General features: G+C 48.2%; 1 protein-coding gene and 1 pseudogene across 1 annotated transcript; both read right to left on the reverse strand.

The window, feature by feature from the left end:
* Positions 1–5,763: 5,763 nt before the first annotated feature.
* LOC149338827 (uncharacterized) lies at positions 5,764–32,370 on the reverse strand. The gene is made up of 6 exons (XM_089550811.1): positions 32,055–32,370; positions 23,023–23,108; positions 12,766–12,786; positions 10,791–10,974; positions 8,946–9,239; positions 5,764–5,855 (listed from the first exon to the last, which is right to left on the reverse strand). Exons 1-6 carry the CDS (start codon positions 32,368–32,370, stop codon positions 5,764–5,766), a joined length of 993 nt encoding a protein of 330 aa, XP_089406937.1.
* Positions 32,371–50,498: 18,128 nt separating this feature from the next.
* On the reverse strand, positions 50,499–58,800 carry LOC149338828 (uncharacterized; annotated as a pseudogene).
* Between the last annotated feature and the right edge of the window lie 13,289 nt (positions 58,801–72,089).

A 72,089-nucleotide genomic window follows, 5' to 3' on the forward strand; every position in this document is an offset into this window, starting at 1 on the left:
ACTACATCGAGCCGCCGCGGTGGCTCAGTGGCTATGGTGCTGGGCTGCTCACCCGAAAGATACGGGTTCGATTCCGGCCGCGGAGGTCGAATTTCGATGGAGGCGAAATTCTAGAGGTCTGTGTACTGTGCGATGTCAGTGCACGTTAAAGAAAGCCAGGTGGTAGAAATTTCCGGAGCCCTCCACTACGGCGTCCCTCATAGCCTGAGTCGCTTTGGGACGTTGAACCCCATAAAACAAACCAAACCATACTCGTACTACATCGCTAGGAGAGGTGGCGTACGGCGGCAAGCCACCGTCGGCGCAGACAGCAGGCGGGAGGCGTACATAAACGATATGTGACTGCCGTCAGCGGCTGCTGAGTATGTGTGGGCTGCCTCCATGCGTGTAAGCGACAAGGAGCAGAGACAATGAACAATCGGTACCAAATCTTGTAGCACGCCATGATATGAAGTGCGACAATAACGAGGGAGGTCGTCCTCGAACGCAAAGTTAGTCGCAGTCAGCACCAAGAATGCAGGCTGTTCTCGAGTGAAATTTTATAGAGCACCATTGTGTTAAAAAAGCTCTAACACGTACGACCAGGACCAGCATTCAGCGGAATTTTCCGTGATAAACAATTCGAGCCAAATTACATGCGCGAACACCTTCAGTGGCAATATTCTTGTGAACGGGGATTGCAAATTCTTCTTGCTTAGTTTAATATTCTGCTTGAAAAATTATAGAACATAAGACATCCAGAGTGCTACCGGAAACACTGATAAACCATGAGTGACACACAACACATACTGCGATTCGAAAGCTACAAAACAGAATAATATCAACGCAGATATAGAACAGTAAGAACGTTTTTTGGTCATGACTCATATTGCCGTTGCCTGTGTTCGTTGGCCGTCCAATTAAGCAGCTCTTTTGTATATTTTTACGGTCAGCTCTTCCAGTTTTAAAGACACTGCCAAGAGCAGAAATTCAGTTGTCGGAAGATAGCAGTTTTTCATAACAAAAGGCAAATATTATTCCTACCTATTTCGCTGCCCTGAATGAAAATTTAAGTTGGGTCTCGGCGCTTGCTGTGTCTTGCTGTTCTGTCATCGTGGCACTGGTTCTGCTTTCAAGTGGGCATCTTTGAACATTTAGTGACCACCGCCATTTGATTTCTCCCTTTTTCTTTCTTTACTAACGGACTTCACAAACTTGTTGCAAAACAATGCGAGTTAAATGGGATCAACATTGTAGCTTTAAAACTCTTTAAGGTCTACGAAGGGCTCCACCCTAGGCATCTACTGCGGTAGACATTTTAGTGCTTTCTGCTCTGCTCTTAAAGAGAACAGAATATACGGTCTCGGCAAAACAGCCTGACGTCTGGCCACGCGAGACCGCCATGAACAGTGGGGGCCAGTCAGCATAGTACATTCAAAAGTATGCCCCTCGTCATCTTCTATTCCCAAATACCCAATGACATTTTGTTCTTGCGAAACCTGTCCCGCGTGCCCCATTTTATACTAGGTTGATGTTCCTATTGCAAATAAATTTAATTTAGAGAAGTTCCGATAGTCTCACCTTCCTTCTACAATCCACATAAAGTGAGGGTATTCAAGCGCCCCAGAAGAGATTGTTAAGGTGTATTGCAGTGGTCCTTCATGTACTCTCTTTCCTGTTTCAGCTGCACTTGATACATTTGACCTCTGCAATAAAACGTTTATACTGATAGAAATCTCGCACTTTCCAGATTATTCGCTGCCATTTTTGGGTTCGATAAAGCATTTTCAAGTGTAAATGTTTTAATTTTACCAAAATTTTAAAGCCTTTTGCTTCAGAGTCCACTATATGCAACTAAAATCTAAGAGGTAGAGGTACATGTACCTCTGCCCTTAGATTTTAGTTACATATAGTGGACTCTCAAGCAAAACGCTTTAGCATTTTGGAAAACTTAAAAACTTTTTTCACCTTGAAAACTTGAGGGAAAATTTTACCGAAATTAGAGTCGTGATGTCACCTCACCAGCAACGTCAAGGAAGTTTTCTTGTAGTTGAATCCCAATTCCTGCCACTGCTTTGGCTTGTTTTCAAAGAATTCGCCTGTTTTGAACCTGCATTTTCGTAAGGCTGCCTCTCGCTACCAGCGCAGTTTCGAAATTTTCTTCAGTAGCCTTGATAGCGAAGCCAGCAGTTCCATTCTAATGCTTCATATCCAACAAAGTGCACCTTAAAAACATGGTAAACCGCATTTGATTGCCGTTTACCAGGCGCAGTGACTCGCCTGTTAGAAGGGCGACTACAAGCGCTCTCACTGGGAAGGTTTAACGTCCACAGAAATAGTTGTGGGCATTCACTAGTCCCGTAAATCTAATCTAGTTACAAGCGTTACTTTGATTGCCCCAAAAGTGGGCTCTCCTTTCTCCGCACATGCCGCAAAATCAAAACTCTAGCCTTCCCTTGATTAACACCCTGCCGATAACTGCCTATCTTTCTCTCCTTTAATTTTGATTTTTAATGTATATTATCCTCGAGTGAGGCGCATTTGAATTTTAATACGCCCCGAATGTGAGCGCACATGCCTGCAAATTTGAAATGCACAATCGGGCAGTGTTTTACTGTGGTATAGAATCTTTGCCTGCTACACTAGAAATAATTAACCCTTAGCGACAAAAAGGCTGCGCTAAAAACTTATTCCGAATATTCTAAATTGATTTCATTATTTGTGTTATTTTCGCAGCAGAATAAATCACCCGAAAAGGCACTTTCAAAGTATGCTTAGAATAAAATGATGAGTATTCATATAAATATATAAAAAACGCGTTTCGCCTGCTTAACATACTTCTGACACGGCAAAAACGCACTTATTGCAGTTACAATTTTTGCTTCAAAGAGGGTGAAAACTGGGCTTTACCGCACGAAGATGATTTAGGTTGTTCGACAGTGGTACGGACCTCTGGTCTGCCGACCCAGGGTTTTGACGAAGACGCTTTTCCTAAGCAGTTCATTCCAGAGAGGCCGAGCACTAGGCCATGGAAAATATTGTACCCATAAGAAAACCGCTAAGTACTGGGTGGGACTGAGTTTGATGCTATACCACAAGGCCATACTTTAAAGGAGGGTTCTGGGTGCTTTCAAGTATCCAGAATTCTTACAACGAACTCCGTGCTCTTACATCAGCGAATTTAGCAGGCTGAGTGGAGCCTCGCTGCAAGGTGGTGGTTGTCTGCCTGCTAGAAGTTGTGATAAAAGAAAAGAGAAAATAAAAGCAACGCCTTTATTCTTCCCTGGCACGCAACATCGATTACTAGATGGTCGTATGACAGCTTGAAGTGTGGTGTATGTTTTCAATAGTTTCCCATTAGTTCGCAATGAAGTGTACAGTGAGCGAATCATTTTATAATTACGAAAGTACATTCTTAATGACACTGCAGTGTTATTAATGACACGGCAGTGAACTTACGCCTATATGCCGATGACTGCGTGCTTTACCCCTACGTTGATAACATCCATGATCAACAGGAACTAAACAAAGTGTTTTCATTGTTCTTTGAATAGAGTAACACATGGCAAATGAAAATTAATTTCACTAAAACCGTTGCAATGATCTTTGGTAAGAAAAAGAATCCGCTGAATTTCTCTTACAGTAATAACGGTAACTGCTTGACCCATGTCAGCGAGTTCCGATACCTGGGCGTTATATTTTCGCATAACTTGAAATGCTCACATAAACAACATTTCTGGAAAAACACTTCGCAAACTTGGCTATCTCGAACGAACCTTAAAAAATGCCACGAAGGAATGTAAATTAACTGCTTACAAATCACTAGTTCGACCCATCCTGGAGTACGCCTGAATTTTCTGGTCCCCTCTTTACGCGCGCGACATAGACCGTTTAGAATCAGTTCCAAAAAAGCAATGCGATTCATCTTCGGCCGGTACGATCGCAAGTTTTCACCTTCTTCTCATATGCGCAGTTTATCTTTACAAACGTTAGAACATATAGGCGCACACGCGAACGCATCATTATGCTGCACAAGATCGTTCACACATCATCTGGCATTCAGGCACCCTTCACATTTGTGTCCTCAAGCGCACGTGAAACCCGACGGAACCACCCATTAAACATCGTTGCTTTCAAACCACATATAGATTGCTTTAAATTTTCTTTTTTCCCTCTAACTGTTGAAATTTAGAATCGATTGGACGGCTCACTTCGCTTATTGCCAATTGAAGAGTTCGTTGTTCAGTTGCCTGACAATTTGACCTGTTCATCTGTTTTTAATACTTCTATGTTATCTATTTTTATGCTACCCATGTTATTTGTTTTTACTAATGTAAGTACCCACTCCTGCTATGTCGCTCCTCCGAGGCAGCAGTATTTCTAAATAAATAAATATTTCACTGAGAAGGCCCCGCTGCGGTGGCTCAGTGGTTATGGCGCTCGGCTGCTGACCCGAAAGACGCGGGTTCGATCCCGGCTGCGGCGGCTGAATTTCGATGAAGGCGAAACTCTAGAGGCCCGTGTACTGTGCGATGTCAGTGCACGTTAAAGAACACCAGGCGGTCGAAATTGCGGAGCCCTTAACTACGGCGTCCCTCATAGCCTGAGTCGCTTTGGGACGTTAAGCCCCAATAAACTAATAAACCATTTCACTGAGAACATGCTAAACACACTCGTATACATTTTTTTCATGTATATGAAACATTAGAGAACCATACTTTCAGTTCAGGCATTTTGAAAAAAATTTAATAATATCTTTTCGAATCCCCAGAAAGAAATTCGTCAACACTATTGCCCACACATTTTCAGCACGTTCCTCAATTTTATATGTAAGGGGCCGAGAGTACTCTTGAAATTATCTTTTGCCGACAAGGAACAATCGAAAATGAAGCACGAAGAAACGCATAAAAGCAAATCGAACAGTCGCCTCTATTGCCAATGTTCATTTCGAAGCGTTCAGCATCCAGGAAGATGTCAGTACAAATAGGAAACTGTTGGTGGTCTATTAGAAGCGAAATTATGCGTGTATTTTTCCTAATATGTTTTCACTTCATTTCTTACCGCAGGTAAATGATAGCTTTTCGTTGCTGCCCCTTGTCTCTTTGGTTATTCTTACCTGGAAGTAATCAATGCTGCTCTTGATGCATCTCCAAGACACCAAGCATGTTCCAACGCCGTCAGGAACGTCCGTCTGGTATTCGATGTTAACCACCGGAACTGCGTTCGATATTAGGAGATAGTATCAGAACCCATTTTTAATTTTATTGTTTCGTACCTGCTCAGCATATCAGTCAGGGAAGTACGAGGTCAATAAACAGCAAAATAAATATGATGTAAAGTATTAGAATGGCCGAGCAAAGTTTGAACTTGCGTGTTTTTTCATGCCGAACCTCTGGCGCCGATATACTTTGTGCAAAGCCACACTTGCTAGCTGAGCGATGACAACAGACTCCTATACAGCGAGTTCAAAAACAAGTTCAATAACAAATTCAAGAATAAATAATAATTCAATAACAAAGGTATAGCCTGCCGACAGCCAAACCAGGCAGCGCGTAAACATCTGTTGTGCGATCGAGTGCAGAAAGTGATGCAAAGCAAAGAAGTTTAGCAATACTACATTGGAGTCAAAGAACCAACGTAGCAAGATCTGTAAAAGTCTTGTAAATTCAAAACCGCGACCCTCCATGGCGGTTCAGCGCATGCGCAACATATAGATCGTCATTTGTGTAGTGCCCTCTCACTCTCAATCTACCTAATATCATGCTCAAAAAAATAGACGGCCACTCATGGAGGAATTTGACGCCAGGACCCATCGGCACTCTGCCGAATCCTCCGCTCAGGCATGTCACCGGCACCCAGACCACAGAGGTCCATAGCTAAAAAGTAACAGGACCTGTTTCTTAGATTACAGTGGAGGTTCAAGACTTCGCCTATAAGTGCACCGGCCTAATACTCGAAACGTCGCATCTTCTGTATTGGTGCGAGGCACATTATCTTTGCAACGCAACCGTGTCTCAACAATAACACTACGGTGTCCATGATTTTTCTATTTACGGAATATATAATTGCTGATTGTTAGCAGTTTTATTTGGTGAAAAAAAGTTGTGGACGTCGCAATTCCCAAGACAGCTTGAAGAATTTCTTCCGTCTCGTCAGTAGGAATGGCAAAAATATCATCCCCTTTACCATCCACTCTAGGGCTGTATCATCTTGATTTGCTGCTTTATTATTTCTCCGCACTTTTTACGTATCTCAAAGTTGCACTAGCATACAGCACGAAGTTTCATGGCAAGACTTCCTGCCATTTTTCAGGTCAAATATCGTTCTTATGGAGTTACATTTTTTGCTTCACACTCACCATGAAGCACACTTGGTAATGTTATTCCAACTTTTAAAGCTCTACAAAGAGTAGCAAAGATTGTGTTTCACCGGATTCCAAATAAGGTAATAACAAAAGGTTCCTCAATTATTAGACAGTTTTCTTAAGTTATACTAACTTCGAATTCTTGAGCGCACATTACGAATCTCAAGTATGGTTCAATATTCCACTACCAACGATTTAAATTTGTATGAACACAGTTTCCCAGGCGCTTCTGATAGATGTTTCCATCCAAAATAACTACGGTCTGCTTGTTACCATATTCAGTGATTACCATACGGCTTTCAATAGAGTCCGGCATAAAAACACTGTTCGCAAGATGGTAGAGACATTTAGTGAAACACAGTGAATAAAAAGAAAACCATTCGCTCTTCAGGTCATACTTCACTTCTAAACATGCCCACTCGTCTTCCAGAAAAGTGTCATTCGCATTTCCACCGCGTTTAGCATCAAGTCTACTTTTCTATTAATTTTTCTTAGCCAAAACCTACCAAAGAGCTAATTACACAGCACATTTGCGAGGTCATTCGTGTACGCTGTCGAGTTCAGGCTTTAATGCGACATCACTAATTTTCATGATCAATACGCGCTGACAAGGTTGTCTGTGTTTTGTGAGAGTGAGAGCATTCAGACTCATCTGGCAGCTGTTAAGAAATATAAGATTCTGCAAGTAGGTAACCCGGAAGAATTTTCACGCTGAAGCTCATGGCTTCGAATAAGTGAATGGTGGAGATGCGTACACGGTAGCACAGGGCGAGGTCTCATCGTGACGCAGCCTTTCGCTATCAAGGGCGAAGCATTGGTAAAATCCTGAATAAATTTTGCCAGGTAGATGCTTTTAACCATGTTCCGGCCGCTCGTTTGTTCACTCTCCCCCCCCTCCCCCCGTCTTCCTCCCTAGAGGCCTGATGTGTCAGCGAAGAATAAAGGATAATGAGGGTCGGAGCACAGAATTACCGTCAGAGTACGACGAATATGAGCCCATCGAAGTTTAGCTGGTCTTTGATGAAGCCTTCTAATCACCGTTCCCAATGCAAATCGGAAAGCGCGCCACTTGGTTGCTAATTTCTGTTTTTTATTGGAAATTCTGTATGGCCATTGTACGCGACAGGGCGAGATTTGAGAGCAAATTCGTAACTCTTGACATGAAGCACTTTCAATGATGCACTTGAGAGCAAATGAAGGTACTATAAATATGAACCCAAAACTTAACTTCGTCACGCACATCAGTAACTGTGTATACAAAGCTACTTTGGCTAGAAGTAAAAAGGCCTGAATAGGCATATTTCTTAGATACAAAAAAGACAAATAGAAAAATTCATAACGAAGTACCCGCCCTGATTCTCAGAGAAAGGTATTAATGGCAGAGCGGACATTCGTGATACTGTTGCAAACGTGAAATTGCGCAGAAAACAGCAGCCTGAATATCGCCTCTGAAGTTGCTTTCTTCAAGCATTTTCATTGTTTTTCTTTTCTTCTTATCCTTTAAAGTCCGCTTTCCAATTTTCGATTATCAACTCATCACTCAGTATCTTTTGTACAAGTAGATGTTGTGTACTTGTTACACTAATAAAACACAGGCTAACAATTATTTCATGGTTCAAAACAGAAGGAACTTTTTATCACAAGTTTACATTTAGCAATTCCATATCTAGAGATGATCTCCAAGCCAAACTTATCATGTAGAGAAATGCGGTTCTACAGCAGGCGCAGAATATTGCCCATAAAGACGCCGTTCTAGTTTATATTTTTCCTCTATTTTTCCTGTTTTCCTCTATGGCCTCAACTCTACAAGTGGAGTAATTCTTTAAACAAATAGACTTATTGCCGTCCTTCTTCACGCAGTAACTCGCCCGTGTATCTATTACACAGAAAGATCGTGTCTTCTGCTGCCGCAAAATGCTAAAGCTATATTTTACACATGGTGCCAAAGTTTTAAGATTACGTCTGTACACCATGCATACTTAATGAAGGCGCTGTTGAAGCGGCCCCACCCTTCAGCCTCTAAAACCTATTCTTTTATCACGAGGCTAAACTGAAACTTGTTTATTCTCAACATCGTATTGGCATCTTCCTTCTGCATGCAGGACGATCAATGTTGGACACTACATCGTTTACTACCTGAATATGGGGACACCTATACACGAGAAAAAGTAAACTTTCTTGCGTCTTTGTTTCTTTCGCAGAAACTTCTGTAATTAATTCACAGTAAACCTGCACTTTCATCAGATGCCTAAAAGCGCAGGTTTTGTGTTTGAAACACTGAAATCAGAAGCAGTAGAAGAGACATTTGAATTGCTTTTAAAACAACGCCAACCGACCAACGCCACGGCTGTTTTTAGAACTATTAACGCAGGAGTTTTCAAGGACCCATGAGTGGAGTGAATAGCTTATCTTCAATACTGTGTAGCTCATACGTAAGAGGGAGCTCACTTCTTTAGTTACTTTAAAAGATGGTTGTGATACGCTCACTAATAGAACCGTCCTGTGAGAAAGAGAGCCACAGCTGGGATGCGGTTGTTGCTTGCTTCAGACGGTGCCACCCATTAAAGTGGCAGTATTCTGAGGCACACGAAAATAAACTCACGATTACTCCACGTAGTAACGAATGTTGTAGCTTCCAGTCCCAGCACTGGGGTAGCGTCTGCATCCTTGCATTGTGCGGCCACTGTAATTTCTACAGTGGTATCAGGTGTCAGGCCATCCACTGCCAGGTTGCCATGCTTCGTGTAAGCAACGAAACACGAGGCCCCTTTCTTTTGACAGTACTCCACACGAAAGCCGTCGAAGAGGCGTCCGTCGTGTTGAGGGAACTCCCATGCCAGTTTCAGTGAAGTTGATCCCGTGGCTTCGGCTGTAGTAATTAACGGAGCCGGGACAGCTGTCAAAAATAAAATGTTTAAGTGAATAAAGGAGACAGCGGGCAACGAATTTGTAAGTGGTGCTAACAATGTGCTCACAGCGCAAACATTTCTGGACTGCTTCAAGCTATAAAAAGAATGTAAATGTGTACTTTACTTCAGCGCCTAAACATTAATCATTTGCATTGTAAGAAAGAGAGTGGGGGTTTGATGCCCCAGCGGCTAGCGCCGACGAAGGAGAGAAATAAAAAAAAAGACGAAGCTGACAAAGCTCGGGTGCGCGTTTGCGAACGCTGGCCTGCTGAGCAGCACCGCTCGAACTGGCCGTCCACGCTAATTGTGCGAGCCGCCTCATTACACTTGGTGGAGGTGCTGGCTAGGTTGGGCCGGGGTGTCGGACGTCGTGGTAGAGCCTGGTAGCCTGGGCATCGTGGCGTAGCTCCAGGGGAAGAGCAGGCAGCACCTCCATTACCCCCGTTACAAGCTTGCCACGGCCTCTGACGTAGCCGGTTTCATACTTCAGAACATCATTCTTCGCTCAGCGATCGGGGTCCCGTCTTCTTGTCCGGAGTTATGGAAGCCCTCCTTCGGGAGTGTCATATCGTTCACCGCACGACGTCTTCGTACCATCCGCAGACGAACGGCATGACCGAGCGCTTTAACCGGACCCTCGGCGATATGATGGCCAAGTACATTTCTGCCGATCACTCAGACTGGGACCGAGTTCTCCCTTTCGTTACCTACGCTTAAAATTCTGCAACGCAAGCCACTACTGGTTTTTCCCCGTATTTTCTTCTCTATGGCCGCGAGCCTTCCTCCATCATGGACACCATACTCCCTTACTGCCCCGATCCGTCCGAATTTACAACCGTCCCTCAAGCCGCTGCGCATGCCGAAGAATGGCGTCAACTCGCCCGTTCCTTTACTTCTCACGACCAGCACCGTCAGAAAAGTGCCCGCGCCGCTTCCCCCGGTCTGCCGCCGTTTTCAGCTCATCAATCCTTGGTTTGGCTTTGGGTGCCCTCCTCCAGCTCGGGGCAGTCTACAAAACTGCTGAGCAAATACGAAGGCCCATATCGCGTTGTTCAGCAGACATCCTCAGTTAACTATCGGTCGAGCCCATCACGCCTTCGTCTGATCATCGCCGCCGCGGCCGTGAAATTGTGCACCTAGACCGCCTGAAGCCCTACTACGATCCAGCTATCGTCTCGTGCCCTTAGGCCGCCAGGATGGCACCTTTTCACCCCGGGGGTATTGTAAGAAAGAGAGTTGGGGTTTGATGCCCCAGCGCCTAGCGCCGATGAAGGAGAGAAAGAAGGAAGACGAAGCTGACGAAGCTCGGGTGCGCGTTTGCGAACGCTGGCCTGCTGAGCAGCACCGCTTCAACAAAGACTGGCCGTCCACGCTGATTGTGCGAGTCGCCTCATTACAGCGTGCGTAAAGATCCACTATACACGGATATTGAGGTCGTTTTCTGCCCCTTAACATAACAACCTCACATGCCATATATTTTGCTAGCTGTACTTGCCCCAATGAAATACCGATGTGTATTGCTAGCTGGACGTGCTTACTTTCTGGTGGTGTGCTGAAGGCTGTGTTCCCAGCATCACTGCAGACTCTTTCGGAACAACCTCTGATGTTTACCACATAGTATTTCCAAGGCTGCAAAGTGCTTATGAGAATGCTGTGCAAGGAAGTCACCTCGTCTTTCGCTTCAATGAGCTGAGTGCTATGGAACTGCACGTTGTCTATGTCCTGAAAAAAAAAAAGCATACGGCTCAATCTTTTCTTAATAATTTTTTTTTTCAAAGAAGCAATCATCACAGCTCAAAATGTTTAGCACAGTTTACGACTACTGGTCATTGCGCTGATGTGGGATATCTGCTGATGTGATCAATTCACTGTACTAATTTCCTACGGCTTTTTTTTGATCAACCGATAATTCACACATGTTGCAGTTTTTCCTCCGAAAGCACAGAAGGGCAGGCAGGAGGCCTTTTTACCATGCCGACTTGGCTGGCGTGGAAAGTTAAGGAAGTTCAGAAGTGGGCTAAATTGCAAAATTTTGATCCCGCCAAGTAATAGTGAGGAATCGATGGCACTTGTTCAAGAAAGTTCAATGACACAACCATCGATGACAACCCCGTCGTCAAAGAACCGTAACCCGCTTAATTGTAGCACGGTTTTTAATTTGATAGCTGTTTTCGTTGCTATCGGAAAAGCAGAAATAAAGTTTTCAGTGTGCTGATGTTGACGTGCCTTCAATAACATGTGTTCTTGCAAGCAAGCCGTATCCATATAATATCATTTCTGCTTTCCCAGTAGCTACTGAAAACTTTCCTGCGCCTTGTTTTTAGGTGCGTGAGATTTCTGAATTAATATTGTCCCCATTCTTGGCCTCTATCTCAGAAAACGCCGCTGTTTTTTGACACAGCGTATACCTCTTTCCGTCTATGGGTATGGTCAGCTTTGGTGAGGCTTTGACATCGACATTTTCCAAATTTTCTGACTCTAAACCGTGCCTGGCACTTCGGTTCCAGTTAGCTACTTTATTTCAGGGGATAGCTTCAACCAAATGAACGCTTCGTTTTGTAATTTCCTTCGTTATTCTGGTCCAGAGCACGCCAACTGAATCCAACAACTTTTCCGGGGTTGCCTTTTTTTCTTGCAACAGAAGATGAACTCAACTTCTAAAAAAAATTGTCACATGGGCGTTATTCATGATGGTAAGCACATCTCACCTCGATACCACAGAGGCCAAAAAAATCTGCAATACTGTTTACCAGCTTCACAGATTACTCGATCGAAACCACAAGAAGGCGTTGGTAACTAGAGAGCAATAAAGCCTCATCGCTTTAGTAACGACTTTATGACTGAAACACCGGTACTTCAACTGCGCCTGTTCGTAGACACAAGCAAATTTTGTCAGCAGCAAAAAGCTGTGCGGACGTCGTTCTAAGTTTATTCTCTTTTTTTTTTTGAGTGCCCCGAGCAGTTCATTTAACACCCAGAAGTTGCTTGAGTCCTCTAAACGATGTGTTTTCAAAAAGTTTTAACGCACACTATCAAACATAAAATATTTCCCCTTCCAGTCTTCGCGACCTCATCCGAACATTCGCTGAAAACTGCTGCGAACTTCAAGCCCGATTTCGATATGATGTATCCTGAAAACTTTCCAACTTCAAAGCCACGAGGAAATTAACTTCTTGCACCAAGCTTCTGAGCAGGGTTCGAACCACCTCCGTGGCAAACAGGACAGGCCTTTTCTTCGAGGACGCGGACTGTTTGTCTACAAGAGCACCCTATCATACTCATCACTGTTTTCATTTCTCAATAGCTTGTGCGTAGCATCATTGATCTGCTCGTTCGTCTGCTGGTACACACACTCCTTGATCATACATTACGTAATACGATTTAACAAATAATATATGATCCATAGCCTGCCTCTCTACATCAAGTTATTTTAACTGCAGTTCTTGAACCTCTGCGAACCATCATTTTGAGCAGCCTTATAGCGATGTGGAAAATGCAGCTTGACGTACTTACGTTGTCTAGGTAGACAGTCACCTGAAAAAACAAGAAACAAGAAAGCGAATATAAGTTTTTTTTATCTTGATCAAAAACGACTTTGCTGTTATGATCAGTGCGCAGAGTAGAATTTGTTAGTAGGAGAGCAGGGACGCCTCAATTCGGTATATTGCGCTAAAGTACAGCCTTTGTCGTAACGTTAGAACACAGTGGCTTTGTCTCTGAGCAGTGTAGTGGTCCTACTCATGTAATCGTGGCACTCCTACCCATCGGTAGAGCAGGAGCAGGAATATTCTTGCACTCAGGCGATTTCGAACGCTCTTAATGCATTATGAATCGCACTGTGTGGCTCGGAATCAAACCTGCTGGGATCCTAACTTTCGGCAGAGGGTGCACTTCAAGCATTACGCGGGTAGGAAGCCAAGTGCAACGTAATTTAAATGATCGACTTTGGTAATAAAATTTTTGATGGAGTGTGGATACGAAGTTTTTGGGCGTCCGCAATTTTTTGCTTGAAGTAAGCCTGAGTGCCTAGTGATCATAAAAATTAGCTTAAAAAACATCAGTGCTAATAATGACAAACAATTTTGTGCCGTCGGTTAGGTGTTGGAGGGTTCAAGCGCTTCATTGCACCTTGAAATCACAGTCGAACGGATGTCTTGGACAACTACGATACAGATGGCATTCCAGGCAAGCATACGTTTTTCTGAGAACAACCACTGGGTATGTGGAAGTCGCAGTTATTAGGGTGCCTTTGGACGTCACTGGGTGTGGGTGGAAATACTTTCATTTTGGGTGGAAAAAACAGCGCGAAAGGGACGGAAGACAAAGATGAAGGAAACCACACGGACACGGACACGGAACGTATACCAACTCGCCCAACTTTCCATTCTACTACGGTGGAAATACTATACGGCTTTACGGACAACATATATGAATATAAAAATTGAGCCTGTGAGCATAGAACGCGCCATTCGCCTTGGGAGCTATTTACTGTCCAAAATCGTCGAATTATTTTCAAGTTTATTTGAAATAAACACAAAGAGACTGCACTTTTGAACGGGCGAACGTTTAAGGAAAATGACTTCAGCGCCAGGGAAGACTTTTCTGTCAAAAGTACGAATGCGAGAAATAACCTAGTCGAGTTTGCTAAAGCAGTCCGACAAATTTCCATTCATGTACAAGACATTCCATATTGGTCCCAGGCGCTGCGTGCTCCAAGAAACCTCGGAAAGAGCAAAATAGGTAACAATCATCTCTCTACAATCAAAATAGCAACCATCTGGTCATGAGGTTTGAAAAAAAAACCGAATCAACAATGCTCTTTATCTACTCTCTCGTTCTTCACAATACCGGGTGTTTTTTTTTAGAAGGTACAAAATTAAAAAAAAAAGTTCAATTGGCTTAGATTTATTTTAGCACTGGGGCTATACTGGAGGCTACGGCAGGCGCCAGGCAAGAGTAAAACTGCTTTAATTAGTGCGATGATTAACTAAATATGTTAATAAACTTTTCTAATTTTTATTTTAGGGGTTATGTTGTATTCGCAGAATTAGAGATCGTCCTCTAAACAGTCCAACCGAGCAAAAATAACTTCAATTAAAAATTTTTCCCGCACGTTACGAGGCGCGAAAAAGTCACCCTGGTAGGCATCTTCACACCGTAACTCAGCGGCGATGAGCGCCTCTGACGTAGTTCGCTCCGCCCTGCGCTTTGCGTCACATGACTGATATTCCCTGGAGCCCGGACGGGCGGCCTGCGCTATCGCTGCTTGTTTCGCTTCGCTCCGCGGCCTCATGGAATGCCGCGTCGGAACAAAAACGCACTGACACAAAGCGCAGGGCGGAGCGAGCTACGTCACAGGCGCTCACAGACGCCCTGTTACAGTATGAAGCTGCCTACCAGGGTGACTTTTTCTCGCTTCGTAAGGAGCGCAAAAAATTTTTTCAAGAAAATTTTTTTCTTGGCTGGACTGTTTGGAAGACGATTTCCAATTCTGCTATACAACATATCCCCTAAGATAAAAATTATAAAAGTTAATTAACTTATTTAGTTAATCAGCGAACTAATTAAGTAGTTTGCCTCTTACCTGGCGTTAAAAAGGTTAAAAGGTTAAAATAAATCTAAAGGAATTTACCTCTCCTTAAAAATTTTGGACCTTCTAAAAAAAACACCCGGTATACACTAACATTCACACTTTCTTGCTAAGCGCTAATTTTTTTTGTCATCTTACTTTCTCATCCAGCAGCAACCTGCTGATATTAACGGGCCGAACAAAGACATCGATAACGAGGTACTGGCTGATCTGCGGAGCTTCTAGCTTTTCCGTAAATACTAAGACGCGCTATGAGGGGGTGTACTTTTTGCGGTAAGCCAAGATTTATCATGTTCCGTAATATATGATTCCTTTGATCTCAATATTTTATGACTCAAAAGCCAAGCTCCACAAAACAAATGCTTGGTGTTTGTTACAGGCCACCACATAACAGCCGTGACTTTTCCCGCCAGGTTAATAATTTCCTAAGCCAACTAATTGCAAAGCACCTTAATTCACATATCTTCCACTTTCGAGATTTTTATTTTCAGCATATTATTTGGCATATTCAGGCAGCACGAAAAGCTAAAAATGAAGAAGCAAGGGAATTCCTAGATTTCTGCCCCAATCTGAGGCAACCTGAGGCTGAATGCGCAACCATTTTGATATCGCCTTCTCATCTGTCTTTACAAATGAAGCAGGAAGATCAATTTCTACAACCACCTTTAAAGTTAGATCTTGATAAGCCAGAAATCGCATTTTTGCCATCCGCTATTTTGTCTCTAGTTGGAACCATTAAATTTGCACTTCATCCGGCATTGAAACTACTTGACGATACTGAAGAGGAAATAACGATACTGAAGGGGAGCTGATGCAAGTCATTTTCTTTTTTCTTTTTTTTTTCGCATCAGCTCCACTTCAGTATCGTTATCCAAGAATGAATTCAACTATCTAGATGCTAACTTGTGCCACGCGCACCCACGTGCCTGTATAATGTGATGGTGTCGGCTGCTTATAAGGTGTGATTACGAATCCTGTATAAATGTGGTTTTCTTGTAGTAAACCTTAGTTGAAGTTCCGCGTCTTGTCCTGTGCTTTCCGCTCTTCGTCCGTCGTCGTATTGCGCGGTTGCAATATGCACTCCGTTGTCAACCACCAACTAGCCCGCCTTCACTGGTTACATGGAAAAGAAATCGCTAATGTTAAGCCCTTTTTATCACCCGTAAATATCGGAATAGCTCTTCTTAATGCTAGCATGTTTGCTTCGAAGAATTGCTGTGGAGGGGGAGCTCCCTCAGATAGACATTTTGTCCGCCAAGCCCTTCGGTGTCTCAAGCCTCTCAAAGGGGGGCCGGAGTCTCACAGTCAGTCCCGTGATTTTACGTGGACAATTGACTTATAGTTGCGAGTGTCACAGCATTCAAAGGACCTTTTTTGAGACACTTCTGACAACCCGTGTGACGACCCCGCATACTATGCGTGTCCACACGAGAAGGGGAGGCAAAACGTAACCGTTAGACTCAGTTGGAAGAAAACGGATGTATTCAAGAATTACATATTTTCGAGTACATGATGCGGAGGGTGTGGCGCCCTAGCTTACATGCCACTGCGTTTGCGCAGGGGTCTTCGTCAAGCGGCACGCAGTGAATTTCGAGTTGTCCTTGTTCGTTCGCTGAGGCTCAGCTTCGGGCCGATGGCTTGGGCGCTTGGGGGCGCCGGAGGACCCCTCGCCAGCGGTGTGGTCTCGGGCCTTTCTTCGTTTTTTCCCTTCCATTCGGGCGATCCTCCTTTCCAGCCTGGAGCATCTCCCTCGTCCTCCCCTGAGCGTAGAGCCTGCAGCATTCCCCACATTCCGCGGACATCCGATTGGTTTGTGTCTTTTCCCCTTCTGCCACACACTGTTTCAGGGTGTGCTTGACCAGTTGAATGCTTGTCGGCGTGCGAATAAAAACGGTCAGGCTTTCGGCATTCAGGCCCCTAATGAGCATTGGCTTCCAGCACATTACGATTCCCGGTGCCATACGGTTTCTTGGTCAAGCACCTCCTCGGTCCCATACAAGGAAGATGCCACCGGAGATAACGGCCCTCTAGAACGCGCAGTACACTTTACACAGATGATCTCCCACCGCACACATGAGTTGCCGTACCTTCGTTACCTCAGCTGAACTGCCTGATAAGGCATGCGTATAAGGCGGCTCTCGGCCTCCCCAGAAACACGTCTACCGCCATCTTGGGGTCCACACGTCTTTGGGTCCACGTCTTGGGGTTCACGTCTTGGGGTTCATAGCACTCTCGAAGAGCAAATTGAGGCACAAATTACATCGCAGGAGCAGCGGCTCAGGCAGACAGATATATTTTGAGAAGCTTAGGCCTACAGGGAAAGGACACTTCAGGCCAGGTAATTTTACTGACAGAGATGAGGACGCATTGGGGTCAAACCTATCCCCCAGAACATGTAAGCAGGCCGCCACGAAAACCGGCAAAAAGCAACAGGGGTACGATAGTGCCGTGCATTTTGCTGCCGCACATTAGAAAATTACAGGCAAAGACGCATTCGTTGTGAGTGTGGTGAGCATCTCCCGCAGGGTAGCAGCTACGGTGGTAACGGATAGAGTGGAAGACACCGAAGAGGCTGCAATAGCACTAGGGAAACTTCAGGAAGGCACCAGCACAATTCTCAGTGATTCCAGAATGATCCTTCGCAACTTCATGAGGGGACGTATCTCCGCCATAGCATATAAAATTCTTCGCACGGTGCCAAACTGCAGGGAGGAAGTGGATCTGGTGTGGGTTTCAGCGCATGCAGGTGTTCAAGGGATCGTGGACACTCAGCAGTGTGCTCGAAGGTTTATCAGCCGAGCCGGTGAGGGTGTCTTGGACCTTGATATCAAAAGCGGTGAGACGCTCATTACATATCAGGCCACACCCAATTAGTACAGGAATCTTAGAGCGAACCAGCCTACACCGCACGTTTCGCACAGCCACGAACAGGCTACCACGTAGAAGCGGCTGCAAACGCGGTCGCAGCCAATCCCGTGGACGTATTCGAATACCTTTCCCGATTTGGTAAATCCTATTGCCAGCTGTGCTGCGAGCCTGCCACCTTCGACCACATAATCTGAGACTGCATGGAGGATCCGCTTCCGGCAGATCTAGTCACATCTCCCACGCTTGAAAAATGGGAAGCTGCTCTCGCCAGCCCGGACCCGGATGTTTAGTCCAGGGCCACGGCAAGAGCGGGGGAGGTGCCGACAGACTAACACTGCCGGCCACCTGGAGTGGCTGAAGAACCCGAGAACATCACCAACCTCTTACTGGTAATAAAGTTCTCTCTCTCTCTGCCTCAGGCATAGTAGGGTCGGCCCCACTGAAGAGTAGTGTCATGTCCTCTGTAAAGATGGCGACGCTTTCGTTGGAGTGCTGTTGCCTGGAGCGACGGACAGTTGCAGGGCTTTCCTTTAGCTCGTTGGAGCTCAATGTGGCGGGCAACTCGCTGCGGAAAGCTGCCTAGCTGGAGAAGGGAGCCTCATGGTTCTCAAACCTGGTCTTCACCGACTTGAAGCGCGAAATACACTTTCATCAGCTTCCGCTCGTCGTCCCATTATGCAGCCACGTTGTCAAAGCTGGCCAACTGATCCTCCACATGCTCGATCCTCTCGCATTGGAAGGATGGAGGTGACCCAGTTGCGAGAATTACGAACGCCGGGACGTTGGTGGAGTACCAACCCGTCTAGCTGTCCATGGTAGACGACATGGGCCGCACCGGGTTGCAGGCCTCGCAGGTGCAGGCTTGCTTTGTGGACGGGTGTAGAGTCCGAGCGCCGGAGAGCAGCGTCAAGCATATCGTAGTTGTCAGCGTACGTGGGTGCTCCCAGCCCCTCCACCAAATGTCATTGACAAAGGTAGCAAGAAGCTGGACAGCACAGCGGTTTACTGGGCGAGGATCACCGAACAGCCGTGCTCATTCGAGACGAAAAGGACGCTCGGCCACGCGTTAAGATACAAGGTTCGGCCACATGGCGGCTGCTGCAGTGTGTTAGCAGTGTGGCAGTATGTTCTAATATATACATGTTCGCCGAAGACTGCGTTGTTTATCGCTAAGTTTCCTAACGTCTTCGCCCAAGTTCTGTTCAAGACATTTAACGCTATCAGAAATTGTGGGCCACTCATTAATAAAACAGAACCCTCATAAACGTAAGCGCCTGTCCTTCCGTCGCCGCTGTAACCCGCTTAATTTCGCTCACGTAGTCGCTAAGGTCCCTGTGCAGTCAGTTCCATCATATAAATACCTATACATCACCCTCTGTAAGGACTTGTCCTAGAGTATGCACGTAACTGACATCATTTTCGCAGCTTATAAAACGCTTCAATTTTTATGATTTTCATTACTGTGAAGCCCCACAATATGTAAAATAATTAGCTTAAGAATTCATTTTCGGATCAGAATTAGAATATGCATCACCCGTTTGGATCCCGCATCATGCCTATCTTTTAAAACTGCTTGAATCGATTAAAAACAGAACGGCGAGATTCACCCATTCCTCATGTTCTTACGGTATCAGCGTGTCAGCTTTGAAAGCATAATCCATCTTATTACCAATCTTAGTTCGTTGCCGTATTGCCGGCCTTTGCTTATCTCATAACACCTAGTTGCCCATCCTACCTTGTCCCGCCAGTCCGCATATCTCACGGCACTAGTCATCCTTTTAAAAATTGAGGGGGCACTTTGTTTATTTATTTATTTATCTAGGGCATACTGCAGGCCCAGTGAAGGGCCCTGGCAGGAGGGGCACATTAAACACAATACAAAAAGCACAAAACAAAGTACAAGGCAAGTCAAAAACATGAAGTCGAGAGTGTGACGGAATCCCTTCTGGCCAGGGGGATACATTTCAAAACAAAGAGACGCCGACCAGTAAAATGAAAAAATTGTATTTGACGTTTCGGCGCCCAGAACAGGGGCCTTGTTCACAATGGAATCACACCAAGAGGGTTCGTCTTTAAAAGCTATTGTAATCGCCGTAAGAATCGCGCGTAATTCGGGTTAAGATTGCCCTCGTTACGATTAAGCGTGTGAGCCGTCATCTGTATCACCAGGGATTCGAGATGAAGCCGTGATGTTGTCAGTTTCTCTTTTTCGATGATTCTTGCCGTGTCCCAATCTATTTTGTGATTTTTCGTCACCGCGTGCTCTGCCAAGGCGTTATTGCGGGTATCTTCTTTCTGCACATTACGAGCATGTTTCTGTAAGCGCTTCTTGTAACTCTTCCGCCCAAAAAACGTGCGGCTATTCCTTATGTCCCGAAAACAAGCGAGTGCCTCGCCCGTGTATTACGAGAGTATGACGTGCAAGTTGCCCATGTTCCTGCCAAGAAAATGCGACAACAACTGATGAACGTCAAATACCAGTTGCCAAAAGAGAAGTTCTCAGGAGTTGTCTACGCCATCCCTTGCGCAGATTGCAACGCTGTTTACATCGGCGAAAACTGGAAGTTACAAGAAGCGCTTACAGCAACATGCTCGTGATGTGCAGAAAGAAGATACCCGCAATAACGCCTTGGCAGAGCACGCGGTGACGAAAAATCACAAAATAGATTGGGACAAGGCAAGAATCATCGAAAAAGAGAAACTGACAACATCACGGCTTCATCTCGAGTCCCTGGTGATACAGACGACGGCTCACACGCTTAATCGTAACGAGGGCAATCTTAACCCGATTTACGCGCGATCCTTACGGCGATTACTATAGCTTTTAAAGACGAACCATCTTGGTGTGATTCCATTGTGAACAAGGCCCCCGTTATGCGCGCTGAAACGTCAAATACAATTTTTTCATTTTACTGGTCGGCGTCTCTTTGTTTTGAAAAGTCAAAAACATCAATGAACGGCCTGTTCAATGGCATCAATGTCAACTGTTGATGATGATGGTAACTGATTCCACTCGGTAATGGTGCGGGGAAAAAAAGAAAATTTTCAATAAGTTAGTTCTGGCAAAGTAAGGTTTTAACGATTCAGTGTGCCTGTTTCTTGTTGACCTGGACGTTATCGGTTGGAGATACAAATCGGGAGCCATTGACAGTTTGTTATTTTTCAATAGAACGAGAAATCTTAACCTTAGTATTCTACGCCGAGTTTCAATGGACTGTATATTATGTTGAAGCAACAGAGCAGATGGTGAGTCAGTGGTGCGATAATTAGAAAATATAAACCGAACTGCTTTGCGCTGAATTCTTTCAAGGGCATTAATGTTAGTCTTTGTGTGAGGATCCCAAACAGTGCATGCATACTCAAGTTTTGGTCTAATCATGGTGTAACATGCCATTTGCTTAACGTTAGGGGGAGCTTGTTTTAACTTGTGCCTAAGAAAACAGAGATTGCGAAACGAAGAAGAGCATACAGTTTCAATATGTTTATTCCAACTAAGATTATTCGTAAGGGTTACTCCTAGGTACTTGTATTCTTTGACTTCTGAAAGGTGCCGAGTTGGAAGATTATATGTAAAAGAATGACTGTTTCTTTTATTAGTGATCCGCATAAATACTGTCTTGTCAGCGTTTAGTTCCATTCCCCATTTAACGCACCATTCACTAACATTCTGTAGGTTATGATTAAGTAAAATCTGGTCGCCTTGAACTTTAACTTCATTAAACAAAACACAATCGTCGGCAAACAACCTAATTTGAACAGGATGAGAGATGATGTCGGTAATGTCATTAATATAGATAAGAAACAGTAATGGCCCAAGGACACTGCCTTGCGGGACACCTGAAGTGACTGGAAGTTTGTTCACCTAAAGGGCGGTGAGGCGAAAGCCTTAAGCGCGATGTTGCTGCTTGTGTCACTGATGTGTTGTTAAGATGTTGAACTTCGCCTGTAAGAGTGAAACGCGACAGCGTCTTGCAACGCTGCCACACAGTCCATAAAACGCCATCGCCCGTTCGGTTCTACACGTTGCTCGTCGGTAAATTGGTTTTTGAGGAAATGAAATGTATGTCTCGCATATCTCGGTGGACACCTGTATCTCGCTGTAACGGGAAGGGAGGGAGATGGGAGTGAACGAAGACACCGCATTCACTAGACGCGCCTTTGTTCATTCCAAACCATCGAGCTGGCATGGCGTAGGGGTTAGGATGCTCGTCTCGCACTCCGGAGAACGGGGTTGGATTCCCGAACTCGACGAACTTCCTACCCGGTTTTATTTATTTACCTGCCCTGACTAGAAAGGTTAATTAGGCTAATTGGCTAATTAAGCAATGAACTAAACTCATTCCCACTTTGAGCATCTCTTTAATCCATCCAAACGATCCTTTTAATTGATTTCATGGTTACTAGCCAAAGTACAATTGGCCCCGTTTGAAATTCGCGCACTGTGACGTCACGACCGTTTCGACCAATTGAAAAAGCGTGACATTTCTGTCGACAACCCCTGCTTACAACGATGAGGCATTAAAGGCTTCCCCTTAAAATTTCCTTACTTTTGCCGCTTCATTTTTTCCCCGGGCTGCTCCAGACAGGAATGGCCTGCCCGACAATATCGCAGCCAACACGTGGTCATCAAACTTCACCGAAAAAGTCACCATTCATATTTCGTTGTCCTAAATACTTCCACGCCATGCTATTTGTATCCATCTCTGCGGTAGTACCCCTCACCGTGTCTTTAAGGTATTAAAAGAGGATTAAATGAAATGAAAAATTGTATTATGTTCTAATCAACTCCAGTGACCGAAACTTGCTAGAATGCATTACTTGACTCCCACGAAACAAGTAATATTGTTTGTTTGCGTTGCAAATTCTCTGCCTGTACCCCCTCTAAGGCGTAACATCAAATGGCGCAAGAATGTATCCAGCATTCTTCTGCGGTCAAAAAGTTGAGTCTTCCAGCTACAGGCGAAGTTTCCTCGATGTCAAAGAAAATGAAGTGCCACTGTAGTGAAAAGAATTCACGTCTTTGGCACAAAGCATGCCACTCGGCTTTTCATGAGCATTCAAAGCTGATAGCGTACATTCTACTGTTTGAGTCTGCGCGGAGACATCCAGCAGTGCCCGGCCGCCTGAAAATATCCTTGGAGCTCTTGAAGACTTCCTATGTCATTGCGTTGTTTCTATAATACGAGGCGCTGCATGCAATGCTTCAGCTCATTTCTAGGCAATTCTTCTAATGAACAAATAAAACGAGTCCCATTCAAAGCAGGAAATAGACGTAAAAAGGAAGCAGCATTTTGCTCAGGCGCTTAACTTACATTGAAGTGGTCCACCTTCTCCGAGGGCCGCCAAGAGACGAGTGCTCTGAAGCAGTCAACAGCGTAGGCCGATACCTTGTAAGGATCTGGAATGTGTGCAACGAAAGTAGCTAGAAATATAGGCAACAGTGCGCTCTGGCGAAGCAAGACCTAAATTTATCAGAGGTAAGTGGTTCCTACTGACATCAGTTTTTTTATGAGAGACGTCGCACTTAACTCCGCGAAAAGCGCTCACGCAAGCCCATGCCTTTCTTCCGAATCAATGTATGCCCTTGTCCAATGGCGGTGGCTAAGACTGAAAAGTAGGTGCTGTTCAGAAATTGAAGCGGACGGAGTAAAACCTAAGCAGGAATATATATCTTAGTTGGGGCTAGCCTGCTGACGCGATCATATTACAGATCCTAGAAAGCTCTAAGACAGGCATGACTTTTAAGGCCTTAGGCTATCAGGTGTTTAAAGTTATTTACTACTTCAAGTATGTCGTTATTCTCAACAATCTTTTGCCGTATATTAAATGAAACTCAAGGAGCTTTGGAAGACATTTAAGTCCCTTGCGCCGGCTGTCTGGGACTGCGCCAACTCGGTGCGTCGTGTCAGAATCAAGTGAAAACGAACTTTCCAAAGCGTTGTCTAAACCCATTTGCGCCCAGCGCATTTTAACAGTACAGTTAATCTTTTATAATATCAAAGAAAAAGATTGAGTTCTTCTTTTCAATTAGGTCATGCTCTTTTCGCCAGGGGACCGGCCGACGCCCCTTAAAGGGATACTGAGGCGGTTTTCGAATCAGCTAACCTTCTAGGGTTTTGAAGTAGTGTCATTGCTGATCACGTCTGTGAAATTATTTTTTCGATTATGGCTAAAACAGTGGCGCAATCACCAATTAAAAACGCGATGTTTAAATTTCCCGCGCCCCGCGCGAGCGCAGGAGAGGGGAACAGCGGAGAGGGAAATCTCGTCCATGTCGGCCAGCGTGACGTCATCTTGAGGAGCCGGAGATGCTTCAGCGCACCCGAGCGCGCTTTCAGCGCGCGTTGTTTCTCGTGCTGCATGCGTTGTTCCTCGTACTGCGTGCGTTGCGACGTACAAAACGTGTAAGCCGACCTTGACAATCAGATTCAACAGGTTCTACTCTGCGTTCGTGTCCACGAACAACTACGGCCGCGACTGTGTCGTCTTCCACTGTTTTCCGCAAGACCACAAGCTCGCAGCGCAACCGCTCGCTGCTGTGACGAAGAATTCAAGCCGACTAAAGGAAGCTTACCCTGCTCGAAACACTTTCGTAAGAGCGGCTACAGGCAGAGCTTGTCCTATAGTGTGATCTCTGGAGATTTCTGTCGAAAAGGCGCGGCTGAACCATGACACAGTTCCATCGATTTCCTCGCGCATAAGAGGCGTGTCACCATTCCGAAGAAGCGTCTCTTTTAAAAGTAGAAACATGCTCACTTAGCCCCTGAAGAAACCTTATAGAGGCTTAAGCATGTGTCGCTCTCCTCAGCTTAGGTGCGGCCAGACCACCTGAGACGTGCTCAGCAAGGCTCGGTTAGTGATTTTATACTCGGTTCGACGTGTCCAAGCAAGCAAGCAAGCAGAGCAAAGCACAATAAAGCAAAGCAAGCAAGCATCGAAGCTCTGCATATGCGGCATCTCGTTTAATCCTAGCTAAGCAATTAATATTAAAGCGTTCGACGTTGATTTCGGATGTAAATTTATGAGAGAAATGAATGCCAACCGAGTTTTTGCACAAGAACACCGCAACCTTACTCGGTTTCTTCATCAAGTTGTGCAGCGGGCGAGTTGCAGCTAGCTTGGCTTTTAAACACACATATAGTTGGCAACTACTTCACTGAACCTAAACTGCAAATCTAGGAAGGGCGAACGTTTCCGAGGCAGCGATTAATATTTTCTGGCATCTGCTGAACGCGCCAGGAGTGAAGCGTATTTGTGCCCGTATTTGGCTTGGTTTCCAGCGCACCATGATTGCGTCACGATCTTGTGGTCACATGCCTCGCAGTGCTTGGCCACTGCGCTTCGCTAATTTTGACACCAACTTTGTGCTCCTTCTTCGTTCACTTGAAATACTTTCTTGCCCCAACCTGCAACGCCGGGTACTGAGAACAGGATTTACACAGTGCTTTGGGCCTTTTCTTTAGGATGACGCTCTTCTGGGCGAGCCAGGAGGCGTGCGGTGGTGGTAATTGACTTGAGTATTGTTCGCACCCCTTCCTTTCCGAGAATACGAGCCGATGTTGTGCTGGCACCTTTTACGCATGGTCTATATCGCGTCTTTGACGCTGGCGTATGCTTGTGCTAGGCTTGTGCTTGCGTATTTTTTGGTTTCAGGCGATACGTGGAATGAGCAAACTGTAGTATCCTTTTCTTCGGTGGTCAGTAAAAAAAAAAATAGTCGCCGTATTCGCTTTTACAACGACACGGAAAGCTGCGATCTGCCCTCAACGCAGCGCCGGATCCGCATCGGCAGCTTCTCCAGTCCTCAAAGTGACGTCACGACCTCTCTTGACCAATCACGGGCGGCGGCGCGCCGCGCGGCGTGCTCCGCGGCACAGGCCGCATATTTCGGCTAAAAAAGGCAATTCGCGCTTGTTTTTGCCTTATTTGGATGCGATATTCCAGTATACAGCATGAAAAACTATAGGATGCCTCTGCCAGCCCGATTTTCACAAAAAGTGCTTCAGTCTCCCTTTAACTAAGAAGGCACGTTTCCTCTTCTCAGTATGCCATCTTTCCACGGTGAAACTTCAGCATGTTTGTTTCCCACAAACTGCAACAATAGTCGCTGGCTTATAATTTTTTCGCGGCCACGTTTATATACATATTATGCTAATTTTTAAGTATAGAGCAGCAAAAAAGATAAAAGTAAACAATGGATGCCTTGAATGTGCCGCATCCTGGGCTTTTTGCGCGATCATGAATTTTATGCTGCTGTACTCTCTATACTACGCTGGGCTTTCATGTGTGCATAATGGCGCATACTTATTCCAAGTCATAGATCCTATGATTCCTTGTAATTATTTGAAACAAAAAACCACTTCGTCTGCTCAATGAGGCCTCAGAGACTGCTGTACTCGTCGCTAGCTCTCCTGAATATGATGATGGTGATTACAGTTGGCCATAACCAAGTTTTGCTTATAAGAACTGGATGCTCTGCAGGGCAGACGGTTACTGTTATGCATTTGACACCTACGATCCAGCATGCTAAACCGCGCGATCATCAACACACCGCCCCGTTTGGCCCACGTAGGCTTTTCCGCAGGTCAGTGGTATCTCGTATGCCACATTAATGACAGCGCGTTAATGACCGCGCGGCTGAGCATGCAAGACAGCTAAAAAATCTAGGAGGCACACATCTTTCACAGCACTGCGCTGAATGCTTCGTGTGTAATCGTGCGGCAGAACATGGGGGGGGGGGGGGATTAAAGATGCAGGCAATGCAAGAAGTGCGAATCACGATTTCAGGAGGTAAAGATTCTGGGCAGGAGTGGAGATATGAAGGCACGGGAGGTTTTGGAAGCATTCCACACAAAAAAAGAGGGGATTACATTGTGTAAGTGATACTATGGTCCGCCTTTTCAAGTCTGAGATATCATATCTTGAACGTTTTTTTTTATGCCTAGTTGTTCTGGTTTTGCGCATGCATTCAATTTTCTATATATTTGCTGGCTTTGCAGTAAATAAAATAAGACGAAATGCGCACTTGTTCTGGGTCAGTGTTTCTTGTGCACATCTTGCTGTAGCGCTATTGCAATTTCAGTCTTAATTAATGCACCATCTGCCCCAAATTGACGTTCTTTTAGACTATCTTATTACTTACACTGAATTTCCTTGGGTGGTATTTTCAAACCAAACAATGTCGCGTGCTCTAGAGCAGCTGCCGCCAGGTGTTTTACAGAACGGTAAAACATTCTCTATCGCACTCAAAACGTTATTTCAAGGACTTTCGACCCTTCGCACTGGTACTTTTATACCTCTTTCTTTTATCAAGCCAGCCGAACCATGCAGAGGTTCGCTTTCTGCCACCTCCGCTGTGCCTGTCAGGACGCGTTCAGTCTTTACTGTTTTAAGCTTATACTGGCTAATTGCGAGATATGTAACAAAAGGCAGCCGAACAATGCCTCAACTCTGAGAATTTAAGCAAGGCAGCAGTCATCATCAAAAGTCAATCGACGCTTTCGAATCATAGCAGCGCTCTGAAGGCTGTTCACAGCTGTTAATATCAGCTACGATTGTGAGGACCCAACACTGTTGTCCAGTGATTTAACAAGCGTCATTCGTTCTTACAAGTACGTTTGATAGTTCCGTAAATCTTTCAGGGTTCTCACACGAAACAAAAGAATGCCGCACGCGACAATGTGGAAAGACCCGAAGGCTTGCACATATGGCTAGTGGCGTGCCCTTCAAATATTCCGTTCACAAACCGTCAGCGACAGCTCAGTATTAAGAGGTGACTGGAATTATATGCTGTTTCCTCCGTGTGGGGTTTGCTCCTAAAGAGGCGGTTTTATCCTAAAGACGCTGGTTTGATCCCGGTCGCCGCGGTCGCATTTTGGTGGCTACTAAATACTAGAGGCCCATACAGTGGGCGATTTAAGAGCAAGTAAAAGAATTTCAGGTGGTGAAAGTTATCCGGAGGCCTCCAACACGGCGTCCGCCACAGCGTGATTCACTTTGGGAGGTTGAACTCTGTAAAACGAAATCAAAACAAAATTTTCGGGATATTTTGATGAGCCCTGGTTCGAAATCTAGCCATTTAATTTAGTGTTTTGATGCGCACTTTTTCTTCAGACCCCCCCTTGTTGGAGAACTGGCTACTCCGTCGGGCTACAGGCGTTCGGGTCCTGGAATCCAATCGCGGTGGCCGCATGTTGTTCAGATGGGAGTACAGACACAGCTCTGAAGTAAAATTTTGGGGCGCATAAAAATCTTCACTGGGAGACTTCCAAACCAAGGCATATGACCGAACTGAGGAGTTTTATGTAATGTTGTGGAGCACTCCGTTCATCACTAAGAGTTTTACAGTCAGCTGCGCTTTTCATGAGCCACAATACTCAACGCCATGCCTTCAACTATTTTTAAACCAACTAACCCGCTCCCTTTCAAATATTTTTATGGTTATAGTAAGTTCTTGCAAAGAGCGCTGAAATGCCATTGCTTCATTTTGAAGCATTACTCAAGACACCACAACATGTATTAACGGCCCACTTTTTCCGTAAACTGAGTTTGATACCGATGTGTCTGAATTCGCGGCGCGTAAGCTACTAAAGCTATCACGCGCCTCACTAAAGCGAGTCTTATAGCAAATTCATCGCTTAGAAGCCTCTTTTTTTCCGACTACTAAAGTGCTAGCATTTTCAAGCAAGTATTATCTCATAAGTTCATTGTTTTGTGTTGAAAAGCGGGTGTTTCTGTATTCCTCCGGCTAGCAGTGCCCCGCCAGTAGTCGTTGACACGGCCTTGTCTACTTGTCTAAGATGCATTGTATTGTAGCCTTCCCCGCGATCAGTAACCCGGGGTAATATTTTGAACGAATTCACCTCCGGATGCGTGAGTTGGCGATCGGTTTTTGTAAGTCTTCACGTTGGAATTGACAGCTTAAGAAGCACATACGGGGTGTTTTACCTAACTTGAACCAAAGATTTAAAAAAAAAAAGTGGTGCATCCTAGCTCCCTGAAACAAACGATATATTGCGTGCCGTCATGTGGCGCCCCCAGACTATTTTAAAAATTTGGCTCAATTAGTTAATTAGCAAAAAGTGAATTATGGAACATTTTATAATTCACTTTAGGGTCCTGTGTGTTTCATTAAGTTGTAGAGGGGTTACGAAACAACCGATCCAGTTTTTTTTTGTAGGACCGTATCTGCTACATTGCCTTTTTTTTTCCAGCATTTAACGAAATGCCGAGAAATGCGAGTAAAATATGTGATTGCGCTTTTGCGCTACCATATTGTAGTGGTACCAAGCACATTCTGAATGAACGAAGCTTTCCCGCTCACCGTCTCGAAGTGTGCGGCCAACCCCGCTCTGAAGAGACTCTTGAAGCTGCGTCAGAACATTCTTCCCTAACATGGAAAGCGTGTGGCGCGATCTGGTATAAGTGATAAGGAGTCCACCAACACCCTATTCAGATGGTGTTTTTATTGAGACATCGCGCCGACAAAACAAAAACAAAAGAAGGAAAAGAAATGAAGTTGCGTATTTCATGGTAGCCTCAGTTTTTTTTTTTTCGAACCATGTGACGGGCGCTCAGTTGGGCACGTTTCGTTCGTTCAAAACGAATTTAAAAGCGCTAGAATACGGTAGTGCATGAGCGCAGTCACATAGTTTCTTTTCATATTTCGCGGGCATTCTTGAAATGCCTGAAAAATAGAGCCACGTAGCAGGCACATGGTCAATCACACTTCGAGGGAACAAGGCTTCGCGTGGCCACGTACCTGCGGAGTGCCATTGCTTCTAACCCGTTCATGAATCAATACAGACCTCGACGTGCTGCTTCGTGTCATCTGCGCCTTTGCAAGAGTTTGTTATCGGCTTGGTGGAAATGGTGCTCCGCGTCAGCACAACCACGCGGAGCCGTGCTCCCTCTAAGCGCGATTGACATTGCACTATCAGCAACGAATGGAAAGCGAACAAGAAAACTGAAGTGGCAACACAAAAACGCCAAGGTATTAGCTCCTGTATTGGAAATACAAGCGCGGTTGAATAACACTTCTAAAAAGGAATCTTCGTGTTTTCGAAATAGAAATAGCAGGAGCTAATATTCAGCTTACCCTGGCTAAGAGATGCTTATTATGCAGACCGTGGTTCAGTTGGTTTGTTCGCGTTTCAATTCTTGCTGATAGTACGTTGATATAAAATCTGGATCGGTTCTTTTTTAATCCCCTGTACACCGTAACGAAACGCACGTGACCCTCCAACGAATATTTGAAATTTTGCATAAATGAGCTTGCTTAATTAAATAATTAATATGAATTTAAGAAATACTTTCAGGAGCGCCACATGTCAGTGAACAATATGTCTTTGGTTTCACCCCACTCCTGAACGCCACTTTTTTTAATCCTTAGTTCAATTTACTTGAAATACACTGTATAAGGTCGAAGGCGAAGCTATCAAATGTGTAAAAAGCAGAAAGATTATTACGCAAAATATGAACAAATTTAACCCAAAACACAACCTCAAGACATTGTGTACATGAGTTACATCTTGACAGACATATTTAGAAAAAGACTGCTGGTAGAGATTGTGGCTAGACGCTTCTATTTTAATCCTCTGCAGCTTCCTATTGTAAACGTCTTTCCCAAAGGCAATGCGATAACTGTTGCCTTACATGTTTCAGGAAAATAGTTTGTTCCATGCATACTGTGAAGCAAAAATTAAGGCACATGCAAATGCAAAGTTCCATGTTTTTCGCTGTTTTTCGCTTAGTCAACGACCCGTAGCGCTAACGCACATTTTCGCTGGTTAATTTCATTCATCAGGCTACCTGATAACCAGGGGACTTTGTGTTCTAGTTTGAAGAGCTTTGAAGTTCAACTTTCCTTGCGCTAAATGTTGGCAAAGCTCACGTGAAAAAGAACCAACTTTCAAATACAAGGTATCAAATATGAGGCGCGAATAGTGGGCTCATTACGAAATGAGCGCAGGCAACTTTACTAAGTTATGAAAGATGTGAAAAAGAGCCGATAGCAATGCAAGAAAGAAAAGACAAAGATTAAAGCTCACTGACACAACTACATCACAACATATCAAGGGTGTCCGCTTGGCGTTGAAATAATCCGTCTCCCTACCAAGCACATATTCGAGGTTACACAAGTTAGTGTTTACTAAGTGCACCGAAGCCGTGTGCGCCTACAGCAGAGCAATCCCGTTTTGCTTAGCACTATAGACGGGCTACTGAGCCCTCGCGTTCTCTTAATCATTGGATTTTAGTAGGCTCCGATACATCCCCGTTTCGTATGACAGGCTCTCAAAGGTCCGCCGTTTTTTCAAAAGCGTCGAGCACCCGCGCTTTCTACCATCTCCATTTACCTGACGTGCGCAACAGCGAGCATTTATTGGTGCATACATTTAGTTGCTAATTCAAGCAGAGACTCATTTGTTCCAAGTAGCTCTCGTGGCCCGCACTAGTTTACGCATTCACTAACTTTCACACTGGTTGTACATTGCGTGATTAGCTTATAGTTCTGGTTTCCTGTTTGTTCACATACTCGGAGGTGCCCTGCAGCTTGGCTAGAGCCGAAAAGAGAACTTAAACACCGCGCTTGTTGAGATTTTATTGACACACGGCGATGATTCATGATTGCAGAAATCACAGCAGCCTGGCGGTAATACCCCTACGTTAATTTACTTTCCATCGATCCTTTGGCATCGGCATGTTCTTAGTTTCCATAGTGCCTGGTGTGTTATGTCATTTTGAATGTATTGCTTTAGCCCGCGTGGTTCGCAGAACAATTAGTGGAAAAAACTTTAAACACAGCAGTTACGCTGCCCGTGCGCGTCTTCATACGGCCAGGCAAGCATATATTAGGACGATGCGGTTGCTTTAATCAAACTTAAACATGGGCATGGGGCGCTGCTCCTAGCGAACTCAGGAGGCTTACACCTCAAATTTTCTCATGGTTGTTTAGTTGAACTTGCCTTCGCAGAAGAAATTGCGGATTGTTTATTTCGAATTTTTCAATAGTACTTTTCAGCTCTCTTCTAGAAATTTATGACTTAACGAGATTTATAACTAGCTTGAGAACAAATTTCGACTCGCTGCAAACACCCGGAAGAAAGGTGCTTTTTCTGGAACGGCTTGTCTGTCTGCTTTTTTGGGACACTAATTTCAGTAGATACCTAAATACTTAGTGAGGCGAAATACTCGTTAACTCTTAGCAGGAGGGCAGCAGGCTCCAAAAGCAAAGGACTCGCTCAAGTTTTTTTTCTGTGTTGGTTAAGACCTAAGCTAAATTACAAGCATGGACGGAGAGAGCTCCAACGCTCGTGGCTCACATCTCACAAAAGCAGAGTCTCACCAAGTGGCACGCTGACACCGAAATCCAATTCGGGGCTCCTCAGGGTGCGGCCCGAACCGTCAGCACCGACTGCGCTCACAGAGATGCGGTAGTCCATGCCTCCCCGCAGCGGTAAGGTGACGTTCACTGCGATCTCTTCCACAAGCTGTTCAGAAGTCAGTGCAACGTCCAGCTCACCTCGCGGCCCGTCGCGCTCGCTGGATGCCACCCAGCGCACATGAAACCCGACTGGGTCACTGTTCCATGCCCACGGCCTGAAGATGTTGAGAACCACGTTGCCCTGCTGCGTCGAGAGCACCGACTCCAGGCTGGGCATATGCGGCTCTGCAGACAAACATCGCCTAAGACCAGCAGCGAGTCACTGTCTGGGGATCACTGAACTTCAAAATTGTGCGGACGAAAAAGAGACGAGCTGTACTTTGGCACTGCGGTAGCTAAAGGTTCTCCAACATGTTAAATAAGGTTAGAGAGAGGAGGAAAGGCCGCTCTTATCGTCATATTAATTGAGAATTCATAATCATCTTCACCAGCTTAACTACGTCCGCTGCAGGACGAAGACCACTCCGATTATATATGGCTTGTTAGAGCTGCAGCGACCTTATCCACGCAGGTTGAGAATACAGCTGGCTGGTAGGTAACAGGCGCTCTATCGTTCTCGGTGTACTAGGGAGAAGAGAATTCAATATCAAGTTCTGTATCAAGGACCGCGCGTCCAGGTTTAGGTTTTTGTCATGAATCAGCGGATACGTTTATGAAAAAAGCCGAGCTGTAAGTAAATAATTATGAATGAAAATAACGGTGTTCTGACAACGATCAGAATCTGGAAATGCAGCTCTGATATGAGCACTGCCAAGAAAAAACTTCGTCGGAATCTACTTGACAGGCAACACCCATACCGTGGTACATACCATACACGGCGAAACGTGGCAATGTTTCACGACTGCTCTATATGATAACATGCCATTTTTATGTGTATTGGCGAAACCGTGCAACCACGCGAAACATACCAAACTTTTGAAAGGTGCTCCATCGCGAGAATGGCACTGTGACAAAAAAAAAGGTTTAAAAGCAAATTCAGCTGCACTTAAAACTAACTGTTGCATGAAGACAGTCTTTTTCCTTACTTACCGGCAGAAAGTGTCTGGAAAACCACAAAAGCAGCTCTTCCAATCTTGTACGCAGTTTGAATCTTGCCGTCTTCAGTGTAAAACGGCCTCAAAAATACCGTGTAGTTGGTCCACGGCTGCATTGAATCCTTCAGATATGAGAACGTGCTTTTCGATAGCATGGCGTCGAATAAATACGACGCGGAACTTCCGGTGAGAAAGTAGCCAGCTAGTTTGAGGGATTGGCCGGGCAAGTCCCTTGCGACCTCTGTCCAGCGAAAATGCGCAGCAGTGCTCGTCACGCGAAGCACCACGAGAAGAGGTTGCTTCTCCAAGTATGGTGGTGGGGCTGCAAGAGATTCGTAGCAGTTTTCTTGGCATATGAGACTTTACTCACGGGGAGATAAACGCTTAAAAAAAAGAGTGCTAATCAACTTCTGCTTTTACTGCAAAACGCGAAGAGAAAAACTCTGCGGGCGAACATTTTTAGGCGCTTCAAGATTGTGCCGGGTAGATAGCAGCGATTGCACCAGGAAAACTCACCGCATATCGCAGGATTTTCGTCATGATCATGAAAGTGCCCATCGGTGTCCGCGCCGGCTGATATGCTGCAGTCAACAGTTCCGTCGCAAACAGATGCAGCAGGAATAGCGGGCTGATCAGATCCCGCATGTGGGCAGGTGAAATCCCTTTCGTGGTGAGGAGAAGCTGTACGGGTGAAAGTAAAAGAACGAGGGCGAAACTTTTATTTCCTACCAACCGTACGCAACAACAGGATGTGAGGTAAAAAAAAAAACGGTGCAATGGTAGCGTGTGACTCGTTGAATAATTTTGGCACCCCTGAAGCAGTACTGCGACGGAAAAAAGTTAATCGCTAAAATGCGGGACGGTGCGATGTTGCTGTTTTTATATAACTGTGTGGTAATGAACGCGCTAGGTTAAGACCACGTGCCACTGTCTACAGAGATGCTCGGCCGTTATTTTTGACGAGAAAGTGTAGGAATATTGGCCGGTGAGTACATTAAAAAGAGGCACTTAAAAAAAATGGGGGAAGGTAAACGGAGGCAACGCCCCTTGTCTGAAAAACTACACTCACCCTCATCTTTTCAGCACATCAAGCTTAAAAAATGCCTGATACTACCGAATGGCCCCCCTTTGACCATCGCTTCGTAATAGGCGTCGCTAAACCACCCACGGTAAAATCTAGTGAATAACGCGATGTCGGAAACCTGAAATACACGAGCTTACCTATCGTGCTCAGAAGGAGCAGTAGAAAAGCCGCGCAGGTTACACGCATCATGCTTGAGCAGAAAATATGTGTGGCTCCCTGCCGAAGGAAGTTTCCCAGTACCACGAAGCCTCCGGTAGTGTGTCGGCACTAAGACGTAGTCAGACCAAAAACAGTCGTGGCGGAGGCGGAAGCAGAGATAGCTCAGCAGCCATCGTGGGAGGTGACACTGCCCAGCGCGGTCTGGGAACTCCAAAAAAAAATCAAGATGTTTTACGTATATCCAGTTACGAGCAGCGCGCTCGAAGATAAAATTGTGGACAGCGGACGCTGCGTGCCCGATGAGCCTGTGGCGTTTTTTCGCTAATTAAAATGAAAAGTTTAAATCACATCAACACGATAGAATTTTTAAATTCTTATCCGTAGGTTACGCTGGCGTAAAAATTGCAGAAATGTTTATTTAAGTTCAATCAGTGGGGAAGCATGGATTTGTGCCACGCAGAAGACGACGACGAGCGGGCAGTGCCGCAGATTGAAGTTGATGAAGACGAAGGTCTGCAATGCACAGCACGCGACCATGCTGCGAGAGCCAGCAATAAAAAAAATGTGGCGTTAGCCTACTGCTCTTGAGCAGCAGCCTTCGAAGGTGATCTGTTCTGGGTCGCCACTGGCTGACTGCCAGTCGTAGATTGACGTGATTTCTTTTTCTTGCTTTTGTTTCTGATTCTTCTCCTGCAAAAACATCGGCAAGAGACGATTCTGCTTCGCTCTGAACATCCGGATTAGTGCTTTCACATCAAAAATGTTGGTTGGTTTATGGGGTTTAACGTCCCAAAGCGACTAAGGCTATGAGAGACGCCGTAGTGGAGGGCTCCGGAAATTTCGACCACCTGGGGTTCTTTAACGTGCACTGACATCGCACAGTACACGGGCCTCGAATTTCTTCTCCAAAGAAATTCAGCCGCCGCGGCCGGGATCGAACCCGCGTCTTTCGGGCCAGCAGCCGAGCAACATCAAAAAGGGCTGCAAATGGATCGACGCGTACTCCCGCATAACAGTGTCGTGAATACAAGTGGTTGGCTACGTAGAGAAGGTTTTAGTTCACTTCAGTTAAAATTACAGTGAAAATCAGATATTGTGAGTGCGAACTACCGTGGTTAGAACGAAGAAATTGTCTGCTTACATTGCACGGAAATTGTATGTTTTGAACGCAAAACTTAAACGACTCTTAAGCTCAGCACTAATGTGTCCAGTCTCCGGTTTCTTCTTTCCCACGGAGACACGGGCAACGTTTCCATTTTTCGAATCATCAAGTGAAAGACCGAACGAAATATATGGAAAGCTCTGTTGTAATCAAACTGTTACGAACGTCGCTCCGCTGCCAGTCAGACGCGTTAACGCGTCTGACTGGCAAACCAAGTGGCTTGTGCTCGATTGTTGACTAATTGCTCCAATTTCTTTTCAGCGCAGTTCATTTACTTTATGAACTTAGTTAATATGTTTTATTCGGTTTTAAAATCTGCCGCTCGCGTGGGACCTTGCCGCCTTTTGGATCAAACCAAATTTTTCGCTCATAGCAGCCCCAGTGTCGGATTTTCCCCACAACGGGAGCCTTACGATATCGCTCAATTTACATAATAAGCCATTGCGCGGACACCTCTCGGGGCCTGAGTGCAACATGAACGCAAATGCGCGGAGTGAACCGCTGAGAATTATGCGCGCGGCCTTGACCCAGGGTTCTCGACATGGGCAAGCGAATCAAATCCCATTTGTCTGCTCAGGGTTACAATCTCATTCGGTACCTATTTTTCACCAAGAATAAGATCCATCCGGAACACTACAACTATTCTGTGGCCGAGAGCCCCGACGTTATAAAAAGGGCGTTCTTAGAAAGGTTCAAAATATCAGGCACTTTTTCACGCGAAAATTCGTGGTGCATTTACTGCAGGTGTCTCTTTCAAACCTGTGGTTGGCAGCAAAACTAGAAAAATACTGCCATGACCAGAACTCTGTCTCAGGGTACACGAGTACGGTACATTACAAAGAAAAATCTCACAACACCTTCCAAGTGTAATCCGCATAAATGAGTGACCACAAATGATATCTTGAAATTTGTGGCAACAAATTTCAGTTTCGGAAATTTCCGCGAAACAATGTTTCCTTTAAAGGGCACGATGCCACAGAGCACAGACAAAAGTACCATCTCAGCCCGCAGGCTAGTTTCCATCGGGGTGGGCGGCAGGCACGAGCGAACTATTACACGAAAACATACAGCAACCGCTCCGATATCCTTTATGTTGTGAAGGACTGTGTACAGGAGGCCTAGGCATGGCCCAAAAGAACTCTCTCCATCGACTAGCACCAGAGACACTGTATGCCTTCAAAATTATCGCTCTGCCCCGTCAGCGAAGGCGGTTGTGTGGAATGCGGCGGGCGCAGCAGAAAGACGTGCGAAGAAGCCAGAGGGCTAAGGAGGAGAGGCCGCGCAGGGTGCCCAGAGCGACCACACGAATCCCTGCGGCCCGTTTTGCAGGTGGTGGTGGTGAAAACATTTATTACGAATGAGCAGGAGGTATGTTTGGATCAGCCCGTAAGGGACCGATCCTTACAAACACTAGGTGGAGGTCCCTAGTATGGGACCCCAGTGGCGGTTGCCGCCGCCCGGGCGCGCCCGACTAAGGCTTGTTGGGCCTGCAAGTCATGGCAGCCGAGCAGGGTCGCCTCCCAGTCCTCCCGGGTTGGGTTGGGGATGGGGGGAATAGCGGGGTTGGAGGGGCAGGCCCACACCATGTGATAAGTGTCAGAAGACACTGCACTACAGTGGGGGCAGCTGCCGCTAAAGGAGGGGTCAAAATGTTTTAGCGCTGCCGGGCACAGCAATGTATTGGTGAGAAGGCGGAGAAGGAGCCGCTCATCCGCCTTCTTCAGGCCTTTACATGGGCTAGGGTAAAGGCAATGACAATTTTGATAATATGTTGTAATATCTTTGAATGTATAGACCGGATTAAAATCGGGCTCCTGATCGGACGGGGAGGAGAAAACAGCCCGGTGAGAGAGCGCGCGGGCGGCTGCGTCTGCTGCCTCGTTTCCTGCCAACCCCTGATGAGCAGGGGCCCATATGAGGTAACGGTGTGCGGGGTCCGTATCCCGTATGCAATTTTGGTATATTCGATAGGCTAGGAAGGGAGTGCAGCCTTGTTCGCCGTTCCGACAGGCCCCTCGCGAGTCGGTGATTATGTATTTTGAATTGGAATGTGAGGCCGCGAGAGCAATCGCGACCTCTTCTGCTTGTGTTGCACTACGGGCTCTGAAAGTTAGGCCGTTAACTGTGTTGCTGTTGTGAACTACCGCGGCCGTGTACCATCCCCCGTGGTGAGGGCCGGAGGCGTCCACGTAGTATACACCTGTTTTGTTGCCATAATATCGGGCTAGCGCTTCCGCTCGTGCCAGGCGCCGACCATTATGGTCTTCATGTGACATGTTTGCTGGAAGAGGCCGCACGTGGAGGGCACGTCTCCACAGTTCCGGGATGCGAAACCTGTCTTCCATTGGAGGGGTGTGTTGGATATGGAGTCGAGCAAGAAGGCGGCGACCCGACTCCGTTAGCGACAAGCGCGTGTACTGGTTTGTAAGGTGCGCCTCCCGGAGTTCCCGGAAAGTATTCACCACCCCAAGAGCCATAAGCCGGCTGTTTGAAGTAGTGATGGGGAGGTCAAGGGCACGTTTAACAATTTTGCGAAGGATGACCTCAAGGGCGTCCTCCTCTTGTTTCCGTAGGTGGAGATAAGGAGTCGAATAGAGAATTCGACTAGTTACGAAGGCGTTTGCCAGCCGCAAGGCATCCTTACTTCGTATCCCTCCGCGTTTGTTGGAAACCCGGCGGACCATCCGGCCCACCTGGTCCCCCACCTTACGGAGTTTGGCCAATGTAGTGTCTGGCCGCCTGTGTTTGTGGATGTAGAGTCCGAGTACCCGTATCTCATCACTTTCGCGTATGGGACCACTCTCAAGAGAGAGAGATATTTTAGTTGTGCACTTCTGTGAGGGGCGGAGGTGCACAAATTCCGATTTTTGAGGGGAACATTGAAGACCGCAGCGGCGGGCGTAGCGGTCTACTATCGTCGCCGCTGTTTGCAGGCTGGTTTCAATGTCTCCTGTGCTGCCCTGCGTGGCCCACAGGGTGATGTCATCGGCGTACAGGGCGTGCTGCACGCCGGCGACACCACTCAGCTGGGCCGGCAGGTGCATCATGGCCAGATTGAAGAGCAGCGGGGAAAGTACCGCGCCTTGAGGGGTTCCCCGTGTGCCGAGTAGGTAAGGACCATGGTCTCTATCTTGAATACGAATGTAGGATTGACGATCTATTAAAAATTGTCTTATGTATTGGAATGTATTGAGGCCACAGTCGGTGTGACTTAGGTTAGTGAGTATGATCTCATATGTTACATTGTCAAATGTCCCTTTAAGATCCAAGGCGAGTACTATCCGGTCATTATGGGGGCATTCGAGGGGGTCAAGGACTTCCCGATTGAGTTGCAGGAGGACATCCTGTGCGGATCTGTGTGGGCGGAATCCGAACATGGTGCTCGCAGACTTGTTTGTTTTCAAGATATGTAGATAACCGATCCCGCACCATCGTCTCCATTAGATTGCCCACACATGAGGTGAGAGAGATGGGGCGGAGGTTATCTGTGTCAATTGGTTTGCCAGCTTTAGGAATAAAAGGGACCAAAGCCGTTTTCCATTCGATTGGCAGGGGGGTGTCCCCGCGCCAAATCGCATTGACGTATTCCAGGAGGGACTGGTATGCCAAGTCGGGCAGGTTCGTCAAAAGCTTGACGGTGACCTTATCCCGTCCTGGCGCAGTGCCCCGTTTCATTTTGGCGAGAGCCGCCCGCAGATCATGGAGCTGGAAAGGTTGATCCAGCTCCGTGTTCTCTCTGCCTGCATAAGAGTACGCAGATCCACGGGGGTCTTGGGCTGTACACAGATACTGGTCCCGAAGTTTCTGTGCCAGTTGAGTCGTGTTGCCAGTCGTGTTGCCAGGGGCGCTGTGAGCGCGCGGAGCGAGTGCACGTACAGCGCATCGTCTCCGCCAACTTTTGGCTGGAGCCACGGTTCATCGGCCGGAACCCCGTCAACGCAGCCGCGTCTGTCTTTGCGAAGTCGACAGCTACCTGTGGACACCACTCACACACAGGTGGGGCAACATTTACGCATTTTAGGGCCGATCCTCACTTGCGTTTCGTGGCGACGGCGCTAGGCCTTACGCCTACGCCGACGCTCGGCCGTGAGTGAGTCGCCCACCCGTGTCAAGATGGCTGCCCAAAAAGTACAACGCGGCTACGACCCGGACGCCATGGCCTGGTCCGAGGTTCCTTCAGCTCCAACGCCTGAGAGTCCGGATTCTGCACCCATCGAGAACCCGAGGCTCTTCAAACTAGTGGAACGCCGCTCCCGCAAGCGGGACGCCGCCTCGAAGAAAGCGGACGCCACGTCGGCAGGCCGCTCAACACGGGACAACGCTGCTGCGCGCGCTGCAGCGCTTCACGGAGGGGCCCAGTCTAAGACGGGACCCTCTTGGAAACCAAAGCCACTGCCGCGTCTTCATCCAGAAGACATCGTGATCATCCTGAAACCCCGGGTGACCGTCGCCCTGAGGGATATCAATCTGGCCATGGTCTTTATCCCCGCCCGTGTAAAGGTCTGTCAAAGGCGGAGGAGCGGCTTCTGCTCCGCCTGTATACTAATACTTTGCTGTGCCCGGCAGCTCTGAAACACTTCGACCCTTATTTCTCGGGCAGCTGTCCGCACTGTGCGGAGAAGTCTTCGGACATCTACCACATGGTGTGGGCCTGCCCCTCCAACCCTGCTATCCCCCCTCACCCCAACCCAACCCGGGAGGACTGGGAGGCGACCCTGCTCGGCTGCTCTGACCTGCAGGCCCAACGGGCCTTGGTCGCGCGAGCCTGGGCGGCGGCCGATGCCACTGGGGTCCCGAACTAGGGACCTCCACCTAGTATTTGTAAGGGCTGGCCCCCTCTGGGTCAGCTCATGCATAACCTCTTGTATTATACCTGTACATAAATGTTTTCCACCACCACCCTGAGGGATGTCTACCAACATGGCGAGCTGGGAGCAGCGTTCGCGGCCTACCTGGGGGCCAAGGCCGCAGCATCCCTCAGCCTGCTCCCCACATGGGAGCAAAACCTCATTGTCGCAGGCACCAGAGAGCCGCACGTCGCGGACAAGCTTCTGCGGGATTTTCAACTAACATCACCGAAGGGCCAGCTCTCTATGTACGGCCAGTTTAAACTCACTGGAGACGTGTGCCGCGGCGTCATCACCGTGGCCAAGCACGAGACCAGTGAGTCCCTCCAAAACAAGATCCAGTGGCGTGCTGGAGAGCTTGCCGATATCCGCAAGCTTGGCAAATCCGACGTCGCGTCGCTCACCTTCGTGGGAAAAGTGGTGCCGCGATATGTGCATTACAACTCTGAGGTGACCCTTGTGCGTGCGTACAAGAGAACCATTCCGGCCTGCGTGCGGTGCGGCACTGTGGGCCACCGAGCAGACACCTGCCCCTGCCCGAATGAAAAGTGCCGCCTGTGTGGCCAAACGGCGCCGACCGTCGACGGAGTCAAGGCGCCGCATGAATGTACTCTGTCCTGTGCAGTCTGTGGGCAAGCCCACGCTACCAACTCCCGCGACTGCACGGGAAAATTCCGGCAGCTCAAGGTGTATGGCCCCAAGGCTAAACGCCCAGAGGTGCCAAAAAACCAGAGACCTGGCAAGCAGCCAAGTCATTCAAAACCAGGTGCCGGTGGCGGAACGCCGCGTGGTGCTCACGGCACCGACCACAAGACATCGTCACCTTCTTCACCGTCGGTGAAGCCAGCGCCCGGGATGAAGACGGCGCAATTCGATCCCTATTCAAATTGTACAGTGGAACTGTCGCGGATTCAAGGCACGCACAAAGCGAGCCGATCTACGCCTTTTCCTTACAACTTTCCCAGAATTACCTGCTGTGGTGGCCCTTCAGGAGCCAGAAAATGGCGCCACCCTTGCCAGTTACACGGTGTACCAGCAGGATGCGCAGAGCTGCCTCTGCGTACATAAAAATTACACGGCCTCCCAGGTTGACCTTGACCTTAGCGCTAATTTCTCCTATGTAATGGTGACGATCCTTCCGCTACGCAAACAGGACCCCCCATTGCACATACTCAACATTTACTGTCCCCCAAAGCTACCAAATGTTACATTCGCAGACATCTTTAGCCGGGCTTTGAAGCTCGCGTATCGGGATCCCCTCATAATCGTTGGGGACTTTAATGCTCCCAGCACCTTATGGGGGTACACACGTGAAGAGAAACGCGGACGCAAGTTGGCGGAGCTTGTTTCCACACTGGGCCTTACTCTTCACACGGATCCCGCGCAACCCACTCGTATAGGTAACTCCGTTACACGCGATACGTGTCCGGACCTCACCTTTACGAAAAATATTCGCTATGCAGATTGGAGGAACACCGAGGAATCCCTCGGTAGCGACCACTGCATAATTACCACTACAATCCATACCAAACCACTCACAAGACCACAGGCCAATGCAAAACTACCCGACTGGACCAAATTTAGGAGCACCTACACCAATCCTCAATCAATAATGGACCAAGGATACTCAACGTGGTCCCAACACCTAGTATCCCACTTGAAATCAGTCGAGCAAAATGTTCAACTCTCAGAGGCGAGCCCGGCGGTGGATAACCACCTCCTCCACCTCTGGGAGGCACGACACAGCCTAGTCCGCCGCTGGCGTCGTCAAAAACACAATCGGAAACTCAAAATTCGCATCGCGGATATCACCCAACAGGCGGCACAATACGCGGCCCAACTTGGCGACTCCAATTGGGTGCACCGATGCAACACTGCAGCTCGGCAAATGTCGAGTCGGAGTACGTGGCGCCTCTTCCGCGCCCTTATTGATCCGGCAAAAACCCGTACTGAGACACAAAAACAGCTTCAAAGGGCTATACATAACTTCACTGGAGACACGGCCAAACTGGCCGATGCGCTCCGCGACAAAAATTTGAGTATACACCAGGATCCCCGTGGTCAGGCGTACTCGTATGCAGGTTCCGAGAACGCGGATTTGGATCAACCGTTCCAGCTCCATGACCTAAAAGCGGCCCTGGCTAAAATGAAGCGAGGTACAGCACCAGGCCGGGACAAGGTGACGGTAAAGCTTATTGCCAACCTCCCAGATCCCGCCTACGAAACTCTCCTCGATTACTTCAACACTATCTGGATTGGAGGCACAGCACTCCCCATAGATTGGAAAACGGCACTAGTAACTTTCATTCCCAAGCCAGGTAAAGCCATTAACACCGACAACCTCCGGCCCATCTCCCTCACTTCGTGTGTGGGGAAGCTGATGGAGACTATGGTCCGCGACAGATTGTCGGCTTTCCTGGAACAGCAAAACATTTTCGCAGACACCATGTACGGTTTCCGCCCACACCGATCCGCACAAGATGTCCTGTTGCAACTTCACAAGGAGATTCTCGACCCCGTCGAGCACCCCAGCAATGATAAAGTAGTCGTCGCACTTGACCTGCGGGGGGCTTTCGACAATGTGACCCACGAGATCATCCTATCCCACTTGTCGCAAACAGACTGTGGGCGCAGTACTTTCAATTATATCAAAGAATTCCTTACAGATCGCCAATCCTATATCCGGCTGCAAGACAGAGAATATGGCCCATATCAACTTGGCACACGAGGGACCCCACAGGGAGCTGTCCTCTCGCCATTACTATTTAATCTGGCCATGATGAAGCTCCCTACCCAGCTGGCAGAGGTCGCCGGTGTGCAGCACGCTCTGTATGCGGACGACATCACCCTCTGGGCAACACAACAATCGGTTGGAGACATCGAGACCAACCTGCAACAAGCGGCAGCTATTGTGGACGAATACGCTCGTCGCTGTGGTCTTGAATGCTCCCCGAGCAAATCTGAATTTGTGCACATACGCCCCAACTCAAAGTGCACAACCAAAATTGCCCTTTCCCTACTTAGCGGACCGATACCTAAACACGAGGAGATCCGGGTACTGGGGCTTTTCATTCATCATAGGCGCAAGATAGACACTACCCTAAACAAGCTACGTAAGGTGGGGGACCAGGTGGGCCGGATGCTCCGCCGGGTGTCCAATAAAAGGGGGGGACTACGATGCAAAGATGCCCTGCGGCTGGCCAATGCATTCGTGACCAGCCGGATTTTATATTCGGCTCCCTACCTCCACCTACGCAAATGCGATGAGAATGCCTTAGAAGTAGTTCTCCGCAAAATTTATAAGAGAGCGCTCGACCTCCCCATAACGACGTCCAACAAGCGTCTCCTCGGTCTGCGGATGACCAACACCTTTGGGGAGTTACGAGAAGCTCATCTTAACAATCAATACTTGCGCCTAAGGAAAACACCTGCGGGGAGCCGCCTTCTGACCCGCTTACACATATCCTACGCAACACATACAGAAGAACGGGTCCGCATCCCTGAAGCCTGGCGCTTTGCACTCCAGGTGCGACCCCTTCCGAAGAACATGACTGCAGACACCCATGATGGTCGCCGTCTCGCGCGGGCGGAGGCTATTTCTCAACAATATGGCCATAAGCCAGGTGTCTTCTATGTGGATGCGGCCGGCCCACACCATGGGGGTTGGTACACGGCGGCCGTCATCCACCAAAACACTACAGTTCAGGGCCTTACTTTCCGTGCCCCAAACATTACATTTGCGGAAGAGATCGCCATTGCACTGGCCGCCGCAGATCCAGAGTCCCGAGTCATTATTACGGACTCCAGGGGCGCCTGCCGCAATATTGAGCAAGGGTATATTCCAGACCGTGCTTTCAAAATTATCCACGCATGCGAATACACAGGGTTTCCGACCCATCGTACCATCGTGTGGGCTCCGGCTCATGCGGGTCTTGAGGGGAACGAGGCAGCAGACGCTGCCGCCCGCGCGCTTACTCACCGGGCGTCGCCTCATCCGCAGCCTGATCCGGAATTAAATTTCAATCCGGCCATCACCTTTAAAGAGATCACCTCTCTTTATCAAAATTTTCATGGTCTCTATCCCCCTCCCTGTAAAGGCCTCACCAGGGTGGAGGAGCGCTGGCTTCTCCGCCTCTATACCAATACTGTACTGTGCCCGGCAGTACTTAAGCACTTCAATTCTTCTTTCTCGGGCGCGTGCCCACACTGTGAGGAGGAGTTTTCGGACACCTACCACATGGTGTGGGCATGCCCTTCCAATCCTGCCTGCCCACCCCACCTCCACCCCACTCGAGAGGACTGGGAAGCTGCCCTGCGCGGCTGCTCCGAACTGCATGCCCAACAGGCATTGGTAGCTAGAGTCCGGGCCGCTGCGGAAGCTACAGGGATCCCGGACTAGGGATCCCTCCTAGTGTTTGTAAGGGGCGGGCCCTTCCGGCTCGCCCCATCGACCTCTCACTGTAAATAGGAATAAAAGTTTTCCTCCTCCTCCTCCTCCTCCACCGCCCAGCGGCAGAGGCACTGGCCACTTCCCGGCCCTCAAGACAATTGACGCTGCCGACGCCCGGGCATCAGCGCCTCAACACGACAAACAGGTGAGCAGCTGGGCTGAGATCGCCTCCTTTTCCTCCCATCCCTCACCCTCCCCCGTTTTGCAGCGCGTCCCCAACTTCCCCCCCTTTGGCGCAGAGACAGGGACGTTTGTGAGTTTGTGTGTGCACACATGCGCCCCTGCAGACGGCCTTGTTGCGAGGTACGGGCTGTGGACTCGGAGAAGGCTAGGAGTTGGGTCTTTATTAAGGGAAGTTAACCCAAAAGAAAAGAGGGCCCCAGGCCCTTGGAAAACAGACTGTCTCCCCGGGCAGCTGCTCTCCCGCTGCTAAAGGAGGACTCCCTTTGTCCGTTGACGGCCAAGTTTTCGAATGCCGTGGTCGCGTGACCAAGCCGCGGATCTTGGAAGAGACCACCCCGGGTTCCGATGCGAGAAGAGGGAGGACAGCCGTGACCATCATATGTCAAGTTCGGCTGAACATGAGCCCCGCGTTCGCGAAGAGGCCGGCACCCTGCGGCGCGGAGGGTAGGCCGGAACGCTCGCGGCACAAACAGCTTCCCGGAGTTCGCGGGCCCACTGGCCTGCAGTGTCTTGCAACGCGACGGCATTACTAATGGCTCGAGGTGGCGAGGGAGGCCGGCAAGCTAGCACCAGGAGGGCTCCCAGCAGAGGAGGCGAGGCCCTGGTTTAGGAGAACCGCTGCCCTCCGAGGGACACCTGATCCCCTTCGACACATCCCCAATGGGACCGCCGGCCTTCGCGGCTTCGTGGAAAAATCGGCGGGTGGCCTGGGTCGGCTGCATGAGCAGCGACGGCGAAAAACCGTTGGGCGAGGAGGACACCGAAGCAAAGAAGGAGAGTCCTCAGAGAGGCGTTGGAGACAGAGGAGAAAAAGTGAATGAATGAATGAATGAAAAACTTTATTGTACAACAAGTGTTCTTTATCGAAGAGTAGGTGGAGCCCTCAGTCCAGGGCCCCAGCGGCCTTTGCAGTCTTGCAAGCCCTGTCGATCAGCTTGAGCTGCTCTTCAGGCTTCGAGCTGGACAGCGCAGCCTCCCACTGCTCCGGTGTTGGTGTGTTGTTTATCGGCACTGCCTGCATTTTCTGACAGGCCCATGTAACGTGGTAAAGCGTTGGGTGTTCACCGCATAGCGGGCATTTGTTGGCATATGTGGAAGGATAAATTTTGCTGAGTAAACTCAGATTGGGGTATGTATTAGTCTGCAGTTGTCTCCAGGCAACCGACTGCTCTCTACTAAGGTCTTTGTGGGGAGGAGGGTAGGCCCTACGGAGGGCTCGTTGGTGTTCTAAGATGGCTCCATACCGTCTAGTGACCGCGTCCAGTTCCCCTTCGGTGCGCGCCTCCCGGTTGGCGTATCCTCGGGCATTGGCGTCCGCACATTGGTTCCCTTTGACAGCCTCATGGCCTGGTGTCCACGTGATGAAGCAACTCGTAAAAGTGATCGTCCTCGCCTTGAGTATGTGAATGGCTGCAGTGGATATGCGTCCACTGCTGTATCTTCTGCACGCCTCTTGCGAGTCTGTAATGATGTGTGCATGGGGCTCGTCACTCTGCTGGGTGATGGCGAGTGCAATTGCTGCTTCCTCAGCCTCGAGGATGTTGTTGGTTTTTATCGAAGCGCAGTTGATTTCCCTGAGCTGGTGATCCACCACGCTGGCTACCGAGCCGTATCGGTGTCTGTATGTTGTTGCGTCAACGTATAATACGTTTTTTGCCCCGGCGAAGCTTCTTTCGTGGAATTCAGATCTTGCCTTTCTTCTCGCCTTATGTATATCGGGATGCATGTTTTTAGGAATCGGGCTGATCTCAATGATCCTCCTGATTTCATTTGGAACGCTCTCTGTGCTATTGATTTCTTTCAAAGCGTCCCTCATGCCGAGCAACCGCAGCGTGTTTCGGCCTGTTGCGGACAGTACCAGTCTTGTTTTCTGCGCGAGAAGGTGGGCCTCGATATGTTCTTGTACTGTGTTGTTTATGCCCAGTTTAAGGAATTTCTCCGTCGAAGTGTTGACCGGCAGTCCGAGAGCGCATTTGTATGCTTTTCTAAGAATTGCCTCTAACTGCTCCTTTTCTTGCTCGAGCGGTGTTTGGTAGGGGACGCCGTATAAGATCCTACTGACCACGAGGGCCTGTACTAGCCTACATGTGTCTTCCTCCTTCATACCTCTTCTTCTGTTGGAAATTCTTGCAATCATCCTGGTGATCTGTGCTGTGGTATTTGCTAGCTGTCTGACCGTGTGATCAATACGACGGTTGCTTTGGATCCACATGCCGAGGATCTTAACTTTCGATACTTCCGGAACCTTCGTTTCCCCTATGTAGATATCTATGGAGTTTTGCAGATCATACCCTTGTCTGTAGACTCTGAGCACCTCGGATTTTTCAGGGGAGCATGCGAGTCCACAGTGTCGGGCGTATGCGTTGACCGTGTCTGCTGCTCGCTGAAGAAGCTCTTGTTTTTCTCCTAAGGATCCCCTTGTCACCCAGATTGTGACATCTGCGTAGATGGCATGCCTGATTCCTTCAATTTCTTCAAGCGCCCTTGCTAAACCAATCATTGCAATATTAAAAAGCATAGGTGATAACACAGAGCCTTGCGGTGTTCCTTTTTCGGGGGTGTTGAAGGTGTCAGTCCTGATGCCTCCTATTCCAATGGTAGCGGTTCGGTTAGTCAGAAAGGCTTTCACATAGTTGAATATTCTCTGCCCACAACCCAGTTTGCTAAGCCCCTCCAGCACAGCCCTATGACTGACGTTGTCGAAGGCCGCTTTAAGATCGAGAGCGAGCAAGATGTTTTCTCCATATTTTGGAACGGTAGTAAGCACCTCCTCCTTGATCTGCAGGAGAACGTCTTGTGTCGATAGGTATTTTCGAAATCCAAACATTGTGTGTGGCATGAGTTCGTTGTCCTCAAGGTGGGTCTGCAACCTGTGATGCACAACTCTCTCGTACACTTTTCCCAAGCATGATGTTAAGGAAATTGGTCTAAGCTTTTCCAGGTTTGGAGTCTTTCCGGACTTCGGAATCATTACTATTTCCGCATGTCGCTAGTCGTCCGGGAGGGTCCCCTGTTCCCAGTGTTTATTGACGAATTCTGTCAATCTTTTGATTGAATTGTCATCCAAATTTCTTATCATGGCATTAGTGATGCCATCCCTCCCTGGTGTTGTGTTCTTTGTGGCGGACATCACAGCGTGTCTGACTTCTTGTATGGTAAGGGGTTCGTACAGAGCGGGATTCGCTTTGCCCGTGTATGCCAAGCTTCTGTCGGCGTGTGTTGCATTGCCGATATAACGCTGCTTGATGTTCTGTAGTAGTTCCTCGTCAGTGCCTTGGAACTGGTGCGCGATCCTTTGGGTCGTCTTACGAGTTTCGGATTTTGTCGTGGTTGAGTCTATGAGAGCCCTTAGCAAAGCCCATGTCTTGGCCCAACCTAGAGTCCCCTGAAGTTCGTTGCACTTTTGGTTCCAGTCGCGCCTCGAGAGCTCCGTCGCATATTCTTCGGCTTGTCTGGTGACCTCAGCGATCTTACGCTTGAGCCGCCTATTATGCTTTTGCCTTTTCCACCTTTTTAGTAGGCCCCGTCTGGCGTCCCAAAGGTGTAAGAGATGTTTGTCTACCTCGGGCGTGTTGGTAGTGAGGGCGACCTTTCGGGTTAGTTTTTGCCAGTCTGTCTTGATTCTTGCGACCCAGCCTTTTATGTCGGTGATCTCAGCGTCTTCAGACTGTGCCCTCGATTTCCTATACGCTTCCCAGTTTGTCAGTCTAGCCTGGCCATGTTTCTCCTGATCGGGAGGGTTTCTATAAGGCGCAGGATGCAGTGGTCACTGCCTAGAGTTTCGCCGTCGTTTTCCCATCTTGCGTGCCTTACCCCTCTGACAAATGATAAGTCTGGGCACGAATCTCGGTTGATGCTGTTCCCCACTCGCGTGGGTTGGGTGTGGTCAGTGATGAGGGTGAGCCTTCTACGATCAGCTTCTCTGGCTAGATCCCTGCCTTTCTGGGTTTCCCGAACGTAGCCCCAGCTTCTATGCCAGGCATTAAAGTCCCCCAGAATAACGATACCGTTCTTGCCTGCTGCTTCTTCTACTTTGCCTAGCAGGTAGATGAAATTGGCTTTCCTCTGGCTTGGCGGGCTGTACACGTTAAGTAGGAAGGTGCTTTCTTGGCTTCTCTTTTGGGTAATGATTTCTATAAGGACGTGGTCAATGTCCGTTCCGTCGATGTCGTGTCTGATTGCGGTGACTGCTTTCGCAACCAGCGTGGCGACCTTGCTTTGCCCCTGCCCCTCGTAGACGGAGTACCCCGCGAGAGTGAGTGAGCAGCCAGTTTCCTGTAGGGCGATTATGTCTGGCGGAGAGGTGCAATTTGTGATGTGTTGTTTAAGAAGACCCTGCTTTCGGCGGATCCCACGGCAGTTCCACTGCCATATTTCGAGGGTTTCCAACTTGACCGAGCGTTTACGGTTGCTCGCCATACTGAGATGGCCTGTTATATGGTTTTCCTCTGGATTTCATGGCTGTGAATTGTACTAGACGCTCTCTATCCTTGCGCGTCTCGTCTTGGATGTTGGAGATGAGGTTGCTAAGATTTGCCAGTGCATTGTTAACAGCAACCATGGCAGTTGTAAATTCCTGGCGCCCTATAGTTGTCGCGTGATCTTCATCTGTTTGCGGGTTAGTGTTGTTCTGCCCTGTTCTTTGGGCCTCTAGTTCGTCTATCAGATCGTTTAGTTTCTGCCTCAGCTCGGCGTTTTCTGCCCTGAGCGTCTGAATTATTTGTCTTAGCTCTTGAACTTCCGCGTTAACTTCCCCATTAGCGTTGTTGCCTATCACTGTTTTCTGTGTGTTTGTGTTTTTTGGAGCAGTGGGAGAGGTAGGGAAAAGATGCTCTTTCCAGCTCACCCTGGTTGCTTCCTCCTTTTTTGGTGTGGTCTTCTGCTGCTGCTTCTTTTTGGTTTCTGGATCCTCCCGGGTCCTGGACGCCGATCTCGACTTTGAACCCGATCTCGATGCCGATTTGGACGTGGATCTCGAACTGGAGTCCTCGCTGAACCAGCGCTTCCGGGCCCGGCCGCGTCCGCCGTTGTCTCCGCCGCCTGGTTCCTCTTTTTTTCTCGTCCGTGGTCTCGGTTTCCTGAGGCGCTCCTTGCACTCCTTTGCCCCTGTAGGATGCGCTTCCGTGCATAGCACACACCTGGGCTCGCAGGAGTGTCCGTCCTCGATCACTGGCTCGGTGCATTTAGAGCAGACGACGACGTCAGGTGTCGGGCATACGTCCGCCCTATGTCCGGCCTTTAAGCATATATAACAAACTTGCCGCGATGATCGATAGAGGTAGCAACGTATCTCGCCGCCGTAATAATAGACGTAGCGCGGAACGATCTTTCCCTCGAAGGTAATGACCGCGCTTTGGGATTTGCCAAGCATTCTTGCATAAAGTATTTTGACTCCTTGGGTACGTACCCGAAGATGTGAGAGTAGTTCAGTTGGCGTGGTCCCGGCGTCCACTCCATGAATGACACCCTTGCATGAATTGTCCGGGCGCGGCCACGTAAGCTGTCACTGAATAGTTCTTTGCATCAAAGCGCAGACTTGAAATACACTGCACAGCACTGGCAGTCTCCATGCTTGGCGTGCTGAGTATAGCGATGTTGGATCCGTTGCGCAGCCGTATAAGGAAGCGGCCTTCGTTGCAGATGTCCGGTTTTCCGCATGCTTTAGTTATAGCCCGGGCCATCTGATGCGTGCTCAGTTGGCTGATGTTGAGTCCATTCGTCGGTCTAAGTATGACTTTGAAGTCGTTTTTTGGCAAAGGAGGTAGCTTCTCTCGCCGAACGGGATTCCAATTGAGTTTGGGTTGGCTCAGCGCTGAATTGTCCGCCGCGTCTGTCCCGGCCTCCGGAACGGCAATCAGTCTCGAGTTCTGGTATTTGGCAGTGAACCATCCCCCATTGTCGATTGTTCTCTTCTGCGAGAGGTCCGTGGCGTTGTCGTTAGCGTGGTCGGTAGCGTTGTCGGTAGCGTTGTCGGTAGCGTTGGCGTCGCTTTGAAGATTCTCTTCGAGCGGTGTCGTGGCTCCGGCCGACGCCGCCGCATCTGCGTCAGCCATCCTCACGGGTGCGTCGTGAGATGTAGCAGCGTTCCTTCGGGCCGACGGCCCGACGCCGCCTAGGCCTAGCGCGGCGTTCTCTGCCTTGGATTTTCCGACAGGCAGAAAATGGCGAAATCGGGACTCACGGATGTAAAGCGGGTATCCACGGATTTCGCTTGATCAGTAGAAAGCGATGGAGTGCTCCATTTTCTACTGCTTTGATGTTTTTCGGTTGTAAGGCGGCGTCGAGGCAGGAGCACTTGCGAACGGCGTTCTCTTCGTCTGGCCCCCTAGCGGTCTCCCAGAAAAAGTGAAGAACGGGCAGAGACGGGCGAGGTGGACGGAAGCAGATCGCGCTGGTCTGTAGTCGGTGAGGCCGGACCCGAGGACATCCGCTGCAAACTGACCGCCAGCCGAGACGCCCAAGAAGCCGGATGCCACAACCCGTCAGAGTACCGCCAGCCGAGACGCCCAAGAAGCCTGACGCCACCACCCGTCAGAGTACCGCCAGCCGAGACGCCCAAGAAGCCTGACGCCACCACCTGTCATAGTCACCGAAACGTGGGACTGCCACCGGCCTGAGCGCCACCCTGCCAGAGCAGCCGAGAGCGAGGCACCTGTTGGCCGGACTGCACCGCGACGCCTGATACAAGACAGCGGTGAGCGGAACTCCCAGTTACACCTTCAGGCAGAGAGTGTGAATAAATTAGGTTGACTCAGAGGCGTTGTGTGTTGGCTCAATTCTCCTCGCTTCAGCAGAACCCGTATATAGCAACAAACAACTGTGTTGCATTGTGACTGACCCCCGACAGGCGGGAACGTCACAATGTCGACGCGGCACAAAAATTCAGGGGGAACTTTGACTGTCTAAAGTGCGTAGAGGCGGAAGCGTTTTCCGCACCACTTTCGCTGCTTCTGTGGCACTGGTGGCGTCACATATAATTGAGTACTAATTACTCAGGGATGACAAATCACTAATTAGTGGTTAATTACTGATTAATGCCTGAATACTATTTAACTACTAATTAATGACGCTTAAGCTTCGCTTTTACGAGTGAAACGCGACAGCGTGTTGTAGCGCTGCCAGGGAGTCCACGGAACGCCACCACCCGTTCGGCGCGATGCCTTGCCCTTTGAACGCAGCAACGCTCTTTTGAGGAAAGGAGATGGCGCTGTAATACTCTGTCATCTCGGTGGACACCTGAACCGCACCGTAGAGGAAGGGAGGACGTGGGAGTGAGAGAAGACAAAGAGGGCCGTAATGAGGAAAATGAAAATTGTATTTGAGGAAAGGAAATCACGCAGTAACTGTCTCACATATCTTGGTGGACACCCGTCAAAACACAGGAGGGCACTTTTTTGACCTAAAGTGTGGTCACTGATGTGTGGTTAAGATGTTAAGCTTCGCCTCTAAGAGTTGAACGCGACAGCGTCTTGCAACGCTGCCAGGGAGTCCATAGAACGCCATCGCCCATTCGGTTCTACCGCTTGCTCGTCGGTAAATTGGTTTTTGAGGAAAGGAAATGTATCTGTCTCCCATATCTCGGTGGACACCTAAGCCTCGTCGGAAGGGAAGGGAGAAGAATGAGAGTGAGCGAAGACACCGTATTCACTAGACGCACCTTTGTTCATTCCAAACCATTGAGCTGGCATGGCGGAGTGGATAGCATGCTCGTCTCGCACGCCGAAGCCCGGGGTACGATTCCCGAGCTCGACCAATTTCCTACTAAGCTTTATTTATTTATATGGCCTGATTAGAAAAGACAATTAGGCTATTTGGGTAATTAAGCAATTAACTAAGCTCAGTCCCAATTACTTGGAGCATCACTATACGATCCCTTCAATTGGTTGCATGGTTACTAGCCAAAGTACAATTGCCCCGTTTGAAATTCGCGCACTGTGACGTCACGACCTTTTCGACCAATTGAAAAGCGTGACATTTCTGTCAACAACTGCTGCTTACAACGATGAGACATTAAAGGCTTCCGCCTTAAAATTCGAAAACACGATATTTCACGGCAGTCGCCGGCTATGAAGACGGCACAGTGGGGGCCGCCGCCACTATCCGGACTAATTCGCCTGCAGAAGCGGAAGGAGCCGCCATCGCACTTGCTCTGGCCCACTCCACCATTGACAAAAACGTAACCGAAATTTGCACAGATTCCCAGGCCGCGTACCGCCACTACCTAAAGGGCGTGGCGACGCCGGCAACACATCGTATTCTTGCCACAGTCATCTCTCTCGACCGAACGGTTACTCTGTCGTGGGTCCCTGGGCATGCCTCGATCCCCGGTAATGAGCGCGTTCATGCGCTAGCCCGAGAACTCTCCTCCCGGACCCCGGATGATCAGGCGCCCAACCCTGGCGCCCAAAATTTTGATAAAGAGAGGTGATCTCTTTAAAGGTGATGGCCGGATTGAAATTTAATTCCGGATCAGGCTGCGGATGAGGCGACGCCCGGTGAGTAAGCGCGCGGGCGGCAGCGTCGGCTGCCTCGTTCCCCTCAAGACCCGCATGAGCCGGAGCCCACACGACGGTACGATGGGTCGGGAACCCTGTGTATTCGCATGCGTGGAGAATTTTGAAAGCACGGTCTGGAATATACCCTTGCTCAATATTGCGGCAGGCGCCCCTGGAGTCCGCAATAATGACTCGGGACTCTGGATCTGCGGCTGCCAGTGCAATGGCGATCTCTTCCGCAAATGTAATGTTTGGGCCACGGAAAGTAAGGCCCTGAACTGTAGTGTTTTGGTGGATGACGGCTGCCGTGTACCAACCCCCATGGTTTGGGCCGGCCGCATCCACATAGAAGACACCTGGCTTATGGCCATATTGTTGAGAAATAGCCTCCGCCCGCGCGAGACGGCGACCATCATGGGTGTCTGCAGTCATGTTCTTCGGAAGGGGTCGCACCTGGAGTGCAAAGCGCCAGGCTTCAGGGATGCGGACCCGTTCTTCTGTATGTGTTGCGTAGGATATGTGTAAGCGGGTCAGAAGGCGGCTCCCCGCAGGTGTTTTGCTTAGGCGCAAGTATTGATTGTTAAAATGAGCTTCTCGTAACTCCCCAAAGGTGTTGGTCATCCCCAGACCGAGGAGACGCTTGTTGGACGTCGTTATGGGGAGGTCGAGCGCTCTCTTATAAATCTTGCGGAGAACTACTTCTAAGGCATTCTCATCGCATTTGCGTAGGTGGAGGTAGGAGCCCAATATAAAATCCGGCTGGTCACGAATGCATTGGCCAGCCGCAGGGCATCTTTGCATCGTAGTCCCCCCCCCCCTTTTATTGGACAGCCGGCGGAGCATCCGACCCACCTGGTCCCCCACCTTACGTAGCTTGTTTAGGGTAGTGTCTATCTTGCGCCTGTGATGAATGAAAAGCCCCAGTACCCGGATCTCCTCGTGTTCAGGTATCGGTCCGCTAAGTAGGGAAAGGGCAATTTTGGTTGTGCACTTTGAGTTGGGGCGTATGTGCACAAATTCAGATTTGCTCGGGGAGCATTCAAGACCACAGCGACGAGCGTATTCGTCCACAATAGCTGCCGCTTGTTGTAGGTTGGTCTCGATGTCTCCAACCGATTGTTGTGTTGCCCAGAGGGTGATGTCGTCCGCATACAGAGCGTGCTGCACACCGGCGACCTCTGCCAGCTGGGCAGGGAGCTTCATCATGGCCAGATTAAATAGTAATGGCGAGAGGACAGCTCCCTGTGGGGTCCCTCGTGTGCCAAGTTGATATGGGCCATATTCTCTGTCTTGCAGCCGGATATAGGATTGGCGATCTGTAAGGAATTCTTTGATATAATTGGAAGTACTGCGCCCACAGTCTGTTTGCGACAAGTGGGATAGGATGATCTCGTGGGTCACATTGTCGAAAGCCCCCCGCAGGTCAAGTGCGACGACTACTTTATCATTGCTGGGGTGCTCGACGGGGTCGAGAATCTCCTTGTGAAGTTGCAACAGGACATCTTGTGCGGATCGGTGTGGGCGGAAACCGTGCATGGTGTCTGCGAAAATGTTTTGCTGTTCCAGGAAAGCCGACAATCTGTCGCGGACCATAGTCTCCATCAGCTTCCCCACACACGAAGTGAGGGAGATGGGCCGGAGGTTGTCGGTGTTAATGGCTTTACCTGGCTTGGGAATGAAAGTTACTAGTGCCGTTTTCCAATCTATGGGGAGTGGTGTGCCTCCAATCCAGATAGTGTTGAAGTAATCTAGGAGAGTTTCGTAGGCGGGATCTGGGAGGTTGGCAATAAGCTTTACCGTCACCTTGTCCCGGTCTGGTGCTGTACCTCGCTTCATTTTGGCCAGGGCCGCTTTTAGGTCATGGAGCTGGAACGGTTGATCGAAATCCGCGTTCTCGGAACCTGCATACGAGTACGCCTGACCACGGGGATCCTGGTGTATACTCAAATATTTGTCGCGGAGCGCATCGGCCAGTTTGGCCGTGTCTCCAGTGAAGTTATGTATAGCCCTTTGAAGCTGTTTTTGTGTCTCAGTACGGGTTTGTGCCGGATCAATAAGGGCGCGGAAGAGGCGCCACGTACTCCGACTCGACATTTGCCGAGCTGCAGTGTTGCATCGGTGCACCCAATTGGAGTCGGCGAGTTGGGCCGCGTATTGTGCCGCCTGTTGGGTGATATCTGCGATGCGAGTTTTGAGTTTCCGATTGTGTTTTTGACGACGTCAGCGGCGGACTAGGCTGTGTCGTGCCTCCCAGAGGTGGAGGAGGTGGTTATCCACCGCCGGGCTCGCCTCTGAGAGTTGAACATTTTGCTCGACTGATTTCAAGTGGGATACTAGGTGTTGGGACCACGTTGAGTATCCTTGGTCCATTATCGATTGAGGATTGGTGTAGCTGCTCCTAAATTTGGTCCAGTCGGGTAGTTTTGCATTGGCCTGTGGTCTTGTGAGTGGTTTGGTATGGATTGTAGTGGTAATTATGCAGTGGTCGCTACCGAGGGATTCCTCGGTGTTCCTCCAATCTGCATAGCGAATATTTTTCGTAAAGGTGAGGTCCGGACACGTATCGCGTGTAACGGAGTTACCTATACGAGTGGGTTGCGCGGGATCCGTGTGAAGAGTAAGGCCCAGGGTGGAAACAAGCTCCGCCAACTTGCGTCCGCGTTTCTCTTCACGTGTGTACCCCCATAAGGTGCTGGGAGCATTAAAGTCCCCAGCGATTATGAGGGGATCCCGATTCGCGACCTTCAAAGCCCGGCTGAAGATGTCTGCGAATGTAACATTTGGTAGCTTTGGGGGACAGTAAATGTTGAGTATGTGCAATGGGGGGTCCTGTTTGCGTAGCGGAAGGATCGTCAGCATTACATAGGAGAAATTAGCGCTAAGATCCAGGTCAACCTGGGAGGCCGTGTAATTTTTATGTACGCAGAGGCAGCTCTGCGCATCCTGCTGGTACACCGTGTAACTGGCAAGGGTGGCGCCATTTCCTGGCTCCTGAAGGGCCACCACAGCAGGTAATTCTGGGAAAGTTGTAAGGAAAAGGCGTAGATCGGCTCGCTTTGTGCGTGCCTTGAATCCGCGACAGTTCCACTGTACAATTTGAATAGGGATCGAATTGCTTCGCGGATGCTTCCTATTTCTAGGGGCGCCCGCCTTGATCAAGGGTAGAGTTGTGAGTTTGGAGAGAGGAGGCTTGAGAGCCAGTGGCTCCAAAGAGAGGAGCGTTCTCTATACTGGGGATGACACAGGGGACCTCTTCTTCTCCGGCGATTCGACGCCTAGACGCTTTGAGCTGCCGGCGTGCGAAGGTTTTGAGCGGGCCAGCGCGCTTGGGAGCGCGGGTGAGTTGAGCGAACTGAGCGGTTATGAGGTTTGGGATAGATGCCGCAGGGTGGCTAATATTGTTAAGTGTCGCCGTAAGTGTGGCATTGATTTGCGTTTCCAATGCGGATATTCTGTTGTTAACTTGAGTTTCGAGCGCGCTCACTCTCGCCTCGAGTGCCATGAGGGCATGCGCAGCCTGTCCTGAAGGGGTTGCGTCGCTTTCCATTGCCTCTGCTGCGGGTGAGGCAGAGGTGTGGTTGGGGGAATTTTGGCGGGCCTCCGCTATTGCGAGGCGCTTTTGAAAATTTGCAACCTGCTCGCGGAGAGGAGATATTTCTTTTTATTCGGCAGAGATTGGCCGTGGTTGGGATTGGGAAGGGGGAGGGAAGGGATAAGCTGCTTTGCCTGCGCCGCTCACCTGGGAGTGTTGCTTGACAACGTTTGCCCACGTCTTGGAGCCGCCGTTCTGGGGAGGTCCGAGGGGCTTCGCTGCACCGGCTTGAGGCGGCGGTGGCGGAGCTGGAGGTTTCCCCTGGCTCCCGGTAGAGGAATTCACAGGCTGGTCCATGGCTTGGTCGGCAGCCTTGGCCTTCAGCTTGTCTGGGCGACGCTTGCCACGCTTGCGTCGGTTCCGCTTCGATTTACGCCCGCGCTCGGCATGCGGGGGATGGATAGCGCGATATTTAGCCGTACACGCAGGGCCCCCCGTGGCATGGGCCCCGCCGCACACTGAACACTTTGGGTTGCACTGGTGAGGGGCCCGCACCCCCTCAACGAGTAGAGCCTGCTGTCCGCACAGGCCACACCGGTCCAGCCTCTGGCCGGGGCAGGCGTCCACGCGGTGGCCTACCACACCGCAATGTCGGCAGGCTGGAATGGTTCGCTGGTAAGGCCTAACTTGTACAAGCTCTGAATCGTAGTGCACGAAACGTGGCTTCTCTGTTCCGGCAGAAGTCAGTCTCGCTTTGTTGGATGTCCCAAATTTTCGCACTTCCACGATGGTGCCGTAGCACCATTGGAGCCTAGTACGGAGCGAGTCCGTAGTTTCAGAGTTGCGGACGGTAATGACGCCGTATTAGACGTCCTTGCCGTCTTGGCACAGGTGCCCCACAAGGGGGACCCTCCCGTCGGGTCCATTAAGTTCAAATTCGCCGATGATCCGGTCGGCTAGCTCAGGTTTCGCAGTCTGAACAATAATGAGGTTTTGTTCTCTTACCGGTATTATGGTAAGGTCTGTTGCGGGTTGCGTGCCCAGGAGAGCCGTGAACGCCCGGCCGTAGCCGGTCTCCTGGAAAGTCTCGTACAACGAGACGCGGGTCCGAGGCTTGATGACGGCGACGTAGTCGTCTGGAACAGGCTTGGGAATAACAGGCGGTTTCCACTTCGTGAGCAGTCGCCGACTGCGGCCCGACGCGTGCGGGGCGGGTGACTGCTGGTTTCCGGCGTGAACGCCGGCCGCGTCTACGGACGCCGGCTTTAAGGCTTTGTCTTGCGCTCGGCGCAGCACTGCGGCGTTCAACGCGGCGCTGCGAAATCTTGCCGAATCTGGGCCTCCGGTTGCCGCTGGGGTAACCGTTACCGAAACTGGGCCTTCGGTTGCCGCTGGGTTAACCGTTGTCCAGTGCATGTTTTCGGGGTCGTAGCCTCAGCAGGAGATTTGCGGAGCAGCCATACTGGCGTCAGTGGCCAGAGGCCCCGATGTGCCGGGTACCGGTTCGGCCGTGAGGCCTAGCCGCGCCACCGGCCCGATCGGGCCATGTGTTGCCCGAAAAAGGGGTTTAACCGGGCCCACCTTGGAAAAAACTGGTGTCCAGATGTTCCCGACAGCTTTCGGTGCACGTTGGGGATGAACTTGCTAGGGTCAGGCGGAAACTTCCGCTGCTCCGGCTGAAAATCGCCGGAGCCGACGAGCAGCACGTGAAGCGCAAGCCCGTGGACTCCTGGACCAGTAGGGGACCACCCGGGAAGATTTTTTGTTTGGTGTAATAAAGTTGTTTCCATCAATCCATCCAGCCCGCAGGCTAAATAATGACCTTTTTCACAACTGAATTTCGACTCTGCCCACGAAGAATACACCTAATCTCTCTGTACAGGGTTATATGAAAACAATTAAGGTATTTTGAGATCAGCATATTTAACAATGCGCCCTAATATAGGTGCTCGACTGTTACCCCGAGGAAAGGGTTCCGGTTTTTATGCTAGCACGAAACTAGCTTCATGGCTGCAGTAGTCAACCTATATCGTTATTGCACGCTTATGCTTAGGGCGCAGGGGATTGTTGTTTGATTACAGAGAATTTGCAAGATGCAATCAATGCCTTCTGAAGGACTGACTTAAAAAAAAACTTGCTTCAAGCCAGTGCCTCAATGTGAGTAAACGCTAAGCAAGCTGCACGACTAACAGCAAGTAAAACAGAAAATAGGCACGGCATCAGGAGCAGCAATATAGAGTAGACATTGGTGATTTATTACGCTGTTCAAGTGTTCAAGTAGCGAGCTGTAGCTCTCGTTCTGCTGGTGAGGCCTGCACCAAAGCCATTTCGAATAGAAGGCTTAAGAAATCGCTTATAACCACCAGTAGGATAATCTATGCTTTGTGAGTTTCTTGCCTGAAAGAGTGCTTCCCTGCTTCAAAAATAAAATCTTGGGTTCCTCTTTCCACAACTTCGAATAAGTAATTACTGTGCAGACGTATCACAGCAAAAAAGGAATTGATGGGGGCTAGCAGCAACATTAACAAAAAGGAGGGCAGGAATAAATAAGAGAAGCCGTTGGTATTTGACCATTACGCGTGCGGCTCGCATGCTACACTCATGCACGTACCTGACATGACAACAGTTCAACAATACGAAAGATTAAAGAACGGAACGGCCGCAACTAATATGACTGCAACCTACCATTCGCGTGCCCCTACATGGCCTTTCTGCAACGAATAGGTGAAACGAAGCTTTGGAACACCACGAGGCAGATGGAGCTCGCCAAACCAACGACTGGAGATAAAGTACGTTTTCGAGATTTCTATTCCTAGTTCAATGACCTGAAAGATCTGAAGCAAAACGTACTAAACTGTATACTTGAAACCGGCGTTATTCTCCACGAACTAATATATATATATATATAGTATTCAGTAGGGGTTCCAATGGCCCAGTTTACTAGTTTAGGTAGAGTATTACAACAAACGCGACTGTTCTTTTAACGTTTATTTTTCCAACAGTTTCGGGAATGGTATTCCCGGGAATGGTATATATATATATATATATATATATATATATATATATATATATATATATATATATATATATATATATATATATATATATATATATATATATATATTATATGACATATTATATGCATTATATATAGAAAAACAAAGCGTTAAGCCAAGGGTTAGAAGAATCTACGAAAAGAAGTATTGGAACTTCCATGTCGCTGCGGTATTTAACGAGCTTAGTGGCGATCACTGCCATATTGAAAAATGAATAACGGTGAAGAACATAAGGAAGTGGTGCTGAGAATTAATGCAAGAGTGATATTTCTGTGTAGCTTTGCATGTGTCAATCACTGCTTATTTAGTATTTGTATACATCATATGTCTGGCCTTCTTTTCTGTGCTTAATAAGTGTTAGTGGATTTTTTTTCCTTTTTGATCTAATTGTCTTTTTGTCGGGTAGGATAGAATCACGTTATTTGATTGTTGTCTTGCCTAAATGTTGTGGTTTAACTGAAGATGCATCCACCAACTGGCCGGTCAGCCAGCAAGCGCTACGTGCTTAGGCCGCCTACGTGACTTCAGTGTTCAAAATTGTAGTGAATAAATTTTATTGATATAACAGCAAGCCACGAGATTCGAACAAATACGTCTGTGCTGAACAGTTCTGCGTCTGTTTGATTGCTTTCTCCATAATGTGTTTCAGGAATAATAACGCATTATGGCAACATAAATATGGTTTGGTGCCCAATTATTGCCTGTGTAACTCAAATACTGGGAAGCAAGAGGCCCTCCAAATAAAATGTTGCGCATTATGATCATTCATATACTCGCGTATCTCTTAAAGTGGTATTTCAGATACATAATTATTGCGCTTTATTTTTGTTATTTCCTCCCAGTCTCAACTTTGGGAAATCCCTTTACAGGCTGCCAGCAAAAAAAAAAAACTTGTGTCTACGGATAGGACCGTCTTAATTGTTGGGCTTCCCTACCCTTATGTGAAAGGCGCGCTGACTACCAGGAAACTTGGCCGCACTACCGCAATGCCGCCATCAGAAAAATGATGGGTGCGATGGGATGCCTAGTGAACGCAATAGGTACAGGTATTGGCGTATGCCAATAATGTGCGTCAATATACATCTGAACGTCCAATCCATTCCACAAACATCAGGACGCTCGGCATACACAGACGTGGTCCGCCTTTAACGAGCTGTGAACTAGCCTGGAACATCTGCAGTCAATGTACACGTAGGGATTCTACTTCCTGGATTAGGATAATCCTGAAGAAAGCGCCCGAAATAAATATGTGCAGCCTAATGGTTAACCCCGCCGCGCTGGTCCGATGCCCATTACCGCGACCATTAAGCAAACAGGCATCCTTCGTCCCTCCTTTGTTCAGAAAAAAAAATTCGCTCTGGTTTAGCACGGTTAAGCCCGGTAATTGCGAAAGCAATAACCGTACCTACGCCATGGTTCAACTGGTAGTGTAGCTGGTGGTGGTGCTTGTGGTTAGACTAGTGGCGATGCATCTGTTATACAATCCAATCTAATCCAATCCAATCTAATGTAATCTAATCTATTCTAATCCAATCCAATCGAATCCAATCTAATCTAATCTATTCTAATCCAATCCAATCCAGTCCAGTACAATTCAGTCCAGTCAGGCCGCCGTTCATGCGCACCGCCGTCGCACACGGACGGCGCGAGATCGCGAAGCAATGTTAAGACGCTGGTGGTTGGCACAGGCACTGCTTTCTAGCGACGTGAGTCGAGCCTAATGTCTTCAGCGTAACTAAAGCCCCTCGATAATTTGAAAGTAGCGACACTCTCCTCCACTCCGGCGTTTTCCTCCTCGAATATCCTCGCCCGTCGGCTGCGCGCGCTGCACACGGCACGCTTTTTTGGCCATCGCTCGCTCGCCGTCCGTGCAGTTGGCTGACACATGCACGCGCTCTTAAGTTCGCGCTTTTTCCACGCTCTGTTATTGAATAAAAACACGAGAAAGACATGCGACACGCGCGACTACCACGAGCCACATAAATTAGAGTCTCGTACGCGCAATGAAAGTGCCAATTACGAGCGCTTGCGGCACGAACAAAACCACTTGCTGCATACATCTCACATCCTTTTTGACTTTTAAATACCGTAAGTCTCAACACGGCATAGTATATGAAGCATAATATTTACAATATATTTGAACATTCCTGAATATTTTCAGCATACCAATGTTTAGTTAAATGTATATTCACTTCGAACTAATTATCGCGGAAGTACAGTTTATGAAGTTGTTCACGAGTCGAGTTTCAGAAATGGGATGGTTGCTGGGAACAAGCTGGGGCATTTTCTTCGATGGCCGTCCTAGAATTTTTCATTAAGGTTCAGTCTGAGTTTGGCACCGCGCAGTGCACATGCAACGGCATAATCGTTTTTGTAGTTGAGAATTTTCGCGGTGGCTTAAAAACGAATATGAACTTTTAATATAAGCATGAAACGACTTCAGCTCCCGCTGTCGGTGACCTTGAGGTGATGTCGAGCCGAAGCCGAGAGCCAAAGATCCGCGTACCGATTTTCCGTCATCCAAGGAAAGTGTCCAGACCCCAAAATTTGGCCCTCTCAACCACCGAAATTTGACCTTGTCCGAATTTCGTCAGAATTGGTGTCAAGCCTAATTTTAATATGACCAATTCAATGGTGAGCTCCAAAATTAGGCGGGCTATCCCCAAAATTTGTCTATCTGGACCCCATAAATTTTACGTCGTCCATATTTGACCAACATTGGGGTCCAACCTAATTTGGCTATGGGAAACTCAGTGTTGGCTTCCAAATTTAGGTAGACCACCCCCAAAGTTCGACACACTTAGGCATTTTCCGCCCACATTCTATTCCTTTTTAAATCCGCTTAAAGAGATGTTTCGTTAGGAAAGAAATAAACTGATAGCAACGACCGTGACAAAACCCAAGAGAAAGTTATAGGGTCTTAGCAATTTGGTCAGCCATAGTCAAGGCTATCCTAAAGCAAGTGCCTGACTAATATAAGTCTTGAGTATAAATACAGTCACAATATGACACACGGTTTTTCAGATGCAATGTTTATTACAGATGAGTCGTGTAGTTTTACGCCGAAAATATACATAAAAACCACGAATAAGCTAGCTGTGGAAATCTGTCACCCGTTGGGTGCAGTTCTCAAAACAAAACACAGAAAACAAAAATATACTTAGGGAAATGAAACAGCTCAGATGTATGCCTATAGTTTTTGAGCGGATGATGTCTTCAACAAAAGGCTACGCGACCATGCTCAACTAAAGCAAGTGATCGCAAACTGTAGCAATGAATATACAAAAATGGCAAGCATTGGATATTTACGATACTTGAGTAGATTCAGGCAACAATGGAAAGCACTGAAGTTATTAAAAAATGAATTATTTATGTGAATGCAATATGAGGTCTTTTCCGAGAATGTGGCATTGATAATCTCACCTGGTAGAAGCGTAACAGTTCAGCAAAACAAGAAACAAGCGTAGATAGTTAGACAAGTTGCATTCATAAAAAAAATCTAGGTTAAATCTCGCTCGGGACATGCGCCGCATCCTGCGATGTGCACCATAACCAGAGGTTCGAAAAATTTACCGCACCGCGGATACCGCTGCACGCACACCAACACTTTTGCTTCCACACTTGTTAACACATGCACACACATTGTATGCATCAGCCACCGCTATTATAGCACGTTGAGCGGAACCAGGAAGTGACAACAATAACACGCATAACGACGCAAAATGATCAGTGAATTAAGTGAAGTTGTTGGCTTTCTGATGCGCATGCATGCAGTTTCAGTATACACAGTCGTTTGGAAGAAATGCGTAGTTGATCCCAGAGGTGGGCAGTCTTCGTCGGGGTAAAGTTCTTGCGGCCGATGTTGTGCAGCCGCTTTTTTCTTCTAATGCTGTCTTTCTTGCCGTTCGGAATCGTGAAAAGAACATAGGCTTTTTCACGCCGGCTTGTGCACTGAAATGCGCAGCAACTCGGCATAGCGCTGCTCTAAAAGAGCGCGAATAACGCGAAGTGCAAGCGCGCAATGCCAGGAAGCTCGGTCGTAGCAGCGGCAGCTGGCCAAAAAATGGCGCCGACGAAAAATGAAAACACAAAAAGAGCGAACTTTCCGCGCGCTTTTCCCGGAGACCGCCCGCGGAGCCAATCACCGTTGAGAAAAGCGCCGATGGGAGAGGTGAGAGAGGAGGATCGGCGAGGGTGCGCGGCTCGGCGGCATAGTTCACAGAAAGACGCTACTTTCAAATTATCGAGGGGCTTTAAGCGTAACGCCACAATCGCGCTCCTAGCGGAAAGCGCAGGAGTTAGGCGCCGGTGGTGGCACCGCCGCAGCTTGCGACGGCGCGAGTCGGTCGCCCTTCTCTTCGGCGTGGCGTCACAAAGCACCTGTTGCGCTCCTAGCGGAGAGCGCAGGAGATAGGCGCCGGTGGTGGCACCGCCGCGGCTTGCGACGGCGCGAGTCGGTCGCCCTTCTCTTCGGCGTGATGCCACACATGACGTCACACAGTGGTCAACTAAAGGTCAATGGTGGCACCGCCGCGCCACGGCAAAGGCTGAAAGTGCAAGTAGTAAAGCTTTCGCTTTAAAAAAAAACAACGCAGATGTCCGAAACGATGCCATAACGCGGTATTTACTTCCTATAACAAGGTTGCTGTGCGACCGAGCCAGCGTCGATGCCCGCTTTTGCTATTTCTCATTTCATAACTGTTTGTTATAGTCTTTCCTTCCAAGCACTGTAAATGATACGGCTGAACTGAATAATGGCGACGTAACGAAACTCTCGTTGCCGCTGTTTGAGGCGAATATATAGTATGATTTCATTCGTTCGTTGGTATTATCAATTTTGCAATATTTCTTTTATGCTTTGAAGGGTGCCGGTACTAACAAATACAGTTTGCTTACGACGTCCTTACTTATGTTAGATACCTCACTGGTTCGTTTGTTTAATTTACTCCTTTGGAAGCGGATGAAGCTCTAAACAGGAAGGCTGGCTTTACGCCTCTATAGGTTTTTCTTGTTTTAGCCATAATCAGTGAGACGCAACTGCATTCCTCTGGGTGACTATTCAGGGCCCGGCTATTTGGTCTCCTACGGGGCCTGGTTGCCCTGCAGTGATCGGCATATGATACGCCTCTTCCACTAGAGCGAATAACAAGCCAGGTTGTTATAGCGTCGTACTCAGCAGCAAGCGATGATCTATCTATTGACGATAGGATCGTGCGAGTCGTGAGCAAGGAAGCCAAGAAAGGCAGCACAAAGGTGCTCAATCGACTTCACCCAGTCCGTCTACGATCACCTCGGAGCATAATCCCACGACACATACTTTCCTGTTTGTGCCAGATACTTCCACCGACAATTTGAACCACCTCAGTTTACAAGCTACACCTGAATTTATAGATGCCGGATTACCGAGAGCGATCGGAGACTTTCAGGTAAATTGCTTCTGTAACATCCTCAACGTTGGTGCCATGGAGGAGAACGCGCTTGAAATCTAAAGCCGCAAAAAGAACTTCGCTTGCACGAGCGTCCACTTCCAGAACAGCGACACTACGGCAGGTATCATTTATTACATAGGTATGGCCATATGCCACACCGACCTTTCCTTTTATTGAAACCAGCTACCGACAGCGTTGTAATACCACAAGCCCAATGCCTGGGTTGGTGAAAAAGAATGAAGTTGATATTTCTGGTGCACTGAACAGCAGCGTGTTACATGAAGGTTGGATCTTTCCTACTCGCGATTGCCTTCGTCCCAAAATCACTCAAATACCCATAGTGCATTCACCATATACAGGTGAGTGGGTGTGCACTACCACCATAGTATGCAAAAGGTGCTCTGTCTAAAAGTGCACCAAAGTCTGTGGCCCTCACGCTGGCGTTTCGAAGGACGACCACCGCCTGAATTCAGAACGGAGAGCCAGTAAACAAAGTGGAAAGACGGGAAAGTAGCATCAGTGTTGCTGCAGATGTTCCTCCGGTCTGTCTTCCACCTTCTCCCACTGTGTAAAGGGTAGGAGCCTGATGAATGCCGCAATGGCTGCTGTAGACGTTGACTAGGCCATCCCTACCGAAGCAGTGCCCACCCACAGTGATGAAGGAGGTTCCACACTACCAAGGTCCTGAGCTTATCGCTGACCGAGCACAAAGCGAAGCTCCGGTGAAAAGCCAAGAGCTATAAGTTGGGTATATACTAAAGACCCTCGTGAACAGCATGCAGGTCCTACTAACCAGGACAGAACAGTCACGATATCCGCTGTCGGTACCGGACGCATTGTGGCCAGTCTTTTCAGCTCTGAACAGGCAGGTACAATGGACTCCTCAGCCTTTTGGCGCCAAAAAGAAAATTCCTTGATTTACCTATATTTATTCCTTTTATTATGTCGATGTGAAAAGCTTTGCTTTGCTGACTGGCAGAGTCAATGGACGTGGTTGTGACAGAAGTGGTACCCTTTATCCCCCATCTTCCCTAAGGCGCACCACAACAGCGCGTTGCACGTGGAGTGGGTGACCAGGTGATTAGAAGACGAAGCCACGATTATGGTTTCATGGCGCATGCTTATCATAGCTATGCATATATAACTGCCGAGATGTTCGTTCGGAATCAGCATTCTTCGCCTGTTCGAGGTCCTAAATACACGCAGTTATTTCGCAGTCATGCTACTCTGCTGTGCATGCAGTGGAATCAAGATTTGTGCTGTCTTCTTCAGTTTCGAAGTAAAAGCGACAGCTAAGGAAATGTTTTCTAGCCTACCAATGCTTCTGAGGCTTTGAATGCGATGCAACGCTCGGACAATGAAAGAAAATATTAATCAAGCTGAGTGGTTTTCTCTGATATTTGCTCTCAAGGCTTTGCAGAAACTACAAGAAGCTATAAGGTTTTCTTTAGATCACAATAAGAAGTCATGCTTCACAGACAATAAAGCTGTTTCAGACGGCAGTACATTGTACATACAGGAAAAGCCACTGTTTAAAAAATCGAACATGAAAACAAAAAGCACGCTTACTCATACGTGGCTATGTTTTTTTACCGTTATTTTAGGAAGCATATGTCAATTGCCCATGTGAGTTTTCGTCTTTAAAACATTTATACACAGTGCGCCAATTAAAAGGATAGTTAGCTAAAATGCGGTTATTTATGCACAATTTTTTACCTTCATTGTAGGAACAAATGGGTTTTGCCCGGATTTAGACGGCGATACGAAATTACCGTTAGTGCAGAAGCTACGTACTACTTCCTGCGGGGTGCTTTCTTCTGGCATTTAAAAAAGGTGCGCAAAATGGGATAAAGAAAACATGACTTCACTCGTGTGTGACAGGATTTCTGCACTGCAAACCATATTTTAAACAGGTTGCGCGCAGACAATGCCCAAATGAGCGGCTGCCACTTCGCCTGGCTACAGAAGTTGACAAATAAAGAAAACAGAGGCTGTTTGAGCTGAGCGGTCTCACTGCTTTACCTTCCGTTTTTGTTTTGTCTTTTCCATTGAACAATAAAAGCCCCGTCTGATTTGTATCTGGCCCGCCTGCCCATCACTTATCGCAGATAAAGGCGGCCGTTTCTCCGGTCGAATGTGATCGAGGCGGTGACCGTGCACATATCATTCGCATTCGTCCGAAGCGCTTTTTCCTGCGCTACAGTACGGCAGCACGAGACTCCAATAGTACTTTTCTTTCGTATTTATCGGGGGTCTCTTTAATATCATAAAAAAAGACTACTTAGGAAATTGCTGCTAAAAGAAATTGGCTGTTGTTTAACCAATAGCCATCCTGAGTAGAACTGCGGAAGCAACGGCGCAGCAATCGCAGCGGCGGCGGCATCTCAGGGTGCACTTCTAGTGTCTAAAGTGCGTAGAGGCGAAAGCGTTTTCCGCACCATTTTGACGCCTCTGTGGTACTGGTGACGTCACCACTGGATGACGTCGCACATAACTAAGTACTAATTACCAAGGAATGACAAATTACTAATTAATAATAATTACCGATTGATGACCAAGTACTAATTAACTGCTAATTAATGCCGCTTAAGCTTCGCCTTTAGGAGTGGAACGTGACAGCGTGTTGTAGCGCTGCCAGGGAGTCCTCGGAACGTCACCACCCGTTCGGCTCGATGCCTTGCCCTTTGAACGCAACGCTTTTTGGGGAAAGGAAATGGCGCAGCAATTCTCTGTCATCTCTGTGGACACCTGAACCACATCGTACAGGAAGAGAGGAAGTCGGAGTGAAAGAGGAAAGAGAAAAGGGGGCTGTAGTGAAGAAAATCAAAATTGTACTTGAGAAAAGGAAATTACGCTGTAACAATCTCACACTCGTCCTCGCACATGCGCAATTGGGGCTCTCTTGGGCTCCGCGAAATCGCTCACACCTAGCGCAGTGCTGCTTCCGCAACAAAACTGGATTGGCTGTTTCCGAACCCCTCTGCAGCTTAACGAAAAGCTGTGAGACCTAATAAGAATATTCCAAATTTTGCAGAATTTTTCTTAGCTATGCAAGCAGTCAGGCGGAGATTAAAAAAAGATATTATGAGAAGCACCACACAACGGCAAACAAATGTAGTTGGTTTTACCTAGCGCCAGTGCACTGCTTCTTTTTGAAGCCTTGCCTCAAATTCAATGACAAACCCTATATGAAGCAACAACCATCTTTTACTCAACCAAAGAGCACTTTAGAGATATTGCATTGCAACCTCTATTTTTCCGTGCTTTCACGTCTTAAATTCACAACCCTCTTGATGAGAAAGCATTATATGGCTCATCAGTAAGAATATCCGGCGTTCCGTCCAATAGAAAATGACCGAAAACCCACCTGATTTCATGATGTGATCGGTACTGCCATCATCTTCAGCAAAGAAAGAAAAATAAAATTTCTGAAACTTGTCAAGTTGCTTCTCAGCCCAGGCCGGCAACGCAAACCAACTCCGCTGGCCACTTCATCAGAGCACTAGGTCATCACCGCAGCACAGCACCCGCGTCGTAACTGTCAGTCTCTCGCGCTGGGTTTGGGTATCAACGCGTGAGTGAACTTCAATTGACGCGACGCGAAGAGAGTAGCTTCGCTGGCACCTACATTATATTAATGCGCCATTGCTGCAGAGTAAAACCAAGCGTGCATGCTTTCACATTTAAAGCTCGTAAATAATCTGAACTGCGCTCTTTTTTTTTTCAGTCATAATGCTTATCCTGTGCATGCAGTTACATCACTACTTGTGTAGCATTTTTAAGTTTCGACATTTTCGTATAAACACCGCCTCGGAGACCATCAATTTCTGGTATGCATAGGTCTAAGATTCCTCTATTAAAAAAAAGAGAAACTGCGAAATAATTTTTAGAGTGTTAACAAAACTCAGCTGTCCTTTTGCATGTAGAAGTGCCTGTGATAGTTCTTCCAAACTAAATGCGCTTGCTTTTGCGGACGCCGCAAAGGAGAACTCTTGTGCGCTCTTCTGCGCAAGATTGAAGCTTGTGCATTCTATAAAACAGCGCACTCAAGATATTATCGTTAACTTATACTCCTTTTCCTCCCGTTATAGTCGTAAAACACTTTGCGGTAAATGTTGAAATACTTGGCATAAATTTGGACAAGTTTCTCACTCTTGAATTCCAGTTATTTTAGTAGGCAAAAACTTCGCAGTTAGTTGGGGGCTTCGTTTCGCTTATTCACTTTTCTGTTGTACGCAGCGCGCCCTTGCAGATTTTCATCATGCATAACTTTCGCGCGCTAAATTTCTTGAACACGAGTCAGCTCATTGCTTTTTTCTTGCACTTTTTTTTTCAGAAAGTCTCGGTAAGACTGTCCACCCCCGGGGCTAGGAAAACTAGTTTTCTTGTAGCTTTTCTCCACCGATACCTTCATTGTGATTTTGAAGTGGCGACAGTGACATTAGCCATGTACGCGCAGTGAAAAAATAAAACGCTGTTAAGCGCTAAAAAGTCTCTAATAACTCAATATGTGCAGATAACACGAAAGCTAATTTCGTGCTCCGCACCGTAGAAGTAGCAACCTCATGGAGCGCCTTTTCCTAAAGGATACCCATTAAAGCCTCATTGGCTAAAGATGTTGCAGCTGCTCTTGGGAAAACTTTTGGTATCGTTGCGTCTTTTTGCAAGGGTTAAGTTCACAAGACATAAAGTAAGTGAAATAAGCAGTGAAAAGAAGTTACGCATTATACGCGCGCTGCGCGAATTTTAATAATGTATTTTGCCGTGTGGAAGGTTACGTCATAAAAATAAATTCTGTAGGCTCTAGTAGTATTCTCAATAAAACTAACTATGCTTGCCGCACTGCGCTTTATCAGAAGGAAGAAACGCTTTGGAAAAAATTAGCAATGGCTTGGCTCTCGTTAAGCCTGGATATACAAGCGAAAAGCTGGAGTTATGCTTCGTTTGACGTCATGGCTGTCGCAGTTCGCGCACAATACACTGGGAGCACCACGATAACGGTGTAGGCATGCGCGTTACTAGCCCTCCTTCCGCATGCGTAGCAACTGTGTTAAACACGTGGCTGCAACGAAAGGGCAAACGGTGGCGAGGAGGCGAGCGCGCAGTAGCCAACTCCCTCGCTACCACTTCTGGGTCTTCTTCTCCTTCCACGGCGAATGTCTGCGCCTCTTCTACGGCCGCCGCCGCCGCCGCTCACGCGTTCTCTCAACGCCTTGCGAAATAATCTTCTCTTGGGACGGCGGCGGCGACCGCGCGGCAGCGGCGAGGGGTAAACCGGCGGCGAGGAGGAGAAGAGGCGACGTAGCGCGCGCCGCGGCGATGCTCAGGGGTGGCTCACGCGAAGCGCGGTGTTGGCGAGCCTAGTGAAGCTTTTCGCTTCAAAAGCTTCGCGTGATCCATATTGGCACTCCGCTTGCATCTATCACGCCCCCTCCCCCGCCGCTTTGCTTTTGTCACGCCGCGTACTATAATTAGTGCAGCAATCTGCTCCTGCACTCTTTAACGGCTTTCTTCTCGTAACTCTAACGACAACAAACAACACGTGTATTCCGTTCTTGCAGGCTTTTAGAGGGGACCATGCATTCAGTCAACGTAGCCGTACGAAATGAGCGAGCTTTTCCTTCCGCGAGATTGTACAAAATACCAAATTTAAATTCGGCAAGTTCTATGCACGTATCGGTTCAGAGAACTCTTAGACAAGAAATATTTACATTCAGTCGTCGATGTGTAAAATAGTCACTTGTACAGTGATGCTGCGGTGATTCATTCGAGTTTCAACTGTGGCAAAGTACAGCCTAGTCCTCATCGCGTCAAATTAGCCTTGCGTATGTGAACGCCAAGCTGTTTTAAAGAGGTTTTAGGGCATTCGCGCCGTGTGTGGCACGCTCACTATCGTCACCCTCATGGTTCTGCAAACTGCGGACACTACTGAGCCAAGACATGGTAATAACGAGATCAAACTACAAGAGAGCTCAGAAGAAGAGGAGGCAGGGGCTGCAGCACAAGTAAAAAAGAATATAAGAAGATTAAGGTGGCTGGAAGAGACAAAATATCGGAGCGCTACGCAGCGGTGCGGGTATATGGTGCCGGATGAGATATTGACGCAGCTGCGCAGTCAGAGGGCACCGCAGCAGAAGCGGCGGATTGGCGCTAATAGAGGGTGCCGCCGCACACAGAGGGTTTACTTTTTGTGGCTAGGGCTGGGTGCTAAAGGACGAAGTGCTACCGGCAAAAATTTGACCCCGCGGATGCTGCATGCAAACTTGAAGAAGCGTAGCTTATTGGGCCAGTTGGTGCATGGTAAGTAGAAAACCAGCGGAAAGGACGCGTTCACAAGGAGGAGAAGTACACAGGATAACGCGAGTTGTGTTTCCAGCGTTGTCCTGCTTGTGAAGTTCTCCTCCTTGTGAACGTGTCCTTTCCGCTGGTTTTCTACTTACCTGCATGCAAACACTGCAACGATAGAGCATATGATTATCCAGCGCAAGACCCTCCAGCCCTGAGT

Source organism: Amblyomma mixtum, chromosome 6, assembly GCF_055824585.1.
Source record: "Amblyomma mixtum isolate Tamu chromosome 6, ASM5582458v1, whole genome shotgun sequence".
Classification (NCBI taxonomy): Eukaryota; Metazoa; Arthropoda; class Arachnida; order Ixodida; family Ixodidae; genus Amblyomma; species Amblyomma mixtum.

Excerpts from the sequence above, each read along its gene's own strand:
- LOC149338827 (XM_089550811.1), bottom strand. The coding sequence starts at position 32,370 with ATGCCCAGCCTGGAGTCGGTGCTCTCGACGCAGCAGGGCAACGTGGTT. Across the intron at positions 12,787-23,022 it reads AGAAGGTGGACCACTTCAAT|GTGACTGTCTACCTAGACAA; the intron begins GTAAGTTAAGCG and ends TTGTTTTTTCAG. Across the intron at positions 9,240-10,790 it reads CTTCAGCACACCACCAGAAA|CTGTCCCGGCTCCGTTAATT; the intron begins GTAAGCACGTCC and ends TATTTTTGACAG.